Source organism: Uloborus diversus, unplaced genomic scaffold (genome assembly GCF_026930045.1).
Source record: "Uloborus diversus isolate 005 unplaced genomic scaffold, Udiv.v.3.1 scaffold_64, whole genome shotgun sequence".
NCBI classification, from domain to species: Eukaryota; Metazoa; Arthropoda; class Arachnida; order Araneae; family Uloboridae; genus Uloborus; species Uloborus diversus.
Window position 1 is genome coordinate 313,135 of NW_026558835.1, and position 70,136 is coordinate 383,270.

At 40.1% G+C, this 70,136-nt stretch overlaps 1 protein-coding gene across 1 annotated transcript; it reads left to right on the plus strand.

Moving 5' to 3' along the window:
- Positions 1–36,671: 36,671 nt before the first annotated feature.
- On the plus strand, positions 36,672–37,986 carry LOC129233706 (piggyBac transposable element-derived protein 4-like; the record flags this gene model as incomplete). The annotated part of the gene is made up of 1 exon (XM_054867681.1): positions 36,672–37,986. A coding segment is annotated over exon 1 (1,315 nt), but the record flags the coding sequence as incomplete, so codon positions are not given.
- Positions 37,987–70,136: the final 32,150 nt, after the last annotated feature.

Consider the following 70,136-nt stretch of genomic DNA (forward strand, 5'->3'; position numbering starts at 1 on the left):
GCTAGACCGCTGGTCTTCCAAGCGGGTGGCCTGGGTTCGAGTCCCAGCCGGAGCGAATATCTTCAATGTATATATTTCTTTTCTAATTTGAAAATTCTTTTTTTTTTCAATTTCTTTCCTTTGCAATTATTGATTATTTATGTAGGGAAGAAAATTCTGAGTCAGTTTAATTTTTCGACACGAAGATTTCAAAGTGTTTAAATAAACAATTACCAAGGTGCATTTTTTGTTTTTATTATATTTAAAACTCCCACCGACAGAGCTCCCATAGACTAATGGCTAGAGTGTTAGGCTTCCAAGCGAGTGGCCCTGGGTTCGAGTCCCAGCCTGAACGAAAATCTTCAATGTATACTTTTAGTTTCTAATTTGAAATGTCTTCTTCTTTTTTTTTAATTTTTCTCTTTTGCGAATATTGATTATTTATGTAGGGAGAAAAATTCTGAGTCAGTTTAATTATTCAACCTGTAAATTTCAAAGTGTTTGAATCAATAATTACCAAGGTGCATTTTTTGTTTTTATTATATTTAAGACTTCCATCGACAGAGCTCCGATAGCCTAATGGCTAGACCGTTGGGTTCCAAGCGCGTGGTACTGGGTTCGAGTCCCGGCCGGAACGAAAAGCTTCCATGTATATATTTCTCTTCTAATTTGAAGATTCTTTTTTTTTCAATTTCTTTCTTTTGCAAATATGGATTATTTATGTACGGAAGAAAATTCTGAGTCAGTTTAATCATTCGACCTTTAGATTTCAAAGATTTTAGATCAATAATTACTAAGGTGCATTTTTTGTTTTTATTATAATTAAGACACCGATCAACAGAGATCCGATAGTATATTGGCGAGAGCGTTGGGCTTCCATGAGTGTCGCCCTGGGTTCAAATCCCAGCCGGAAAGGAAATCTTAAATGCAAATATTTTTTTCTAATTTTATAATTCTTTTTTTTTATTTTTCCCTTTTGCGAAGTCAGTCAGTCAGTCTGACAGTCAATCAGTCAAGCACTCAGTCATTCAGTCTCAGTCAGTCAGTCCAGTCAGTCAGTCACTCAGTCAGTCAGTTAGTCCTTCAGCCAGTCAGTCAAGCAGTCAGTCATTTAGTCTCAGTCAGTCAGTCATTCAGTCAGTCAGTCAGTCAGGCAGTCAGTCAGTCAGTCAGTCGGTCAGTCCTGTGCAGTCAGTTAGTCACTAAAGCAGTCAGTCAGTCAGTCAGTCAGTCCAGTCCAGTCTCAGTCAGTCAGGCAGTTAGTCAGTCAGTCTCGGTCAGTCAGTGAGTCAGTCAGTCAGTATCAGTCAGTCAGTCAGTCAGTCACGCAGTATCAGTCAGGCAGTAAGACTCCGCTCGACAGAACTCCGATAGCCTACTGGCTAGACCGCTGGTCTTCCAAGCGAGTGGCCTGGGTTCGAGTCCCAGCCGGAGCGAATATCTTCAATGTATATATTTCTTTTCTAATTTGAAAATTCTTTTTTTTTTCAATTTCTTTCCTTTGCAATTATTGATTATTTATGTAGGGAAGAAAATTCTGAGTCAGTTTAATTTTTCGACACGAAGATTTCAAAGTGTTTAAATAAACAATTACCAAGGTGCATTTTTTGTTTTTACTATATTTAAAACTCCCACCGACAGAGCTCCCATAGACTAATGGCTAGAGTGTTAGGCTTCCAAGCGAGTGGCCCTGGGTTCGAGTCCCAGCCTGAAAGAAAATCTTCAATGTATACTTTTAGTTTCTAATTTGAAATTTCTTCTTCTTTTTTTTAATGTTTCTCTTTTGCGAATATTGATTATTTATGTAGGGAGAAAAATTCTGAGTCAGTTTAATTATTCGACCTGTAAATTTCAAAGTGTTTGAATCAATAATTACCAAGGTGCATTTTTTGTTTTTATTATATTTAAGACTTCCATCGACAGAGCTCCGATAGCCTAATGGCTAGACCGTTGGGTTCCAAGCGCGTGGTACTGGGTTCGAGTCCCGGCCGGAACGAAAATCTTCCATGTATATATTTCTCTTCTAATTTGAAGATTCTTTTTTTTTCAATTTCTTTCTTTTGCAAATATGGATTATTTATGTACGGAAGAAAATTCTGAGTCAGTTTAATCATTCGACCTTTGGATTTCAAAGATTTTAGATCAATAATTACTAAGGTGCATTTTTTGTTTTTATTATAATTAAGACACCGATCAACAGAGATCCGATAGTATATTGGCGAGAGCGTTGGGCTTCCATGAGTGTCGCCCTGGGTTCAAATCCCAGCCGGAAAGGAAATCTTAAATGCAAATATTTTTTTATAATTTTTTATTTTTTATTTTTCCCTTTTGCGAAGTCAGTCAGTCAGTCTGACAGTCAATCTGTCAAGCACTCAGTCATTCAGTCTCAGTCAGTCAGTCCAGTCAGTCAGTCACTCAGTCAGTCAGTTAGTCCTTCAGCCAGTCAGTCAAGCAGTCAGTCATTTAGTCTCAGTCAGTCAGTCATTCAGTCAGTCAGTCAGTCAGTCAGTCAGTCGGTCAGTCCTGTGCAGTCAGTTAGTCACTAAAGCAGTCAGTCAGTCTCAGTCAGTCAGTCAGTCAGTCAGTCCAGTCCAGTCTCAGTCAGTCAGTCAGTCAGTCTCGGTCAGTCAGTCAGTCAGTCATTCAGTCAGTCAGTCAGTCAGGCAGTCAGTCAGTCGGTCAGCCTTATTCAGTCAGTCTGTCAGTCAGTCAGTCAGTCAGCCTTATTCAGTCAGTCTGTCAGTCATCCTTATTCAGTCAGTCTGTCAGTCAGTCAGTCGGTCAGTCCTGTCCAGTCAGTTAGTCAGTCAAGCAGTCAGTCAGGTAGTCAAGCAGTCAGTCAGTCAGTGTCAGTCAGTCATTTAGTCATTCAGTCAGTCAAAGAAATAGCCAGTCAGAGAGTCAAGCAGTCAGTCAGTCAGTCTCAGTCAGTCAGTTAGTCAGTCAGTCAGTCAGTCAGTCCAGTCTCAGTCAGTCAGGCAGTTAGTCAGTCAGTCTCGGTCAGTCAGTGAGTCAGTCAGTCAGTATCAGTCAGTCAGTGAGTCAGTCTGTCAGTAAGGCAGTATCAGTCAGGCAGTAAGACTCCGCTCGACAGAACTCCGATAGCCTAATTGCTAGACCGCTGGTCTTCCAAGCGAGTGGCCTGGGTTCGAGTCCCAGCCGGAGCGAATATCTTCAATGTATATATTTCTTTTCTAATTTGAAAATTCTTTTTTTTTTCAATTTCTTTCCTTTGCAATTATTGATTATTTATGTAGGGAAGAAAATTCTGAGTCAGTTTAATTTTTCGACACGAAGATTTCAAAGTGTTTAAATAAACAATTACCAAGGTGCATTTTTTGTTTTTATTATATTTAAAACTCCCACCGATAGAGCTCCCATAGACTAATGGCTAGAGTGTTAGGCTTCCAAGCGAGTGGCCCTGGGTTCGAGTCCCAGCCTGAACGAAAATCTTCAATGTATACTTTTAGTTTCTAATTTGAAATTTCTTCTTCTTTTTTTTTAATTTTTCTCTTTTGCGAATATTGATTATTTATGTAGGGAGAAAAATTCTGAGTCAGTTTAATTATTCGACCTGTAAATTTCAAAGTGTTTGAATCAATAATTACCAAGGTGCATTTTTTGTTTTTATTATATTTAAGACTTCCATCGACAGAGCTCTGATAGCCTAATGGCTAGACCGTTTTGTTCCAAGCGCGTGGTACTGGGTTCGAGTCCCGGCCGGAACGAAAAGCTTCCATGTATATATTTCTCTTCTAATTTGAAGATTCTTTTTTTTTTCAATTTCTTTCTTTTGCAAATATGGATTATTTATGTACGGAAGAAAATTCTGAGTCAGTTTAATCATTCGACCTTTAGATTTCAAAGATTTTAGATCAATAATTACTAAGGTGCATTTTTTGTTTTTATTATAATTAAGACACCGATCAACAGAGATCCGATAGTATATTGGCGAGAGCGTTGGGCTTCCATGAGTGTCGCCCTGGGTTCAAATCCCAGCCGGAAAGGAAATCTTAAATGCAAATATTTTTTTCTAATTTTATAATTCTTTTTTTTTTATTTTTCCCTTTTGCGAAGTCAGTCAGTCAGTCTGACAGTCAATCAGTCAAGCACTCAGTCATTCAGTCTCAGTCAGTCAGTCCAGTCAGTCAGTCACTCAGTCAGTCAGTTAGTCCTTCAGCCAGTCAGTCAAGCAGTCAGTCATTTAGTCTCAGTCAGTCAGTCATTCAGTCAGTCAGTCAGTCAGGCAGTCAGTCAGTCAGTCAGTCGGTCAGTCCTGTGCAGTCAGTTAGTCACTAAAGCAGTCAGTCAGTCAGTCAGTCAGTCCAGTCCAGTCTCAGTCAGTCAGTCAGTCAGTCTCGGTCAGTCAGTCAGTCAGTCAGTCAGTCAGTCAGTCAGTCAGGCAGTCAGTCAGGCAGTCAGTCAGTCGGTCAGCCTTATTCAGTCAGTCTGTCAGTCAGTCAGTCAGTCAGCCTTATTCAGTCAGTCTGTCAGTCATCCTTATTCAGTCAGTCTGTCAGTCAGTCAGTCGGTCAGTCCTGTCCAGTCAGTTAGTCAGTCAAGCAGTCAGTCAGGTAGTCAAGCAGTCAGTCAGTCAGTGTCAGTCAGTCATTTAGTCATTCAGTCAGTCAGTGAAATAGCCAGTCAGAGAGTCAAGCAGTCAGTCAGGCAGTCTCAGTCAGTCAGTTAGTCAGTCAGTCAGTCAGTCAGTCAGTCAGTCCAGTCTCAGTCAGTCAGGCAGTTAGTCAGTCAGTCTCGGTCAGTCAGTGAGTCAGTCAGTCAGTATCAGTGAGTCAGTCTTTCAGTCAGGCAGTATCAGTCAGGCAGTAAGACTCCGCTCGACAGAACTCCGATAGCCTAATGGCTAGACCGCTGGTCTTCCAATCGAGTGGCCTGGGTTCGAGTCCCAGCCGGAGCGAATATCTTCAATGTATATATTTCTTTTCTAATTTGAAAATTCTTTTTTTTTTCAATTTCTTTCCTTTGCAATTATTGATTATTTATGTAGGGAAGAAAATTCTGAGTCAGTTTAATTTTTCGACACGAAGATTTCAAAGTGTTTAAATAAACAATTACCAAGGTGCATTTTTTGTTTTTATTATATTTAAAACTCCCACCGACAGAGCTCCCATAGACTAATGGCTAGAGTGTTAGGCTTCCAAGCGAGTGGCCCTGGGTTCGAGTCCCAGCCTGAACGAAAATCTGCAATGTATACTTTTAGTTTCTAATTTGAAATTTCTTCTTCTTTTTTTTTAATTTTTCTCTTTTGCGAATATTGATTATTTATGTAGGGAGAAAAATTCTGACTCAGTTTAATTATTCGACCTGTAAATTTCAAAGTGTTTGAATCAATAACTACCAAGGTGCATTTTTTGTTTTTATTATATTTAAGACTTCCATCGACAGAGCTCCGATAGCCTAATGGCTAGACCGTTGGGTTCCTAGCGCGTGGTACTGGGTTCGAGTCCCGGCCGGAAAGGAAATCTTAAATGCAAATATTTTTTTCTAATTTTATAATTCTTTTTTTTTTATTTTTCCCTTTTGCGAAGTCAGTCAGTCAGTCTGACAGTCAATCAGTCAAGCACTCAGTCATTCAGTCTCAGTCAGTCAGTCCAGTCAGTCAGTCACTCAGTCAGTCAGTTAGTCCTTCAGCCAGTCAGTCAAGCAGTCAGTCATTTAGTCTCAGTCAGTCAGTCATTCAGTCAGTCAGTCAGTCAGGCAGTCAGTCAGTCAGTCAGTCGGTCAGTCCTGTGCAGTCAGTTAGTCACTAAAGCAGTCAGTCAGTCTCAGTCAGTCAGTCAGTCAGTCAGTCCAGTCCAGTCTCAGTCAGTCAGTCAGTCAGTCTCGGTCAGTCAGTCAGTCAGTCATTCAGTCAGTCAGTCAGTCAGGCAGTCAGTCAGTCGGTCAGCCTTATTCAGTCAGTCTGTCAGTCAGTCAGTCAGTCAGCCTTATTCAGTCAGTCTGTCAGTCATCCTTATTCAGTCAGTCTGTCAGTCAGTCAGTCGGTCAGTCCTGTCCAGTCAGTTAGTCAGTCAAGCAGTCAGTCAGGTAGTCAAGCAGTCAGTCAGTCAGTGTCAGTCAGTCATTTAGTCATTCAGTCAGTCAGTGAAATAGGCAGTCAGAGAGTCAAGCAGTCAGTCAGTCAGTCTCAGTCAGTCAGTTAGTCAGTCAGTCAGTCAGTCAGTCAGTCCAGTCTCAGTCAGTCAGGCAGTTAGTCAGTCAGTCTCGGTCAGTCAGTGAGTCAGTCAGTCAGTATCAGTCAGTCAGTGAGTCAGTCAGTCAGTCAGGCAGTATCAGTCAGGCAGTAAGACTCCGCTCGACAGAATTCCGATAGCCTACTGGCTAGACCGCTGGTCTTCCAAGCGAGTGGCCTGGGTTCGAGTCCCAGCCGGAGCGAATATCTTCAATGTATATATTTCTTTTCTAATTTGAAAATTCTTTTTTTTTTCAATTTCTTTCCTTTGCAATTATTGATTATTTATGTAGGGAAGAAAATTCTGAGTCAGTTTAATTTTTCGACACGAAGATTTCAAAGTGTTTAAATAAACAATTACCAAGGTGCATTTTTTGTTTTTACTATATTTAAAACTCCCACCGACAGAGCTCCCATAGACTAATGGCTAGAGTGTTAGGCTTCCAAGCGAGTGGCCCTGGGTTCGAGTCCCAGCCTGAACGAAAATCTTCAATGTATACTTTTAGTTTCTAATTTGAAATTTCTTCTTCTTTTTTTAATGTTTCTCTTTTGCTAATATTGATTATTTATGTAGGGAGAAAAATTCTGAGTCAGTTTAATTATTCGACCTGTAAATTTCAAAGTGTTTGAATCAATAATTACCAAGGTGCATTTTTTGTTTTTATTATATTTAAGACTTCCATCGACAGAGCTCCGATAGCCTAATGGCTAGACCGTTGGGTTCCTAGCGCGTGGTACTGGGTTCGAGTCCCGGCCGGAAAGGAAATCTTAAATGCAAATATTTTTTTCTAATTTTATAATTCTTTTTTTTTTATTTTTCCCTTTTGCGAAGTCAGTCAGTCAGTCTGACAGTCAATCAGTCAAGCACTCAGTCATTCAGTCTCAGTCAGTCAGTCCAGTCAGTCACTCAGTCAGTCAGTCAGTTAGTCCTTCAGCCAGTCAGTCAAGCAGTCAGTCATTTAGTCTCAGTCAGTCAGTCATTCAGTCAGTCAGTCAGTCAGGCAGTCAGTCAGTCAGTCAGTCGGTCAGTCCTGTGCAGTCAGTTAGTCACTAAAGCAGTCAGTCAGTCTCAGTCAGTCAGTCAGTCAGTCAGTCCAGTCCAGTCTCAGTCAGTCAGTCAGTCAGTCTCGGTCAGTCAGTCAGTCAGTCATTCAGTCAGTCAGTCAGTCAGGCAGTCAGTCAGTCGGTCAGCCTTATTCAGTCAGTCTGTCAGTCAGTCAGTCAGTCAGCCTTATTCAGTCAGTCTGTCAGTCATCCTTATTCAGTCAGTCTGTCAGTCAGTCAGTCGGTCAGTCCTGTCCAGTCAGTTAGTCAGTCAAGCAGTCAGTCAGGTAGTCAAGCAGTCAGTCAGTCAGTGTCAGTCAGTCATTTAGTCATTCAGTCAGTCAGTGAAATAGCCAGTCAGAGAGTCAAGCAGTCAGTCAGTCAGTCTCAGTCAGTCAGTTAGTCAGTCAGTCAGTCAGTCAGTCAGTCCAGTCTCAGTCAGTCAGGCAGTTAGTCAGTCAGTCTCGGTCAGTCAGTGAGTCAGTCAGTCAGTATCAGTCAGTCAGTGAGTCAGTCAGTCAGTCAGTCAGGCAGTATCAGTCAGGCAGTAAGACTCCGCTCGACAGAATTCCGATAGCCTACTGGCTAGACCGCTGGTCTTCCAAGCGAGTGGCCTGGGTTCGAGTCCCAGCCGGAGCGAATATCTTCAATGTATATATTTCTTTTCTAATTTGAAAATTCTTTTTTTTTTCAATTTCTTTCCTTTGCAATTATTGATTATTTATGTAGGGAAGAAAATTCTGAGTCAGTTTAATTTTTCGACACGAAGATTTCAAAGTGTTTAAATAAACAATTACCAAGGTGCATTTTTTGTTTTTACTATATTTAAAACTCCCACCGACAGAGCTCCCATAGACTAATGGCTAGAGTGTTAGGCTTCCAAGCGAGTGGCCCTGGGTTCGAGTCCCAGCCTGAACGAAAATCTTCAATGTATACTTTTAGTTTCTAATTTGAAATTTCTTCTTCTTTTTTTTAATGTTTCTCTTTTGCGAATATTGATTATTTATGTAGGGAGAAAAATTCTGAGTCAGTTTAATTATTCGACCTGTAAATTTCAAAGTGTTTGAATCAATAATTACCAAGGTGCATTTTTTGTTTTTATTATATTTAAGACTTCCATCGACAGAGCTCCGATAGCCTAATGGCTAGACCGTTGGGTTCCAAGCGCGTGGTACTGGGTTCGAGTCCCGGCCGGAACGAAAATCTTCCATGTATATATTTCTCTTCTAATTTGAAGATTCTTTTTTTTTCAATTTCTTTCTTTTGCAAATGAGGATTATTTATGTACGGAAGAAAATTCTGAGTCAGTTTAATCATTCGACCTTTAGATTTCAAAAATTTTAGATCAATAATTACTAAGGTGCATTTTTTGTTTTTATTATAATTAAGACACCGATCAACAGAGATCCGATAGTATATTGGCGAGAGCGTTGGGCTTCCATGAGTGTCGCCCTGGGTTCAAATCCCAGCCGGAAAGGAAATCTTAAATGCAAATATTTTTTTCTAATTTTATAATTTTTTATTTTTTATTTTTCCCTTTTGCGAAGTCAGTCAGTCAGTCTGACAGTCAATCAGTCAAGCACTCAGTCATTCAGTCTCAGTCAGTCAGTCCAGACAGTCAGTCACTCAGTCAGTCAGTTAGTCCTTCAGCCAGTCAGTCAAGCAGTCAGTCATTTAGTCTCAGTCAGTCAGTCATTCAGTCAGTCAGTCAGTCAGGCAGTCAGTCAGTCAGTCAGTCGGTCAGTCCTGTGCAGTCAGTTAGTCACTAAAGCAGTCAGTCAGTCTCAGTCAGTCAGTCAGTCAGTCAGTCCAGTCCAGTCTCAGTCAGTCAGTCAGTCAGTCTCGGTCAGTCAGTCAGTCAGTCATTCAGTCAGTCAGTCAGTCAGGCAGTCAGTCAGTCGGTCAGCCTTATTCAGTCAGTCTGTCAGTCAGTCAGTCAGTCAGCCTTATTCAGTCAGTCTGTCAGTCATCCTTATTCAGTCAGTCTGTCAGTCAGCCTTATTCAGTCAGTCTGTCAGTCATCCTTATTCAGTCAGTCTGTCAGTCAGTCAGTCGGTCAGTCCTGTCCAGTCAGTTAGTCAGTCAAGCAGTCAGTCAGGTAGTCAAGCAGTCAGTCAGGTAGTCAAGCAGTCAGTCAGTCAGTGTCAGTCAGTCATTTAGTCATTCAGTCAGTCAGTGAAATAGCCAGTCAGAGAGTCAAGCAGTCAGTCAGTCAGTCTCAGTCAGTCAGTTAGTCAGTCAGTCAGTCAGTCAGTCAGTCAGTTCAGTCTCAGTCAGTCAGACAGTTAGTCAGTCAGTCTCGGTCAGTCAGTGAGTCAGTCAGTCAGTATCAGTGAGTCAGTCTGTCAGTCAGGCAGTATCAGTCAGGCAGTAAGACTCCGCTCGACAGAACTCCGATAGCCTAATGGCTAGACCGCTGGTCTTCCAAGCGAGTGGCCTGGGTTCGAGTCCCAGCCGGAGCGAATATCTTCAATGTATATATTTCTTTTCTAATTTGAAAATTCTTTTTTTTTTCAATTTCTTTCCTTTGCAATTATTGATTATTTATGTAGGGAAGAAAATTCTGAGTCAGTTTAATTTTTCGACACGAAGATTTCAAAGTGTTTAAATAAACAATTACCACGGTGCATTTTTTGTTTTTATTATATTTAAAACTCCCACCGACAGAGCTCCCATAGACTAATGGCTAGAGTGTTAGGCTTCCAAGCGAGTGGCCCTGGGTTCGAGTCCCAGCCTGAACGAAAATCTTCAATGTATACTTTTAGTTTCTAATTTGAAATTTCTTCTTCTTTTTTTTAAATTTTTCTCTTTTGCGAATATTGATTATTTATGTAGGGAGAAAAATTCTGAGTCAGTTTAATTATTCGACCTGTAAATTTCAAAGTGTTTGAATCAATAATTACCAAGGTGCATTTTTTGTTTTATTATATTTAAGACTTCCATCGACAGAGCTCCGATAGCCTAATGGCTAGACCGTTGGGTTCCAAGCGCGTGGTACTGGGTTGGAGTCCCGGCCGGAAGGAAAATCTTCCATGTATATATTTCTCTTCTAATTTGAAGATTCTTTTTTTTTTTCAATTTCTTTCTTTTGCAAATATGGATTATTTATGTACGGAAGAAAATTCTGAGTCAGTTTAATCATTCGACCTTTAGATTTCAAAGATTTTAGATCAATAATTACTAAGGTGCATTTTTTGTTTTTATTATTATTAAGACACCGATCAACAGAGATCCGATAGTATATTGGCGAGAGCGTTGGGCTTCCATGAGTGTCGCCCTGGGTTCAAATCCCAGCCGGAAAGGAAATCTTAAATGCAAATATTTTTTTCTAATTTTATAATTTTTTTTTTATTTTTCCCTTTTGCGAAGTCAGTCAGTCAGTCTGACAGTCAATCAGTCAAGCACTCAGTCATCCTGTGCAGTCAGTTAGTCACTAAAGCAGTCAGTCAGTCTCAGTCAGTCAGTCAGTCAGTCAGTCCAGTCCAGTCTCAGTCAGTCAGTCAGTCAGTTTCGGTCAGTCAGTCAGTCAGTCATTCAGTCAGTCAGTCAGTCAGGCAGTCAGTCAGTCGGTCAGCCTTATTCAGTCAGTCTGTCAGTCAGTCAGTCAGTCAGCCTTATTCAGTCAGTCTGTCAGTCATCCTTATTCAGTCAGTCTGTCAGTCAGTCAGTCGGTCAGTCCTGTCCAGTCAGTTAGTCAGTCAAGCAGTCAGTCAGGTAGTCAAGCAGTCAGTCAGTCAGTGTCAGTCAGTCATTTAGTCATTCAGTCAGTCAGTGAAATAGCCAGTCAGAGAGTCAAGTAGTCAGTCAGTCAGTCTCAGTCAGTCAGTTAGTCAGTCAGTCAGTCAGTCAGTCAGTCAAGTCCCAGTCAGTCAGGCAGTTAGTCAGTCAGTCTCGGTCAGTCAGTGAGTCAGTCAGTCAGTATCAGTCAGTCAGTGAGTCAGTCTGTCAGTCAGGCAGTATCAGTCAGGCAGTAAGACTCCGCTCGACAGAACTCCGATAGCCTAATGGCTAGACCGCTGGTCTTCCAAGCGAGTGGCCTGGGTTCGAGTCCCAGCCGGAGTGAATATCTTCAATGTATATATTTCTTTTCTAATTTGAAAATTCTTTTTTTTTTCAATTTCTTTCCTTTGCAATTATTGATTATTTATGTAGGGAAGAAAATTCTGAGTCAGTTTAATTTTTCGACACGAAGATTTCAAAGTGTTTAAATAAACAATTACCAAGGTGCATTTTTTGTTTTTATAATATTTAAAACTCCCACCGACAGAGCTCCCATAGACTAATGGCTAGAGTGTTAGGCTTCCAAGCGAGTGGCCCTGGGTTCGAGTCCCAGCCTGAACGAAAATCTTAAATGTATACTTTTAGTTTCTAATTTGAAATTTCTTCTTTTTTTTTAATTTTTCTCTTTTGCGAATATTGATTATTTATGTAGGGAGAAAAATTCTGAGTCAGTTTAATTATTCGACCTGTAAATTTCAAAGTGTTTGAATCAATAATTACCAAGGTGCATTTTTTGTTTTTATTATATTTAAGACTTCCATCGACAGAGCTCCGATAGCCTAATGGCTAGACCGTTGGGTTCCAAGCGCGTGGTACTGGGTTCGAGTCCCGGCCGGAACGAAAAGCTTCCATGTATATATTTCTCTTCTAATTTGAAGATTCTTTTTTTTTTTTCAATTTCTTTCTTTTGCAAATATGGATTATTTATGTACAGAAGAAAATTCTGAGTCAGTTTAATCATTCGACCTTTAGATTTCAAAGATTTTAGATCAATATTTACTAAGGGTGCATTTTTTGTTTTTATTATAATTAAGACACCGATCAACAGAGATCCGATAGTATATTGGCGAGAGCGTTGGGCTTCCATGAGTGTCGCCCTGGGTTCAAATCCCAGCCGGAAAGGAAATCTTAAATGCAAATATTTTTTTCTAATTTTATAATTCTTTTTTTTTTTATTTTTCCCTTTTGCGAAGTCAGTCAGTCAGTCTGACAGTCAATCAGTCAAGCACTCAGTCATTCAGTCTCAGTCAGTCAGTCCAGTCAGTCAGTCACTCAGTCAGTCAGTTAGTCCTTCAGCCAGTCAGTCAAGCAGTCAGTCATTTAGTCTCAGTCAGTCAGTCATTCAGTCAGTCAGTCAGTCAGGCAGTCAGTCAGTCAGTCAGTCGGTCAGTCCTGTGCAGTCAGTTAGTCACTAAAGCAGTCAGTCAGTCTCAGTCAGTCAGTCAGTCAGTCAGTCCAGTCCAGTCTCAGTCAGTCAGTCAGTCAGTCTCGGTCAGTCAGTCAGTCAGTCATTCAGTCAGTCAGTCAGTCAGGCAGTCAGTCAGTCGGTCAGCCTTATTCAGTCAGTCTGTCAGTCAGTCAGTCAGTCAGCCTTATTCAGTCAGTCTGTCAGTCATCCTTATTCAGTCAGTCTGTCAGTCAGCCTTATTCAGTCAGTCTGTCAGTCATCCTTATTCAGTCAGTCTGTCAGTCAGTCAGTCGGTCAGTCCTGTCCAGTCAGTTAGTCAGTCAAGCAGTCAGTCAGGTAGTCAAGCAGTCAGTCAGGTAGTCAAGCAGTCAGTCAGTCAGTGTCAGTCAGTCATTTAGTCATTCAGTCAGTCAGTGAAATAGCCAGTCAGAGAGTCAAGCAGTCAGTCAGTCAGTCTCAGTCAGTCAGTCAGTCCAGTCTCAGTCAGTCAGACAGTTAGTCAGTCAGTCTCGGTCAGTCAGTGAGTCAGTCAGTCAGTATCAGTGAGTCAGTCTGTCAGTCAGGCAGTATCAGTCAGGCAGTAAGACTCCGCTCGACAGAACTCCGATAGCCTAATGGCTAGACCGCTGGTCTTCCAAGCGAGTGGCCTGGGTTCGAGTCCCAGCCGGAGCGAATATCTTCAATGTATGTATTTCTTTTCTAATTTGAAAATTCTTTTTTTTTTCAATTTCTTTCCTTTGCAATTATTGATTATTTATGTAGGGAAGAAAATTCTGAGTCAGTTTAATTTTTCGACACGAAGATTTCAAAGTGTTTAAATAAACAATTACCACGGTGCATTTTTTGTTTTTATTATATTTAAAACTCCCACCGACAGAGCTCCCATAGACTAATGGCTAGAGTGTTAGGGTTCCAAGCGAGTGGCCCTGGGTTCGAGTCCCAGCCTGAACGAAAATCTTCAATGTATACTTTTAGTTTCTAATTTGAAATTTCTTCTTCTTTTTTTTTTAATTTTTCTCTTTTGCGAATATTGATTATTTATGTAGGGAGAAAAATTCTGTGTCAGTTTAATTATTCGACCTGTAAATTTCAAAGTGTTTGAATCAATAATTACCAAGGTGCATTTTTTGTTTTTATTATATTTAAGACTTCCATCGACAGAGCTCCGATAGCCTAATGGCTAGACCGTTGGGTTCCAAGCGCGTGGTACTGGGTTGGAGTCCCGGCCGGAAGGAAAATCTTCCATGTATATATTTCTCTTCTAATTTGAAGATTCTTTTTTTTTTTCAATTTCTTTCTTTTGCAAATATGGATTATTTATGTACGGAAGAAAATTCTGAGTCAGTTTAATCATTCGACCTTTAGATTTCAAAGATTTTAGATCAATAATTACTAAGGTGCATTTTTTGTTTTTATTATTATTAAGACACCGATCAACAGAGATCCGATAGTATATTGGCGAGAGCGTTGGGCTTCCATGAGTGTCGCCCTGGGTTCAAATCCCAGCCGGAAAGGAAATCTTAAATGCAAATATTTTTTTCTAATTTTATAATTTTTTTTTTATTTTTCCCTTTTGCGAAGTCAGTCAGTCAGTCTGACAGTCAATCAGTCAAGCACTCAGTCATTCAGTCTCAGTCAGTCAGTCCAGTCAGTCAGTCACTCAGTCAGTCAGTTAGTCCTTCAGCCAGTCAGTCAAGCAGTCAGTCATTTAGTCTCAGTCAGTCAGTCATTCAGTCAGTCAGTCAGTCAGGCAGTCAGTCAGTCAGTCAGTCGGTCAGTCCTGTGCAGTCAGTTAGTCACTAAAGCAGTCAGTCAGTCTCAGTCAGTCAGTCAGTCTCAGTCAGTCAGTCAGTCAGTCAGTCCAGTCCAGTCTCAGTCAGTCAGTCAGTCAGTCTCGGTCAGTCAGTCAGTCAGTCATTCAGTCAGTCAGTCAGTCAGGCAGTCAGTCAGTCGGTCAGCCTTATTCAGTCAGTCTGTCAGTCAGTCAGTCAGTCAGCCTTATTCAGTCAGTCTGTCAGTCATCCTTATTCAGTCAGTCTGTCAGTCAGTCAGTCGGTCAGTCCTGTCCAGTCAGTTAGTCAGTCAAGCAGTCAGTCAGGTAGTCAAGCAGTCAGTCAGTCAGTGTCAGTCAGTCATTTAGTCATTCAGTCAGTCAGTGAAATAGCCAGTCAGAGAGTCAAGCAGTCAGTCAGTCAGTCTCAGTCAGTCAGTTAGTCAGTCAGTCAGTCAGTCAGTCAGTCAAGTCCCAGTCAGTCAGGCAGTTAGTCAGTCAGTCTCGTTCAGTCAGTGAGTCAGTCAGTCAGTATCAGTCAGTCAGTGAGTCAGTCTGTCAGTCAGGCAGTATCAGTCAGGCAGTAAGACTCCGCTCGACAGAACTCCGATAGCCTAATGGCTAGACCGCTGGTCTTCCAAGCGAGTGGCCTGGGTTCGAGTCCCAGCCGGAGCGAATATCTTCAATGTATATATTTCTTTTCTAATTTGAAAATTCTTTTTTTTTCAATTTCTTTCCTTTGCAATTATTGATTATTTATGTAGGGAAGAAAATTCTGAGTCAGTTTAATTTTTCGACACGAAGATTTCAATGTGTTTAAATAAACAATTACCAAGGTGCATTTTTTGTTTTTATAATATTTAAAACTCCCACCGACAGAGCTCCCATAGACTAATGGCTAGAGTGTTAGGCTTCCAAGCGAGTGGCCCTGGGTTCGAGTCCCAGCCTGAACGAAAATCTTAAATGTATACTTTTAGTTTCTAATTTGAAATTTCTTCTTCTTTTTTTTTAATTTTTCTCTTTTGCGAATATTGATTATTTATGTAGGGAGAAAAATTCTGAGTCAGTTTAATTATTCGACCTGTAAATTTCAAAGTGTTTGAATCAATAATTACCAAGGTGCATTTTTTGTTTTTATTATATTTAAGACTTCCATCGACAGAGCTCCGATAGCCTAATGGCTAGACCGTTGGGTTCCAAGCGCGTGGTACTGGGTTCGAGTCCCGGCCGGAACGAAAAGCTTCCATGTATATATTTCTCTTCTAATTTGAAGATTCTTTTTTTTTTTCAATTTCTTTCTTTTGCAAATATGGATTATTTATGTACAGAAGAAAATTCTGAGTCAGTTTAATCATTCGACCTTTAGATTTCAAAGATTTTAGATCAATAATTACTAAGGTGCATTTTTTGTTTTTATTATAATTAAGACACCGATCAACAGAGATCCGATAGTATATTGGCGAGAGCGTTGGGCTTCCATGAGTGTCCCCCTGGGTTCAAATCCCAGCCGGAAAGGAAATCTTAAATGCAAATATTCTTTTCTAATTTTATAATTCTTTTTTTTTATTTTTCCCTTTTGCGAAGTCAGTCAGTCAGTCTGACAGTCAATCAGTCAAGCACTCAGTCATTCAGGCTCAGTCAGTCAGTCCAGTCAGTCAGTTAGTCCTTCAGCCAGTCAGTCAAGCAGTCAGTCATTTAGTCTCAGTCAGTCAGTCATTCAGTCAGTCAGTCAGTCAGGCAGTCAGTCAGTCAGTCAGTCGGTCAGTCCTGTGCAGTCAGTTAGTCACTAAAGCAGTCAGTCAGTCTCAGTCAGTCAGTCAGTCAGTCAGTCCAGTCCAGTCTCAGTCAGTCAGTCAGTCATTCAGTCAGTCAGTCAGTCAGTCATTCAGTCAGTCAGTCAGTCAGGCAGTCAGTCAGTCGGTCAGCCTTATTCAGTCAGTCTGTCAGTCAGTCAGTCAGTCAGCCTTATTCAGTCAGTCTGTCAGTCATCCTTATTCAGTCAGTCTGTCAGTCAGTCAGTCGGTCAGTCCTGTCCAGTCAGTTAGTCAGTCAAGCAGTCAGTCAGGTAGTCAAGCAGTCAGTCAGTCAGTGTCAGTCAGTCATTTAGTCATTCAGTCAGTCAGTGAAATAGCCAGTCAGAGAGTCAAGCAGTCAGTCAGTCAGTCTCAGTCAGTCAGTTAGTCAGTCAGTCAGTCAGTCAGTCAGTCAGTCCAGTCTCAGTCAGTCAGGCAGTTAGTCAGTCAGTCTCGGTCCGTCAGTGAGTCAGTCAGTCAGTATCAGTCAGTCAGTGAGTCAGTCTGTCAGTCAGGCAGTATCAGTCAGGCAGTAAGACTCCGCTCGACAGAACTCCTATAGCCTAATGGCTAGACCGCTGGTCTTCCAAGCGAGTGGCCTGGGTTCGAGTCCCAGCCGGAGCGAATATCTTCAATGTATATATTTCTTTTCTAATTTGAAAATTCTTTTTTTTTTCAATTTCTTTCCTTTGCAATTATTGATTATTTATGTAGGGAAGAAAATTCTGAGTCAGTTTAATTTTTCGACACGAAGATTTCAAAGTGTTTAAATAAACAATTACCAAGGTGCATTTTTTGTTTTTATTATATTTAAAACTCCCACCGACAGAGCTCCCATAGACTAATGGCTAGAGTGTTAGGCTTCCAAGCGAGTGGCCCTGGGTTCGAGTCCCAGCCTGAACGAAAATCTTCAATGTATACTTTTAGTTTCTAATTTGAAATTTCTTCTTCTTTTTTTTTTAATTTTTCTCTTTTGCGAATATTGATTATTTATGTAGGGAGAAAAATTCTGAGTCAGTTTAATTATTCGACCTGTAAATTTCAAAGTGTTTGAATCAATAATTACCAAGGTGCATTTTTTGTTTTTATTATATTTAAGACTTCCATCGACAGAGCTCCGATAGCCGGCTAGACCGTTGGGTTCCAAGCGCGTGGTACTGGGTTGGAGTCCCGGCCGGAAGGAAAATCTTCCATGTATATATTTCTCTTCTAATTTGAAGATTCTTTTTTTTTTCAATTTCTTTCTTTTGCAAATATGGATTATTTATGTACGGAAGAAAATTCTGAGTCAGTTTAATCATTCGACCTTTAGATTTCAAAGATTTTAGATCAATAATTACTAAGGTGCATTTTTTGTTTTTATTATTATTAAGACACCGATCAACAGAGATCCGATAGTATATTGGCGAGAGCGTTGGGCTTCCATGAGTGTCGCCCTGGGTTCAAATCCCAGCCGGAAAGGAAATCTTAAATGCAAATATTTTTTTCTAATTTTATAAATTTTTTTTTATTTTTCCCTTTTGCGAAGTCAGTCAGTCAGTCTGACAGTCAATCAGTCAAGCACTCAGTCATTCAGTCTCAGTCAGTCAGTCCAGTCAGTCAGTCACTCAGTCAGTCAGTTAGTCCTTCAGCCAGTCAGTCAAGCAGTCAGTCATTTAGTCTCAGTCAGTCAGTCATTCAGTCAGTCAGTCAGTCAGGCAGTCAGTCAGTCAGTCAGTCGGTCAGTCCTGTGCAGTCAGTTAGTTACTAAAGCAGTCAGTCAGTCTCAGTCAGTCAGTCAGTCAGTCAGTCCAGTCCAGTCTCAGTCAGTCAGTCAGTCATTCAGTCAGTCAGTCAGTCAGTCATTCAGTCAGTCAGTCAGTCAGGCAGTCAGTCAGTCGGTCAGCCTTATTCAGTCAGTCTGTCAGTCAGTCAGTCAGTCAGCCTTATTCAGTCAGTCTGTCAGTCATCCTTATTCAGTCAGTCTGTCAGTCAGTCAGTCGGTCAGTCCTGTCCAGTCAGTTAGTCAGTCAAGCAGTCAGTCAGGTAGTCAAGCAGTCAGTCAGTCAGTGTCAGTCAGTCATTTAGTCATTCAGTCAGTCAGTGAAATACCCAGTCAGAGAGTCAAGCAGGCAGTCAGTCAGTCTCAGTCAGTCAGTTAGTCAGTCAGTCAGTCAGTCAGTCAGTCCAGTCTCAGTCAGTCAGGCAGTTAGTCAGTCAGTCTCGGTCAGTCAGTGAGTCAGTCAGTCAGTATCAGTCAGTCAGTGAGTCAGTCTGTCAGTCAGGCAGTATCAGTCAGGCAGTAAGACTCCGCTCGACAGAACTCCGATAGCCTAATGGCTAGACCGCTGGTCTTCCAAGCGAGTGGCCTGGGTTCGAGTCCCAGCCGGAGCGAATATCTTCAATGTATATATTTCTTTTCTAATTTGAAAATTCTTTTTTTTTTCAATTTCTTTCCTTTGCAATTATTGATTATTTATGTAGGGAAGAAAATTCTGAGTCAGTTTAATTTTTCGACACGAAGATTTCAAAGTGTTTAAATAAACAATTACCAAGGTGCATTTTTTGTTTTTATTATATTTAAAACTCCCACCGACAGAGCTCCCATAGACTAATGGCTAGAGTGTTAGGCTTCCAAGCGAGTGGCCCTGGGTTCGAGTCCCAGCCTGAACGAAAATCTTCAATGTATACTTTTAGTTTCTAATTTGAAATTTCTTCTTCTTTTTTTTTTAATTTTTCTCTTTTGCGAATATTGATTATTTATGTAGGGAGAAAAATTCTGAGTCAGTTTAATTATTCGACCTGTAAATTTCAAAGTGTTTGAATCAATAATTACCAAGGTGCATTTTTTGTTTTTATTATATTTAAGACTTCCATCGACAGAGCTCCGATAGCCTAATGGCTAGACCGTTGGGTTCCAAGCGCGTGGTACTGGGTTCGAGTCCCGGCCGGAACGAAAATCTTCCATGTATATATTTCTCTTCTAATTTGAAGATTCTTTTTTTTTCAATTTCTTTCTTTTGCAAATATGGATTATTTATGTACGGAAGAAAATTCTGAGTCAGTTTAATCATTCGACCTTTAGATTTCAAAGATTTTAGATCAATAATTACTAAGGTGCATTTTTTGTTTTTATTATAATTAAGACACCGATCAACAGAGATCCGATAGTATATTGGCGAGAGCGTTGGGCTTCCATGAGTGTCGCCCTGGGTTCAAATCCCAGCCGGAAAGGAAATCTTAAATGCAAATATTTTTTTCTAATTTTATAATTCTTTTTTTTTTTATTTTTCCCTTTTGCGAAGTCAGTCAGTCAGTCTGACAGTCAATCAGTCAAGCACTCAGTCATTCAGTCTCAGTCAGTCAGTCCAGTCAGTCAGTCACTCAGTCAGTCAGTTAGTCCTTCAGCCAGTCAGTCAAGCAGTCAGTCATTTAGTCTCAGTCAGTCAGTCATTCAGTCAGTCAGTCAGTCAGGCAGTCAGTCAGTCAGTCAGTCGGTCAGTCCTGTGCAGTCAGTTAGTCACTAAAGCAGTCAGTCAGTCTCAGTCAGTCAGTCAGTCAGTCAGTCCAGTCCAGTCTCAGTCAGTCAGTCAGTCAGTCTCGGTCAGTCAGTCAGTCAGTCATTCTGTCAGTCAGTCAGTCAGGCAGTCAGTCAGTCGGTCAGCCTTATTCAGTCAGTCTGTCAGTCAGTCAGTCAGTCAGCCTTATTCAGTCAGTCTGTCAGTCATCCTTCTTCAGTCAGTCTGTCAGTCAGTCAGTCGGTCAGTCCTGTCCAGTCAGTTAGTCAGTCAAGCAGTCAGTCAGGTAGTCAAGCAGTCAGTCAGTCAGTGTCAGTCAGTCATTTAGTCATTCAGTCAGTCAGTGAAATACCCAGTCAGAGAGTCAAGCAGGCAGTCAGTCAGTCTCAGTCAGTCAGTTAGTCAGTCAGTCAGTCAGTCAGTCAGTCCAGTCTCAGTCAGTCAGGCAGTTAGTCAGTCAGTCTCGGTCAGTCAGTGAGTCAGTCAGTCAGTATCAGTCAGTCAGTGAGTCAGTCTGTCAGTCAGGCAGTATCAGTCAGGCAGTAAGACTCCGCTCGACAGAACTCCGATAGCCTAATGGCTAGACCGCTGGTCTTCCAAGCGAGTGGCCTGGGTTCGAGTCCCAGCCGGAGCGAATATCTTCAATGTATATATTTCTTTTCTAATTTGAAAATTCTTTTTTTTTTCAATTTCTTTCCTTTGCAATTATTGATTATTTATGTAGGGAAGAAAATTCTGAGTCAGTTTAATTTTTCGACACGAAGATTTCAAAGTGTTTAAATAAACAATTACCAAGGTGCATTTTTTGTTTTTATTATATTTAAAACTCCCACCGACAGAGCTCCCATAGACTAATGGCTAGAGTGTTAGGCTTCCAAGCGAGTGGCCCTGGGTTCGAGTCCCAGCCTGAACGAAAATCTTCAATGTATACTTTTAGTTTCTAATTTGAAATTTCTTCTTCTTTTTTTTTAATTTTTCTCTTTTGCGAATATTGATTATTTATGTAGGGAGAAAAATTCTGAGTCAGTTTAATTATTCGACCTGTAAATTTCAAAGTGTTTGAATCAATAATTACCAAGGTGCATTTTTTGTTTTTATTATATTTAAGACTTCCATCGACAGAGCTCCGATAGCCTAATGGCTAGACCGTTGGGTTCCAAGCGCGTGGTACTGGGTTCGAGTCCCGGCCGGAACGAAAATCTTCCATGTATATATTTCTCTTCTAATTTGAAGATTCTTTTTTTTTCAATTTCTTTCTTTTGCAAATATGGATTATTTATGTACGGAAGAAAATTCTGAGTCAGTTTAATCATTCGACCTTTAGATTTCAAAGATTTTAGATCAATAATTACTAAGGTGCATTTTTTGTTTTTATTATAATTAAGACACCGATCAACAGAGATCCGATAGTATATTGGCGAGAGCGTTGGGCTTCCATGAGTGTCGCCCTGGGTTCAAATCCCAGCCGGAAAGGAAATCTTAAATGCAAATATTTTTTTCTAATTTTATAATTCTTTTTTTTTATTTTTCCCTTTTGCGAAGTCAGTCAGTCAGTCTGACAGTCAATCAGTCAAGCACTCAGTCATTCAGTCTCAGTCAGTCAGTCCAGTCAGTCAGTCACTCAGTCAGTCAGTTAGTCCTTCAGCCAGTCAGTCAAGCAGTCAGTCATTTAGTCTCAGTCAGTCAGTCATTCAGTCAGTCAGTCAGTCAGGCAGTCAGTCAGTCAGTCAGTCGGTCAGTCCTGTGCAGTCAGTTAGTCACTAAAGCAGTCAGTCAGTCTCAGTCAGTCAGTCAGTCAGTCAGTCAGTCCAGTCCAGTCTCAGTCAGTCAGTCAGTCAGTCTCGGTCAGTCAGTCAGTCAGTCATTCAGTCAGTCAGTCAGTCGGTCAGCCTTATTCAGTCAGTCTGTCAGTCAGTCAGTCAGTCAGCCTTATTCAGTCAGTCTGTCAGTCATCCTTATTCAGTCAGTCTGTCAGTCAGTCAGTCGGTCAGTCCTGTCCAGTCAGTTAGTCAGTCAAGCAGTCAGTCAGGTAGTCAAGCAGTCAGTCAGTCAGTGTCAGTCAGTCATTTAGTCATTCAGTCAGTCAGTGAAATAGCCAGTCAGAGAGTCAAGCAGTCAGTCAGTCAGTCTCAGTCAGTCAGTTAGTCAGTCAGTCAGTCAGTCAGTCAGTCAGTCCAGTCTCAGTCAGTCAGGCAGTTAGTCAGTCAGTCTCGGTCAGTCAGTGAGTCAGTCAGTCAGTATCAGTCAGTCAGTGAGTCAGTCTGTCAGTCAGGCAGTATCAGTCAGGCAGTAAGACTCCGCTCGACAGAACTCCGATAGCCTAATGGCTAGACCGCTGGTCTTCCAAGCGAGTGGCCTGGGTTCGAGTCCCAGCCGGAGCGAATATCTTCAATGTATATATTTCTTTTCTAATTTGAAAATTCTTTTTTTTTTTCAATTTCTTTCCTTTGCAATTATTGATTATTTATGTAGGGAAGAAAATTCTGAGTCAGTTTAATTTTTCGACACGAAGATTTCAAAGTGTTTAAATAAACAATTACCAAGGTGCATTTTTTGTTTTTATTATATTTAAAACTCCCACCGACAGAGCTCCCATAGACTAATGGCTAGAGTGTTAGGCTTCCAAGCGAGTGGCCCTGGGTTCGAGTCCCAGCCTGAACGAAAATCTTCAATGTATACTTTTAGTTTCTAATTTGAAATTTCTTCTTCTTTTTTTTTTAATTTTTCTCTTTTGCGAATATTGATTATTTATGTAGGGAGAAAAATTCTGAGTCAGTTTAATTATTCGACCTGTAAATTTCAAAGTGTTTGAATCAATAATTACCAAGGTGCATTTTTTGTTTTTATTATATTTAAGACTTCCATCGACAGAGCTCCGATAGCCTAATGGCTAGACCGTTGGGTTCCAAGCGCGTGGTACTGGGTTCGAGTCCCGGCCGGAACGAAAATCTTCCATGTATATATTTCTCTTCTAATTTGAAGATTCTTTTTTTTTTCAATTTCTTTCTTTTGCAAATATGGATTATTTATGTACGGAAGAAAATTCTGAGTCAGTTTAATCATTCGACCTTTAGATTTCAAAGATTTTAGATCAATAATTACTAAGGTGCATTTTTTGTTTTTATTATAATTAAGACACCGATCAACAGAGATCCGATAGTATATTGGCGAGAGCGTTGGGCTTCCATGAGTGTCGCCCTGGGTTCAAATCCCAGCCGGAAAGGAAATCTTAAATGCAAATATTTTTTTCTAATTTTATAATTCTTTTTTTTTATTTTTCCCTTTTGCGAAGTCAGTCAGTCAGTCTGACAGTCAATCAGTCAAGCACTCAGTCATTCAGTCTCAGTCAGTCAGTCCAGTCAGTCAGTCACTCAGTCAGTCAGTTAGTCCTTCAGCCAGTCAGTCAAGCAGTCAGTCATTTAGTCTCAGTCAGTCAGTCATTCAGTCAGTCAGTCAGTCAGGCAGTCAGTCAGTCAGTCAGTCCTGTGCAGTCAGTTAGTCACTAAAGCAGTCAGTCAGTCTCAGTCAGTCAGTCAGTCAGTCAGTCCAGTCGAGTCTCAGTCAGTCAGTCAGTCAGTCTCGGTCAGTCAGTCAGTCAGTCATTCTGTCAGTCAGTCAGTCAGGCAGTCAGTCAGTCGGTCAGCCTTATTCAGTCAGTCTGTCAGTCAGTCAGTCAGTCAGCCTTATTCAGTCAGTCTGTCAGTCATCCTTATTCAGTCAGTCTGTCAGTCAGTCAGTCGGTCAGTCCTGTCCAGTCAGTTAGTCAGTCAAGCAGTCAGTCAGGTAGTCAAGCAGTCAGTCAGTCAGTGTCAGTCAGTCATTTAGTCATTCAGTCAGTCAGTGAAATACCCAGTCAGAGAGTCAAGCAGGCAGTCAGTCAGTCTCAGTCAGTCAGTTAGTCAGTCAGTCAGTCAGTCAGTCAGTCCAGTCTCAGTCAGTCAGGCAGTTAGTCAGTCAGTCTCGGTCAGTCAGTGAGTCAGTCAGTCAGTATCAGTCAGTCAGTGAGTCAGTCTGTCAGTCAGGCAGTATCAGTCAGGCAGTAAGACTCCGCTCGACAGAACTCCGATAGCCTAATGGCTAGACCGCTGGTCTTCCAAGCGAGTGGCCTGGGTTCGAGTCCCAGCCGGAGCGAATATCTTCAATGTATATATTTCTTTTCTAATTTGAAAATTCTTTTTTTTTTCAATTTCTTTCCTTTGCAATTATTGATTATTTATGTAGGGAAGAAAATTCTGAGTCAGTTTAATTTTTCGACACGAAGATTTCAAAGTGTTTAAATAAACAATTACCAAGGTGCATTTTTTGTTTTTATTATATTTAAAACTCCCACCGACAGAGCTCCCATAGACTAATGGCTAGAGTGTTAGGCTTCCAAGCGAGTGGCCCTGGGTTCGAGTCCCAGCCTGAACGAAAATCTTCAATGTATACTTTTAGTTTCTAATTTGAAATTTCTTCTTCTTTTTTTTTAATTTTTCTCTTTTGCGAATATTGATTATTTATGTAGGGAGAAAAATTCTGAGTCAGTTTAATTATTCGACCTGTAAATTTCAAAGTGTTTGAATCAATAATTACCAAGGTGCATTTTTTGTTTTTATTATATTTAAGACTTCCATCGACAGAGCTCCGATAGCCTAATGGCTAGACCGTTGGGTTCCTAGCGCGTGGTACTGGGGTCGAGTCCCGGCCGGAAAGGAAATCTTAAATGCAAATATTTTTTTCTAATTTTATAATTCTTTTTTTTTTTATTTTTCCCTTTTGCGAAGTCAGTCAGTCAGTCTGACAGTCAATCAGTCAAGCACTCAGTCATTCAGTCTCAGTCAGTCAGTCCAGTCAGTCAGTCAGTCAGTTAGTCCTTCAGCCAGTCAGTCAAGCAGTCAGTCATTTAGTCTCAGTCAGTCAGTCATTCAGTCATTCAGTCAGTCAGTCAGTCAGTCAGTCAGTCAGTCGGTCAGTCCTGTGCAGTCAGTTAGTCACTAAAGCAGTCAGTCAGTCTCAGTCAGTCAGTCAGTCCAGTCCAGTCTCAGTCAGTCAGTCAGTCAGTCTCGGTCAGTCAGTCAGTCAGTCATTCAGTCAGTCAGCCTTATTCAGTCAGTCTGTCAGTCGGTCAGCCTTATTCAGTCAGTCTGTCAGTCAGTCAGTCAGTCAGCCTTATTCAGTCAGTCTGTCAGTCATCCTTATTCAGTCAGTCTGTCAGTCAGTCAGTCGGTCAGTCCTGTCCAGTCAGTTAGTCAGTCAAGCAGTCAGTCAGGTAGTCAAGCAGTCAGTCAGTCAGTGTCAGTCAGTCATTTAGTCATTCAGTCAGTCAGTGAAATAGCCAGTCAGAGAGTCAAGCAGTCAGTCAGTCAGTCTCAGTCAGTCAGTTAGTCAGTCAGTCAGTCAGTCAGTCAGTCAGTCCAGTCTCAGTCAGTCAGTCCAGTCTCAGTCAGTCAGGCAGTTAGTCAGTCAGTCTCGGTCAGTCAGTGAGTCAGTCAGTCAGTATCAGTCAGTCAGTGAGTCAGTCTGTCAGTCAGGCAGTATCAGTCAGGCAGTAAGACTCCGCTCGACAGAACTCCGATAGCCTAATGGCTAGACCGCTGGTCTTCCTAGCGAGTGGCCTGGGTTCGAGTCCCAGCCGGAGCGAATATCTTCAATGTATATATTTCTTTTCTAATTTGAAAATTCTTTTTTTTTCAATTTCTTTCCTTTGCAATTATTGATTATTTATGTAGGGAAGAAAATTCTGAGTCAGTTTAATTTTTCGACACGAAGATTTCAAAGTGTTTAAATAAACAATTACCAAGGTGCATTTTTTGTTTTTATTATATTTAAAACTCCCATTGACAGAGCTCCCATAGACTAATGGCTAGAGTGTTAGGCTTCCAAGCGAGTGGCGCTGGTTTCGAGTCCCAGCCTGAACGAAAATCTTCAATGTATACTTTTAGTTTCTAATTTGAAATTTCTTCTTCTTTTTTTTTTAATTTTTCTCTTTTGCGAAGTCAGTCAGTCAGTCTGACAGTCAATCAGTCAGGCACTCAGTCATTCAGTCTCAGTCAGTCAGTCCAGTCAGTCAGTCACTCAGTCAGTCAGTTAGTCCTTCAGCCAGTCAGTCAAGCACTCAGTCATTTAGTCTCAGTCAGTCAGTCATTCAGTCAGTCAGTCAGTCAGGCAGTCAGTCAGTCAGTCAGTCGGTCAGTCCTGTGCAGTCAGTTAGTCAGTCTCAGTCAGTCAGTCAGTCTCAGTCAGTCAGTCAGTCAGTCCAGTCCAGTCTCAGTCAGTCAGTCAGTCAGTCTCGGTCAGTCAGTCAGTCAGTCATTCAGTCAGTCAGTCAGTCAGGCAGTCAGTCAGTCGGTCAGCCTTATTCAGTCAGTCTGTCAGTCAGTCAGTCAGTCAGCCTTATTCAGTCAGTCTGTCAGTCATCCTTATTCAGTCAGTCTGTCAGTCAGTCAGTCGGTCGGTCCTGTCCAGTCAGTTAGTCAGTCAAGCAGTCAGTCAGGTAGTCAAGCAGTCAGTCAGTCAGTGTCAGTCAGTCATTTAGTCATTCAGTCAGTCAGTGAAATAGCCAGTCAGAGAGTCAAGCAGTCAGTCAGTCAGTCTCAGTCAGTCAGTTAGTCAGTCAGTCAGTCAGTCAGTCAGTCCAGTCTCAGTCAGTCAGGCAGTTAGTCAGTCAGTCTCGGTCAGTCAGTGAGTCAGTCAGTCAGTATCAGTCAGTCAGTGAGTCAGTCTGTCAGTCAGGCAGTATCAGTCAGGCAGTAAGACTCCGCTCGACAGAACTCCGATAGCCTAATGGCTAGACCGCTGGTCTTCCAAGCGAGTGGCCTGGGTTCGAGTCCCAGTCGGAGCGAATATCTTCAATGTATATATTTCTTTTCTAATTTGAAAATTCTTTTTTTTTTCAATTTCTTTCCTTTGCAATTATTGATTATTTATGTAGGGAAGAAAATTCTGAGTCAGTTTAATTTTTCGACACGAAGATTTCAAAGTGTTTAAATAAACAATTACCAAGGTGCATTTTTTGTTTTTATTATATTTAAAACTCCCACCGACAGAGCTCCCATAGACTAATGGCTAGAGTGTTAGGCTTCCAAGCGAGTGGCCCTGGGTTCGAGTCCCAGCCTGAACGAAAATATTCAATGTATACTTTTAGTTTCTAATTTGAAATTTCTTCTTCTTTTTTTTTAATTTTTTTCTTTTGCGAATATTGATTATTTATGTAGGGAGAAAAATTCTGAGTCAGTTTAATTATTCGACCTGTAAATTTCAAAGTGTTTGAATCAATAATTACCAAGGTGCATTTTTTGTTTTTATTATATTTAAGACTTCCATCGACAGAGCTCCGATAGCCTAATGGCTAGACCGTTGGGTTCCTAGCGCGTGGTACTGGGTTCGAGTCCCGGCCGGGAAGGAAATCTTAAATGCAAATATTTTTTCTAATTTTATAATTCTTTTTTTTTTTATTTTTCCCTTTTGCGAAGTCAGTCAGTCAGTCTGACAGTCAATCAGTCAAGCACTCAGTCATTCAGTCTCAGTCAGTCAGTCCAGTCAGTCAGTCACTCAGTCAGTCAGTTAGTTCTTCAGCCAGTCAGTCAAGCAGTCAGTCATTTAGTCTCAGTCAGTCAGTCATTCAGTCATTCAGTCAGTCAGTCAGTCAGTCAGTCAGTCAGTCGGTCAGTCCTGTGCAGTCAGTTAGTCACTAAAGCAGTCAGTCAGTCTCAGTCAGTCAGTCAGTCAGTCTCGGTCAGTCAGTCAGTCAGTCATTCAGTCAGTCAGCCTTATTCAGTCAGTCTGTCAGTCGGTCAGCCTTATTCAGTCAGTCTGTCAGTCAGTCAGTCAGTCAGCCTTATTCAGTCAGTCTGTCAGTCATCCTTATTCAGTCTGTCTGTCAGTCAGTCAGTCGGTCAGTCCTGTCCAGTCAGTTAGTCAGTCAAGCAGTCAGTCAGGTAGTCAAGCAGTCAGTCAGTAAGTGTCAGTCAGTCATTTAGTCATTCAGTCAGTCAGTGAAATAGCCAGTCAGAGAGTCAAGCAGTCAGTCAGTCAGTCTCAGTCAGTCAGTTAGTCAGTCAGTCAGTCAGTCAGTCAGTCAGTCCAGTCTCAGTCAGTCAGGCAGTTAGTCAGTCAGTCTCGGTCAGTCAGTGAGTGAGTCAGTCAGTATCAGTCAGTCAGTGAGTCAGTCTGTCAGTCAGGCAGTATCAGTCAGGCAGTAAGACTCCGCTCGACAGAACTCCGATAGCCTAATGGCTAGACCGCTGGTCTTCCTAGCGAGTGGCCTGGGTTCGAGTCCCAGCCGGAGCGAATATCTTCAATGTATATATTTCTTTTCTAATTTGAAAATTCTTTTTTTTTCAATTTCTTTCCTTTGCAATTATTGATTATTTATGTAGGGAAGAAAATTCTGAGTCAGTTTAATTTTTCGACACGAAGATTTTAAAGTGTTTAAATAAACAATTACCAAGGTGCATTTTTTGTTTTTATTATATTTAAAACTCCCACCGACAGAGCTCCCATAGACTAATGGCTAGAGTGTTAGGCTTCCAAGCGAGTGGCGCTGGGTTCGAGTCCCAGCCTGAACGAAAATCTTCAATGTATACTTTTAGTTTCTAATTTGAAATTATTTCTTCTTTTTTTTTTAATTTTTCTCTTTTGCGAATATTGATTATTTATGTAGGGAGAAAAATTCTGAGTCAGTTTAATTATTCGACCTGTAAATTTCAAAGTGTTTGAATCAATAATTACCAAGGTGCATTTTTTGTTTTTATTATATTTAAGACTTCCATCGACAGAGCTCCGATAGCCCAATGGCTAGACCGTTGGGTTCCTAGCTCGTGGTACTGGGTTCGAGTCCCGGCCGGAAAGGAAATCTTAAATGCAAATATTTTTTTCTAATTTTATAATTCTTTTTTTTTATTTTTCCCTTTTGCGAAGTCAGTCAGTCAGTCTGACAGTCAATCAGTCAGGCACTCAGTGATTCAGTCTCAGTCAGTCAGTCCAGTCAGTCAGTCACTCAGTCAGTCAGTTAGTCCTTCAGCCAGTCAGTCAAGCACTCAGTCATTTAGTCTCAGTCAGTCAGTCATTCAGTCAGTCAGTCAGTCAGGCAGTCAGTCAGTCAGTCAGTCGGTCAGTCCTGTGCAGTCAGTTAGTCAGTCTCAGTCAGTCAGTCAGTCTCAGTCAGTCAGTCAGTCAGTCCAGTCCAGTCTCAGTCAGTCAGTCAGTCAGTCTCGGTCAGTCAGTCAGTCAGTCATTCAGTCAGTCAGTCAGTCAGGCAGTCAGTCAGTCGGTCAGCCTTATTCAGTCAGTCTGTCAGTCAGTCAGTCAGTCAGCCTTATTCAGTCAGTCTGTCAGTCATCCTTATTCAGTCAGTCTGTCAGTCAGTCAGTCGGTCGGTCCTGTCCAGTCAGTTAGTCAGTCAAGCAGTCAGTCAGGTAGTCAAGCAGTCAGTCAGTCAGTGTCAGTCAGTCATTTAGTCATTCAGTCAGTCAGTGAAATAGCCAGTCAGAGAGTCAAGCAGTCAGTCAGTCAGTCTCAGTCAGTCAGTTAGTCAGTCAGTCAGTCAGTCAGTCAGTCCAGTCTCAGTCAGTCAGGCAGTTAGTCAGTCAGTCTCGGTCAGTCAGTGAGTCAGTCAGTCAGTATCAGTCAGTCAGTGAGTCAGTCTGTCAGTCAGGCAGTATCAGTCAGGCAGTAAGACTCCGCTCGACAGAACTCCGATAGCCTAATGGCTAGACCGCTGGTCTTCCAAGCGAGTGGCCTGGGTTCGAGTCCCAGTCGGAGCGAATATCTTCAATGTATATATTTCTTTTCTAATTTGAAAATTCTTTTTTTTTTCAATTTCTTTCCTTTGCAATTATTGATTATTTATGTAGGGAAGAAAATTCTGAGTCACTTTAATTTTTCGACACGAAGATTTCAAAGTGTTTAAATAAACAATTACCAAGGTGCATTTTTTGTTTTTATTATATTTAAAACTCCCACCGACAGAGCTCCCATAGACTAATGGCTAGAGTGTTAGGCTTCCAAGCGAGTGGCCCTGGGTTCGAGTCCCAGCCTGAACGAAAATCTTCAATGTATACTTTTAGTTTCTAATTTGAAATTTCTTCTTCTTTTTTTTTTAATTTTTTTCTTTTGCGAATATTGATTATTTATGTAGGGAGAAAAATTCTGAGTCAGTTTAATTATTCGACCTGTAAATTTCAAAGTGTTTGAATCAATAATTACCAAGGTGCATTTTTTGTTTTTATTATATTTAAGACTTCCATCGACAGAGCTCCGATAGCCTAATGGCTAGACCGTTGGGTTCCTAGCGCGTGGTACTGGGTTCGAGTCCCGGCCGGGAAGGAAATCTTAAATGCAAATATTTTTTCTAATTTTATAATTCTTTTTTTTTTATTTTTCCCTTTTGCGAAGTCAGTCAGTCAGTCTGACAGTCAATCAGTCAAGCACTCAGTCATTCAGTCTCAGTCAGTCAGTCCAGTCAGTCAGTCACTCAGTCAGTCAGTTAGTTCTTCAGCCAGTCAGTCAAGCAGTCAGTCATTTAGTCTCAGTCAGTCAGTCATTCAGTCAGTCAGTCAGTCAGGCAGTCAGTCAGTCAGTCAGTCGGTCAGTCCTGTGCAGTCAGTTAGTCACTAAAGCAGTCAGTCAGTCTCAGTCAGTCAGTCAGTCAGTCAGTCCAATCCAGTCTCAGTCAGTCAGTCAGTCAGTCTCGGTCAGTCAGTCAGTCAGTCATTCAGTCAGTCAGTCAGTCAGGCAGTCAGTCAGTCGGTCAGCCTTATTCAGTCAGTCTGTCAGTCAGTCAGTCAGTCAGCCTTATTCAGTTAGTCTGTTAGTCAGTCAGTCGGTCAGTCCTGTCCAGTCAGTTAGTCAGTCAAGCAGTCAGTCAGGTAGTCAAGCAGTCAGTCAGTCAGTGTCAGTCAGTCATTTAGTCATTCAGTCAGTCAGTGAAATAGCCAGTCAGAGAGTCAAGCAGTCAGTCAGTCAGTCTCAGTCAGTCAGTTAGTCAGTCAGTCAGTCCAGTCTCAGTCAGTCAGGCAGTTAGTCAGTCAGTCTCGGTCAGTCAGTGAGTCAGTCAGTCAGTATCAGTCAGTCAGTGAGTCAGTCTGTCAGTCAGGCAGTATCAGTCAGGCAGTAAGACTCCGCTCGACAGAACTCCGATAGCCTAATGGCTAGACCGCTGGTCTTCCAAGCGAGTGGCCTGGGTTCGAGTCCCAGCCGGAGCGAATATCTTCAATGTATATATTTCTTTTCTAATTTGAAAATTCTTTTTTTTTTTTCAATTTCTTTCCTTTGCAATTATTGATTATTTATGTAGGGAAGAAAATTCTGAGTCAGTTTAATTTTTCGACACGAAGATTTCAAAGTGTTTAAATAAACAATTACCAAGGTTTAATTTTTTTTTATTATATTTAAAACTCCCACTGACAGAGCTCCCATAGACTAATGGCTAGAGTGTTAGGCTTCCAAGTGAGTGGCCCTGGGTTCGAGTCCCAGCCTGAACGAAAATCTTCAATGTATACTTTTAGTTTCTAATTTGAAATTTCTTCTTCTTTTTTTTTAATTTTTCTCTTTTGCGAATATTGATTATTTATGTAGGGAGAAAAATTCTGAGTCAGTTTAATTATTCGACCTGTAAATTTCAAAGTGTTTGAATCAATAATTACCAAGGTGCATTTTTTGTTTTTATTATATTTAAGACTTCCATCGACAGAGCTCCGATAGCCTAATGGCTAGACCGTTGGGTTCCAAGCGCGTGGTACTGGGTTCGAGTCCCGGCCGGAACGAAAATCTTCCATGTATATATTTCTCTTCTAATTTGAAGATTCTTTTTTTTTCAATTTCTTTCTTTTGCAAATATGGATTATTTATGTACGGAAGAAAATTCTGAGTCAGTTTAATCATTCGACCTTTAGATTTCAAAGATTTTAGATCAATAATTACTAAGGTGCATTTTTTGTTTTTATTATAATTAAGACACCGATCAACAGAGATCCGATAGTATATTGGCGAGAGCGTTGGGCTTCCATGAGTGTCGCCCTGGGTTCAAATCCCAGCCGGAAAGGAAATCTTAAATGCAAATATTTTTTTCTTATTTTATAATTCTTTTTTTTTTATTTTTCCCTTTTGCGAAGTCAGTCAGTCAGTCTGACAGTCAATCAGTCAAGCACTCAGTCATTCAGTCTCAGTCAGTCAGTCACTCAGTCAGTCAGTCCAGTCAGTCAGTCACTCAGTCAGTCAGTTAGTCCTTCAGCCAGTCAGTCAAGCAGTCAGTCGTTTAGTCTCAGTCAGTCAGTCATTCAGTCAGTCAGTCAGGCAGTCAGTCAGTCAGTCAGTCGGTCAGTCCTGTACAGTCAGTTAGTCACTAAAGCAGTCAGTCAGTCTCAGTCAGTCAGTCAGTCAGTCAGTCCAGTCCAGTCTCAGTCAGTCAGTCAGTCAGTCTCGGTCAGTCAGTCAGTCAGTCAGCCTTATTCAGTCAGTCTGTCAGTCATCCTTATTCAGTCAGTCTGTCAGTCATCCTTATTCAGTCAGTCTGTCAGTCAGTCAGTCGGTCAGTCCTGTCCAGTCAGTTAGTCAGTCAAGCAGTCAGTCAGGTAGTCAAGCAGTAAGTCAGTCAGTGTCAGTCAGTCATTTAGTCATTCAGTCAGTCAGTGAAATAGCCAGTCAGAGAGTCAAGCAGTCAGTCAGTCAGTCTCAGTCAGTCAGTTAGTCAATCAGTCAGTCAGTCAGTCAGTCAGTCCAGTCTCAGTCAGTCAGGCAGTTAGTCAGTCAGTCTCGGTCAGTCAGTGAGTCAGTCAGTCAGTATCAGTCAGTCAGTGAGTCAGTCTGTCAGTCAGGCAGTATCAGTCAGGCAGTAAGACTCCGCTCGACAGAACTCCGATAGCCTAATGGCTAGACCGCTGGTCTTCCAAGCGAGTGGCCTGGGTTCGAGTCCCAGCCGGAGCGAATATCTTCAATGTATATATTTCTTTTCTAATTTGAAAATTCTTTTTTTTTTTCAATTTCTTTCCTTTGCAATTATTGATTATTTATGTAGGGAAGAAAATTCTGAGTCAGTTTAATTTTTCGACACGAAGATTTCAAAGTGTTTAAATAAACAATTACCAAGGTGCATTTTTTGTTTTTATTATATTTAAAACTCCCACCGACAGAGCTACCATAGACTAATGGCTAGAGTGTTAGGCTTCCAAGTGAGTGGCCCTGGGTTCGAGTCCCAGCCTGAACGAAAATCTTCAATGTATACTTTTAGTTTCTAATTTGAAATTTCTTCTTCTTTTTTTTTAATTTTTCTCTTTTGCGAATATTGATTATTTATGTAGGGAGAAAAATTCTGAGTCAGTTTAACTCCTTAAGACCGAGGCCGGCCCTATACGGCTTTGTAGGTTAGATCCGAGACCGGCCGTACCCGGCCGAGTTGTGGGAATGCAGGGGTGATGGGTAGAAGAAGACCCCTACTGTGAGACCTCCCTGAAGAAGATTCTTTCTTCTTGCCGATAGCTATTTAGCAAGTGCTAGCGACAATTGCATTGAATGGGGATCTGCTAATGACTTGAGGTTGCTTGACTTCCTCAAAAAAATAAGAAAAGACGAATCTGCTCTACGATTTCGTTTCAATATCCTGCACTTTTAACTCTCATTTTTTCATACCACTCTTTAAAAACGAATGCTATTTTAGGGTTTATAAATTTATGTATGAAGTATCATAAAATTGATGATACAAAACAACATTAATAAAGCACAAATTTTGCAAATAACTGCTTATACATGCTTCAAGGTTACAAGGAACCTCGAAACACGGGTGTGCAATTACTACTTACAATATTTCGCCATCTATTAACCTTTTTTTTTCATTATTTTTATTCTCAACCGAAATGTACTTATTTCTTTCCAGTTTTAGAAATTTAAAAGTAACACTTCGCAAATCAGAGTTTGGAAAGCATCTAAACAAATCTGCCTAGAGCTTTAACGAGCATGTGAAAATATACTGCGCCCCACCACACAACTGTTGCCCAAACAGTAGCGCCCCACAAAGAGTGATAGAGGAGGTTATAATTCTACAAGAACATAAAACTACATAAACACACATAATATGTAAAAATGTATGCATGGTTCGACCAACTGCAGTAATCAGGTCGAGCAGGTGACTAAAGAAAATGCCTTTGCTACTAGTTCTCTCAGAATGGGCGAGAGAAAAGAATTTCGTTACGATATTATACAATTTTTAATCTAGCGTATTATCACTTTACCTTTAGAGTTACAAATTTTGAGTAAAGTGATAATTACTAGCAATATCATTACTAATAATAAAGCTGAAAGTCTGCCTGGATATTTGGATCTCTGTCTGGATGTCTGGATCTCTGTGACGCGCATAGCGCCTATACTGTTCGGCCAATTGTCATGAAATTTGGCACAAAGTTTGTAGCATGAGGGTGTGCACCTCGAAGCGATTTTTCAAAAATTCCAGTTTGTTTTGTTTCATTCGAAAATACTTCTATTCCAATTTTAAGAACATTTTACTCAGCAAATTATCGTAAAGTGGAAGCGAAAATTACGAAGTTATCATAACGTGGAACAGTAACATTGGCGAGAAAATGAACATAGCAAATGGGCGAGAAATTCATCATCCATTATTTGTAAATATACAAGCGATCCAAATGACCTTTTAATTTTCTACTACGGGCAAAGCCGCGTGGGTAGCACTAGTAATATATATTTGCACTTCTAAAAACTCAATCTCAAAACAGCATTTTCTAATTTTCTTCTGAACAACATGTTATTTATTAATTTGGAAAATTCAGTCATTTTGTCAACATGTAAGTTTAGAACCATGATTTAAAAAAAGGTGAAATCTACTTAAATCTTCAGAAACAGCTGTCTGAAGTGAGATAAACAGAAATTTCTAAGGGCTACTTGACTTTGAAATCATGTCATTTGGATTCAGGTGCTTAGAGGGAACTAGCATTTCCTTCAAATGCAATAATTCAAGCACAATACAGAAATAAATTAAGATTAGAACCAGATCATTGAGTTTTATTGCAAGAATCAATCTTGGCAAATTTCTACTAAGTTATTGAGCAAGTTGCATATTATTTCAGCCGCTAAAGTGTTAACTCAAAGTTTTTCGTTAGGCAAAGACTGCTGTGTTAAAGAAATTAAAAAAAAAAAAAACTAAAGAATGTAATTCTAGTTGCGCTAATGATAATAAATAATGTATAAAATTGGTAGGTACAGTTTTAAAGTTTATCATTATTATTTTTGTCATAAGGGTGCACAGTCAAAAATCTTTTGACTGTGCAATCTGAGTACAATAATTACTTCTTTTGGGGATCATAAGTTCAACAAGAAAATTTTGAATCGCTTTGGTTTCAATGATTGTTACATGTAAAACAAAGACACCGTGAAAGTTTTAACGATTGATTTAGCTTGTTATTAACTTTTTTCAACTACATTTTGCAATATATATGTTAATACTTAGGTACTTCATACTTATGTGGCATCTCTCCCACATTATGAGAAGAGATGCCAAACTTTGTAAAACTGTAAATAAAGAGATGTTTTGTTTAGAAATGTTTTTGTTTTTTGAATGCCGAGAAAATTAGCAAGGAAGCATACGATAATCAGGGGGCAGTGGAGTGAAGAGACCTTAATTCTGGCAGATGAAAAAGTAAAAAAAGGAGAACTATCGAAAAATGAAGAATTATAACTTTATGGAACGCCGTGGGAAATGCTACATCAGGTTCTAAAGCTTGTGGAATAATACCACTCAATCCTAATGCTTTTCTGATCATGTCCTTGCTATTTCTGGTTTAATTCAAGTAGCTACTTTTGAAATTCCTCCTGAAAGTGCTGCCTGTCCAGCTCTGTTTCCACATCAACTTTCAGACAAACGTTCACTTAGTAAAGAAACGCCTACAAATATTCTTGAAAAGTCTTATCTAATCCCTAAACTACCTAGCTCGACAGTGAAGCGAAAATACGTTGCTTGTCTGTGCACGGAATGTTGGAAAAATTACTATTAAAAAAGAAAAGAAAGAAAGAAAAACTGACTGGATTGAATGTTCCTTATGCTAAAAATGGCTGCATGAGTCATGTACAATGTACTGTAATAATTCTGGTATGGAAATAATCCGCAAAAAGATCAAAAACAATAAATAATAACATAGATGGCATTTCCCCCACACTATATAAGGCGTCTTTCCCACACGTTATGGGAGAGATGGCCTGTTGTCAATCTACAATTTTATTTGTTATTTCTTTTTTATTTAAGTCTAAAGCTCGTTAATAATAATTTTAATACCTAATAATAGTGTAACTTCAAAATAAAACAAAGGGTTCAGTTATATTGCATCTTTAATTTTTTATTTAATTTGTACAAAAAGTATGGCGTCTTTCCCGCTTTTACCCTATAGAGATAGACAGACAGTTGGTAGATAGATTTAAATATGCTGATAAATGTCTCCAGAGATATAGATGTTGATTGAAATTATTTTTATACTGCCATCAAAATTATTTGAGCAGCCAGCGAAGGATGCATTCTTGGAGTAAGAAGGTGAATGGCATAAAAAGCGAAAAAACTACTTGCTGAAGGCGGTTAGTAATATTAAAATGTTTTTGTTTCTTAAAATAAAAATGCTTTATAATTAGTCAGAGCATTATAGCCTTATTTCAATCACCAAATAAAAGAGAAAAATTGAAAAGATCAGTTAGGAGTTTTGTAAATGTTTCGGTTGCTAATATCTAAATAAATAAGTAGTATTTAAATAATTTGATAAGTAATTAAAATAACTCCATGTTTTATAATTTATTTCTTCTGGAGAAGAATAATGGCTATGCTCAAACTTATTTAGTCAATCGAAATCGTGGGAAATTCTTCCAAAACTGTAAGCTACTAGAAAAGTTAGGTATTTTGTGGCGCAGGCTGAATATGATATCCCAAAAAACAAAGTGATTAGTAATATTATGGGTAGGAATGAAAGGAAACTCATCTGCGAGACCACCGGACAAGTGACAGTGATGGACTTGTCCCCTCTGGCAATGCTATAACAAGGATTGATAGCGCATAACTTGTGAAGATGTCCGCTTTTCGGGAAGAACGGGAAATGAGGAAACTTAGATCGTTGCTTTTTATTCATTCTACCTTTTTCCTTCACGCGACTTGTTCTATTTCTCTCTCAGTAATTTTTCATTCACGAGTTGCTTTTGATAGTTGAATATTTTTTTATATTTCATTCATAATTAAACATTCAGTATGCCTAAACGTCGCAGACAGCTGACGCAGCAAGAAATTGACGCGATTTTATTTGCATCTGGCTCAGAAAGTGAGCTATCCAGTGAAGATGACGGTTGGCCGAAAGAGCAAAATGCAAACAACTCTTTCATTGATTCAGAATTCATTGCTCAACTCCCAGATTCAGAAGGAGAAATTGGTTTTAATGAGGATCCTGATGAACTCCATGGAAGTTTGGAGGACCAAGAAAATGTTTCTCCAAAGGAAAATATAATTAACGACGCACAGGAAATCAATGAAACTGGATTTTCATATTCAAACTTGAAGTGGACTGATGAAATTGACAACACTTTGATCAGAATGAAACCGGAAGAGTGTAAAGGGGGTCCAATACATGATCTTCCTGTCGGATCAAGCGCTGAATCCTATTTCAAGCTTCTTTTTACTGAAGAAATGTGCGAAAATATTTTGCTGAACACTAATAAGTATGCTGATTACGTAAAAAGTACTTCCAGCTCCGAAAGTCAAAAGAAACGTAAATGGTCTCCTCTGCAACACATCCAAGAACTGTATAACTTTTTCGCAATAATATTAATCATGGGCATCAACAAACTACCAAGGCTCAGAAACTACTGGTCGGAGAATAGTGCTTTAGGAAATGAGAGAATTAAAGAAATTATGACTAGAAATCGTTTCTTTCAAATATACAAATATTTTCATTTGTCAGATAGAGCAGAAGAAGTGTCCCAAAACGATGATAATTTCTACATGATGCAAAAAATAGACCCTTTCATGAAGGAACTTCGAAAAAATTTTCAAAGCCATTTCCATCCATACAAAGACTTATCCATTGATGAGGCAATGGTTAAGTACAAAGGACGGTTAGGCATTGTGCAATACATGCCAAACAAGCCTGTTAAACGTGGCATTAAAGTGTGGATGCTGTGCACTCCTTTTTTGGGCTACACGTGTAATTTCGAAGTATATTGTGGGAAAAAAGATCAAATGCCCCGTTCAACTAATGGCTTAGGTCATGATGTCGTCAGCCACTTAACAAAAGTCCTGGATGTCGGACATTGTGTGTATTTTGACAGGTACTTTACTGGTATTCCTTTGATGCTGGACTTATGTGAAAAGGGAATATACGCTACTGGAACAGTTACGGGAACCCGAAAACATCTTCCACCTAATTTAAAGAAAATTAAACTCCAAAAGACTGGTGAATCGAAGGTTTTCCAGTGCATAGAATTCCCGAATTTGACGTGTACTGTGTGGAAAGATAAAAAGGAAATTTCTATAATTAGCAATCACACTGAGCATATAGAAATCACAGCAAGTAGACGGATCGGCAGTGTGAAAAATAATATCCCCTGTCCATTAGTTTTTTCGAATTACAATAGAAGTATGGGTGGTGTAGACCTGGCAGACCAGTACAGAAAATACTACGATGTGGCGCGTAAGTCACGGAAGTGGTGGGTGTATCTGTTCTGGTTTCTTTTCAACACTGCAGTGAACAATTCATTCGTTTTATACACGATTTCCAACTTTCCTTTAGAAAAAAGACCCGTCACATTATATGAATTTCGCATGCAACTGATTGATTCCTTTGCAACTAAAAGTCGAAAAATAAGGAAATTGAACACTAGTATTCACGCGAAACATCTACGAGTCAAAATTAATGGACGTAAAAAAACGTGTGTGCGCTGCAGAAACTTAAATGTCAAAACATTTTCAAATAGACAAGTAGAGAGTACTTGGATTTGTGAGGCATGTCAACTTTGTCTATGTGTTGAGTGTTTCGGGCCTTACCACGAAGTTTTAAAAATGGATCTTCAGTAAATTTAAGAAATTTTTTTGAAATTTTAAAATTAGAGAATATTTGCCGTTACTGACGAACTGTAATATTACTGCCTGTATGCAAGCTATTTTTAATAATCTGTAGGGGACGCTTTCAAGTCTGCAATTTTCGCAGATATTGCAATTAGTTGAATATTTTGCTTCTCTTTAGTCGTTATTTACGTTTTGGTTGAAAATTAGTAAAAAAAGTTTCTAATTATAAGTTTATGTTGCATCCATTTAATTTCATTTTGTTTTTGACACAAAACAGGATATTGTAGAGGCTTTTAATGCAATTTACTACACTACTTACGTGTGTACGAATTTTCCTAGTTTAATTTTCATTATTGTGCATTGATAACAATGATTTTTTTCAAGTGTACTGTTATTTTCATATTTATAACATAAATAACATAATGTTTTTCTGATTTTCGGAAGCTCTATATTTTCATTGTAGCTAATCCTATCGTATGTATTATTGTCAATAATTTTCGCAGATTAATTTTATTTAAATGTGTATATTGTTAAAGAAATCTTTGATTTTATAATCTACGTATCCTATATTGTTGAATATCATGCGTTTATGTATTCGCAGCTCCAAAATTTACTTCAAATAATTACATATTTTGCCCCACTTCAGTCATTTGTTTTAATGCTTTGGCAGAATATTAGTAAAAAGCATGTTCCTATCTACACGTTTACGCCATTTGTTGTTATGAGTACGAAATAGTTTTTATTGTTGTGCATTGATAACACTGATTTATTTCAAGTATACTGTTATTTTCATACTTATAACATAAATACCATATTGCTTTTCTCATTTTGGGAAGCTCTATACTTTCACAATGTAGCTAATTCTATCATATGTATTATTGTCAGTAATTTTCGCGGATTAATGGTATTTAAATGTGTATATTGTTAAAGAATTCTTTGATTGTATAATCTACGTATCCTATACTGTTGAAAATCATGCGTTTATGTTTTCGTAACTCCAAATTTTACTTCAAATAGTTACATATTTTGCCCCACTTTAGTTGTCACTTGTTTTAATGCTTTGGCAGAAGATTAGTAAAAAGCATGTTCCTATATACACGTTTACTCTACTTGTTGTTATGAGTACGAAACAGTTTATTTTATTAACTTGATACAAGCAACACTAATAATTTAACATGGCATTTTTCTCCTTTTCGAAAATCAATACGTTCACATTCTAGCTAAATCTCATATGTATAGGATCATTTTCGTGAATTAATTTTATTTAATATACCTCTTATGAAAGTTTTTATTATATTTTAATGTGTTCTTCCGTTGAACTTGCTGCATTTGTGTATTCTTCCTTCTAAAAGCTGCTTTAATTAACAACAGATTAAACTTTTTTTAGACTTAATTTCTGTTTCAGTAAAAAGGTAGTAAAAATCAAGTTTCTAACTAGACTTGCATGCTTCATATGCTCATGTTTATTTCGGTTTTTACACAAAACAAGTTCTTTCACTTTACTCTATGTCAAAATTAGAATTTTTGTTTTACTCTTGTACACTCACCATGATAATCTGTTTTGTTATCTTCTTTTCTCAATTTGTAATTTTTGGAATGAATATTTATATACATCTTATTTTTTTCAAATGCTCTGAGTTAACATAGAAACGTATTGAAAATTATTTTGACAGCAATCTGAAATATTTGATATTTCTTTGAGGTTTCAACGATATGCGATATTTTTAAGGATTTTTTTTTTTTTTTTGTGTGTGTGTGTGTGTGTGTGTGTGAGGGGAAATCTATTAGTTAAAATATGTAATTTCAAAATCATCAATATTTAGTTACATGCGTACTGCTGTTGGTAGGTAAAGCGCTATATCTGCAATTTATGTATTTATGTATTGCACTTTAGTTATCTATTGTACTTGAGCCTTATTGTGCAAGTTTGCTTATTTTTTTTCTGCTGAAAATAAAGCACCATTTAATTTCTTTTTTATGCTTTTATAACGTTTGCATTTTTGTTTACTTGTTACAAATATTATTAAATTTGAATTTAAGTTTATGCTTTATTAAGCTAATTTGGTTTGAAATACACGATACATGTTTTAGTGTTACTATGCTTACTTTTATGACAGCAGAATTTTTGTACGGCACAGTTACTATAGATGATTTTGTATTGGTGTATTATGTTCATATTTTTTGCCCAATTGAATTAAACTGATTGGTAGAAATTTCAGGAAAAATAAAAATAGTACCTGCATCAGTGACGATAATTTTTCATTTACGGTTACCTTGAATTCCCTTTAAGTAAAGATAGTCTGTAACTTAATTTAATTAGTTTATTCTCCTTCAGTTTTGGCATGCTCTTGAAAAAGCATTACTTTGCTTATGTTCTGAACTTGTGTATTTGGTTTATGTGCTTATATTTGTAAAATTAGCTCCAATTAAATTACAACTTTTTTTTTACTCTTGTAGTTATTCATTTATAAATCTTTATTAATCCATTGGTAAACACTTCACAGAGTTAATTTCTCCTTTTACGTTTATGTTTTATATCATTTCTTTTAAATCAATCACAATCCTTCTTTTAACGATTGTAGTGTAACAAACACCAAAATCGGTTTTAATTCTTTCCTAAATTCATTTAATTATTTTATAAAGACATTATGTCTTGCTTTAGCGCATCCCACAACCTGTGTTTCCTTGAAAATATAAATTGTTCAAATCTTCAAACAAATTAAAGTACATATTTTTACTTCTGTATAAAAGGCCTTATTCAGGAAAACAGTCAAAATAAATTGCTGAGATTTTTTTTTTAAATCATGTCATATAGCATTTGTCTTACTAATAAATAGAAAGAAAATCTAGAAGTGTGCTCCTACATCTGTTGCATTTACACTTTAAGCACTAATTTAGAATTAATTGATTTTTTAAGAGAAAAAACATGTCACCTCCCTCCCCCAATATAAAAAGTGTTGTCAATAATAATCAAGCGATTTCAGAGTTGTATCGTATTCGATTAGCTAGTTATACGCCGAGCCATAGGCAACTCGTGTGTAGGGGGGAGGGGCAATTTCACCTTACTTTCAAAAGCAAAGCGGACTTGCCCTCTCACTTTTCAGAATTTAAAATTAACAATCGACTGAAAAATGATTTTTACTCGGATTGATTTCACGGATTGATTTATTTTGCGTGAATAAAAAAAAAACCCCTCCAAAAAAAAAATAACTTTTCTCATGTTATTTTATTAGAATGGAAATTATAATTGGAAGAGGGAGTCTAGAGTGGCTATTCGCCCCAAATTTTTACGCCAAATTCCATTTTTATCTGTCATTTAATCAGAAATCTTAAAATCCAATTGCATAGATTAGTTCTATTTTAAACAAGAAAAAAAAGGGGGAGAGGGAAATAAGATTTTGATGCTTCCCCACTAACCCCTCTCTTGACCCCTGTTTTTTGCGTTTTTTGAGAAAAATATTTTTTTTTTCATTATTAAATTTGAAAAACAATCTTTCTATTATTCTCTTTTATTTATCCTTTTTTTCCGTTTTTTGTTTCGTTTTTGCCAGACTGGGGTAGCTTTTATTACTTGTCCGTGGTATACTCATAAGTGGGAAAGAGGAGACGGGGATGCAGTTCCTTCCAAAATTTTGAAAATATTTTCAAAAACATAATTATTTCAGTAATTATTCAGTTTGTGCAAATTGATTTAAATCGGAAACGTGTTTCCAATTTGAAAAGAACATCAATTATCATTAGTTTTATAAGTTAAATTATTGCATGATAAATCTTAAGCTTGTGCTTGAACAGGAATTTTCTTATTTATAAATAATATATTTTTTTCTTTGTTTACCTACTCTAAAAATAAAGAAAACAAGATGACTGTTATGCATCTCGACATAAGTTCAAAAGCTATCGAAGAAACGATAAAGGCATTAGGGCAATGGTGAAGAGCTCTACGCGCCCGAAGCGTGAGTGATTAAGGTGACAGCTAACCACGCCTATTGCAATTAGCAAACAGAAGAACTGAAGAAGAGCGGAAGAGGGGTCTTCAGAATGGACGGTTCCATTTCGAAAATAGCTAAGTCGAAAAAGTCAGGACTTAACTGTGGTACAGTTTCCCCCCCGGTCCGGTCTTAAAGAGTTAATTATTCGACCTGTAAATTTCAAAGTGTTTGAATCAATAATTACCATGGTGCATTTTTTGTTTTTATTATATTTAAGACTTCCATCGACAGAGCTCCGATAGCCTAATGGCTAGACCGTTGGGTTCCAAGCGCGTGGTACTGGGTTCGAGTCCCGGCCGGAACGAAAATCTTCCATGTATATATTTCTCTTCTAATTTGAAGATTCTTTTTTTTTCAATTTCTTTCTTTTGCAAATATGGATTATTTATGTACGGAAGAAAATTTTGAGTCAGTTTAATCATTCGACCTTTAGATTTCAAAGATTTTAGATCAATAATTACTAAGGTGCATTTTTTGTTTTTATTATAATTAAGACACCGATCAACAGAAATCCGATAGTATATTGGCGAGAGCGTTGGGCTTCCATGAGTGTCGCCCTGGGTTCAAATCCCAGCCGGAAAGGAACTCTTAAATGCAAATATTTTTTTTCTAATTTTATAATTCTTTTTTTTATTTTTCCCTTTTGCGAAGTCAGTCAGTCAGTCTGACAGTCAATCAGTCAAGCACTCAGTCATTCAGTCTCAGTCAGTCAGTCCAGTCAGTCAGTCACTCAGTCAGTCAGTCCAGTCAGTCAGTCACTCAGTCAGTCAGTTAGTCCTTCAGCCAGTCAGTCAAGCAGTCAGTCATTTAGTCTCAGTCAGTCAGTCATTCAGTCAGTCAGTCAGTCAGGCAGTCAGTCAGTCAGTCAGTCGGTCAGTCCTGTGCAGTCAGTTAGTCACTAAAGCAGTCAGTCAGTCTCAGTCAGTCAGTCAGTCAGTCAGTCCAGTCCAGTCTCAGTCAGTCAGTCAGTCAGTCTCGGTCAGTCAGTCAGTCAGTCATTCAGTCAGTCAGTCAGTCAGGCAGTCAGTCAGTCGGTCAGCCTTATTCAGTCAGTCTGTCAGTCAGTCAGTCAGTCAGCCTTATTCAGTCAGTCTGTCAGTCATCCTTATTCAGTCAGTCTGTCAGTCAGTCAGTCGGTCAGTCCTGTCCAGTCAGTTAGTCAGTCAAGCAGTCAGTCAGGTAGTCAAGCAGTAAGTCAGTCAGTGTCAGTCAGTCATTTAGTCATTCAGTCAGTCAGTGAAATAGCCAGTCAGAGAGTCAAGCAGTCAGTCAGTCAGTCTCAGTCAGTCAGTTAGTCAATCAGTCAGTCAGTCAGTCAGTCAGTCCAGTCTCAGTCAGTCAGGCAGTTAGTCAGTCAGTCTCGGTCAGTCAGTGAGTCAGTCAGTCAGTATCAGTCAGTCAGTGAGTCAGTCTGTCAGTCAGGCAGTATCAGTCAGGCAGTAAGACTCCGCTCGACAGAACTCCGATAGCCTAATGGCTAGACCGCTGGTCTTCCAAGCGAGTGGCCTGGGTTCGAGTCCCAGCCGGAGCGAATATCTTCAATGTATATATTTCTTTTCTAATTTGAAAATTCTTTTTTTTTCAATTTCTTTCCTTTGCAATTATTGATTATTTATGTAGGGAAGAAAATTCTGAGTCAGTTTAATTTTTCGACACGAAGATTTCAAAGTGTTTAAATAAACAATTACCAAGGTGCATTTTTTGTTTTTATTATATTTAAAACTCCCACCGACAGAGCTCCCATAGACTAATGGCTAGAGTGTTAGGCTTCCAAGCGAGTGGCCCTGGGTTCGAGTCCCAGCCTGAACGAAAATCTTCAATGTATACTTTTAGTTTCTAATTTGAAATTTCTTCTTCTTTTTTTTTAATTTTTCTCTTTTGCGAATATTGATTATTTATGTAGGGAGAAAAATTCTGAGTCAGTTTAATTATTCGACCTGTAAATTTCAAAGTGTTTGAATCAATAATTACCAAGGTGCATTTTTTGTTTTTATTATATTTAAGACTTCCATCGACAGAGCTCCTATAGCCTAATGGCTAGACCGTTGGGTTCCAAGCGCGTGGTACTGGGTTCGAGTCCCGGCCGGAACGAAAATCTTCCATGTATATATTTCTCTTCTAATTTGAAGATTCTTTTTTTTTCAATTTCTTTCTTTTGCAAATATGGATTATTTATGTACGGAAGAAAATTCTGAGTCAGTTTAATCATTCGACCTTTAGATTTCAAAGATTTTAGATCAATAATTACTAAGGTGCATTTTTTGTTTTTATTATAATTAAGACACCGATCAACAGAGATCCGATAGTATATTGGCGAGAGCGTTGGGCTTCCATGAGTGTCGCCCTGGGTTCAAATCCCAGCCGGAAAGGAAATCTTAAATGCAAATATTTTTTTCTAATTTTATAATTCTTTTTTTTTTTATTTTTCCCTTTTGCGAAGTCAGTCAGTCAGTCTGACAGTCAATCAGTCAAGCACTCAGTCATTCAGTCTCAGTCAGTCAGTCCAGTCAGTCAGTCACTCCGTCAGTCAGTTAGTCCTTCAGCCAGTCAGTCAAGCAGTCAGTCATTTAGTCTCAGTCAGTCAGTCATTCAGTCAGTCAGTCAGTCAGGCAGTCAGTCAGTCAGTCAGTCGGTCAGTCCTGTGCAGTCAGTTAGTCACTAAAGCAGTCAGTCAGTCTCAGTCAGTCAGTCAGTCAGTCAGTCCAGTCCAGTCTCAGTCAGTCAGTCAGTCAGTCTCGGTCAGTCAGTCAGTCATTCAGTCAGTCAGTCAGTCAGGCAGTCAGTCAGTCGGTCAGCCTTATTCAGTCAGTCTGTCAGTCAGTCAGTCAGTCAGCCTTATTCAGTCAGTCTGTCAGTCATCCTTATTCAGTCAGTCTGTCAGTCAGTCAGTCGGTCAGTCCTGTCCAGTCAGTTAGTCAGTCAAGCAGTCAGTCAGGTAGTCAAGCAGTCAGTCAGTCAGTGTCAGTCAGTCATTTAGTCATTCAGTCAGTCAGTGAAATAGCCAGTCAGAGAGTCAAGCAGTCAGTCAGTCAGTCTCAGTCAGTCAGTTAGTCAGTCAGTCAGTCAGTCAGTCAGTCAGTCCAGTCTCAGTCAGTCAGGCAGTTAGTCAGTCAGTCTCGGTCAGTCAGTGAGTCAGTCAGTCAGTATCAGTCAGTCAGTGAGTCAGTCTGTCAGTCAGGCAGTATCAGTCAGGCAGTAAGACTCCGCTCGACAGAACTCCGATAGCCTAATGGCTAGACAGCTGGTCTTCCAAGCGAGTGGCCTGGGTTCGAGTCCCAGCCGGAGCGAATATCTTCAATGTATATATTTCTTTTCTAATTTGAAAATTCTTTTTTTTTTCAATTTCTTTCCTTTGCAATTATTGATTATTTATGTAGGGAAGAAAATTCTGAGTCAGTTTAATTTTTCGACACGAAGATTTCAAAGTGTTTAAATAAACAATTACCAAGGTCATTTTTTGTTTTTATTATATTTAAAACTCCCACCGACAGAGCTCCCATAGACTAATGGCTAGAGTGTTAGGCTTCCAAGCGAGTGGCCCTGGGTTCGAGTCCCAGCCTGAACGAAAATCTTCAATGTATACTTTTAGTTTCTAATTTGAAATTTCTTCTTCTTTTTTTTTAATTTTTCTCTTTTGCGAATATTGATTATTTATGTAGGGAGAAAAATTCTGAGTCAGTTTAATTATTCGACCTGTAAATTTCAAAGTGTTTGAATCAATAATTACCAAGGTGCATTTTTTGTTTTTATTATATTTAAGACTTCCATCGACAGAGCTCCGATAGCCTAATGGCTAGACCGTTGGGTTCCTAGCGCGTGGTACTGGGGTCGAGTCCCGGCCGGAAAGGAAATCTTAAATGCAAATATTTTTTTCTAATTTTATAATTCTTTTTTTTTTATTTTTCCCTTTTGCGAAGTCAGTCAGTCAGTCTGACAGTCAATCAGTCAAGCACTCAGTCATTCAGTCTCAGTCAGTCAGTCCAGTCAGTCAGTCACTCAGTCAGTCAGTTAGTCCTTCAGCCAGTCAGTCAAGCAGTCAGTCATTTAGTCTCAGTCAGTCAGTCATTCAGTCAGTCAGTCAGTCAGGCAGTCAGTCAGTCAGTCAGTCGGTCAGTCCTGTGCAGTCAGTTAGTCACTAAAGCAGTCAGTCAGTCTCAGTCAGTCAGTCAGTCAGTCAGTCCAGTCCAGTCTCAGTCAGTCAGTCAGTCAGTCTCGGTCAGTCAGTCAGTCAGTCATTCAGTCAGTCAGTCAGTCAGGCAGTCAGTCAGTCGGTCAGCCTTATTCAGTCAGTCTGTCAGTCAGTCAGTCAGTCAGCCTTATTCAGTCAGTCTGTCAGTCATCCTTATTCAGTCAGTCTGTCAGTCAGTCAGTCGGTCAGTCCTGTCCAGTCAGTTAGTCAGTCAAGCAGTCAGTCAGGTAGTCAAGCAGTAAGTCAGTCAGTGTCAGTCAGTCATTTAGTCATTCAGTCAGTCAGTGAAATAGCCAGTCAGAGAGTCAAGCAGTCAGTCAGTCAGTCTCAGTCAGTCAGTTAGTCAGTCAGTCAGTCAGTCAGTCAGTCAGTCCAGTCTCAGTCAGTCAGGCAGTTAGTCAGTCAGTCTCGGTCAGTCAGTGAGTCAGTCAGTCAGTATCAGTCAGTCAGTGAGTCAGTCTGTCAGTCAGGCAGTATCAGTCAGGCAGTAAGACTCCGCTCGACAGAACTCCGATAGCCTAATGGCTAGACAGCTGGTCTTCCAAGCGAGTGGCCTGGGTTCGAGTCCCAGCCGGAGCGAATATCTTCAATGTATATATTTCTTTTCTAATTTGAAAATTCTTTTTTTTTTCAATTTCTTTCCTTTGCAATTATTGATTATTTATGTAGGGAAGAAAATTCTGAGTCAGTTTAATTTTTCGACACGAAGATTTCAAAGTGTTTAAATAAACAATTACCAAGGTGCATTTTTTGTTTTTATTATATTTAAAACTCCCACCGACAGAGCTCCCATAGACTAATGGCTAGAGTGTTAGGCTTCCAAGCGAGTGGCCCTGGGTTCGAGTCCCAGCCTGAACGAAAATCTTCAATGTATACTTTTAGTTTCTAATTTGAAATTTCTTCTTCTTTTTTTTTTTTAATTTTTCTCTTTTGCGAATATTGATTATTTATGTAGGGAGAAAAATTCTGAGTCAGTTTAATTATTCGACCTGTAAATTTCAAAGTGTTTGAATCAATAATTACCAAGGTGCATTTTTCGTTTTTATTATATTTAAGACTTCCATCGACAGAGCTCCGATAGCCTAATGGCTAGACCGTTGGGTTCCTAGCGCGTGGTACTGGGTTCGAGTCCCGGCCGGAAAGGAAATCTTAAATGCAAATATTTTTTTCTAATTTTATAATTCTTTTTTTTTATTTTTCCCTTTTGCGAAGTCAGTCAGTCAGTCTGACAGTCAATCAGTCAAGCACTCAGTCATTCAGTCTCAGTCAGTCAGTCCAGTCAGTCAGTCACTCAGTCAGTCAGTTAGTCCTTCAGCCAGTCAGTCAAGCAGTCAGTCATTTAGTCTCAGTCAGTCAGTCATTCAGTCAGTCAGTCAGTCAGGCAGTCAGTCAGTCAGTCAGTCGGTCAGTCCTGTGCAGTCAGTTAGTCACTAAAGCAGTCAGTCAGTCTCAGTCAGTCAGTCAGTCAGTCAGTCCAGTCCAGTCTCAGTCAGTCAGTCAGTCAGTCTCGGTCAGTCAGTCAGTCAGTCATTCAGTCAGTCAGTCAGTCAGGCAGTCAGTCAGTCGGTCAGCCTTATTCAGTCAGTCTGTCAGTCAGTCAGTCAGTCAGCCTTATTCAGTCAGTCTGTCAGTCATCCTTATTCAGTCAGTCTGTCAGTCAGTCAGTCGGTCAGTCCTGTCCAGTCAGTTAGTCAGTCAAGCAGTCAGTCAGGTAGTCAAGCAGTCAGTCAGTCAGTGTCAGTCAGTCATTTAGTCATTCAGTCAGTCAGTGAAATAGCCAGTCAGAGAGTCAAGCAGTCAGTCAGTCAGTCTCAGTCAGTCAGTTAGTCAGTCAGTCAGTCAGTCAGTCAGTCAGTCCAGTCTCAGTCAGTCAGGCAGTTAGTCAGTCAGTCTCGGTCAGTCAGTGAGTCAGTCAGTCAGTATCAGTCAGTCAGTGAGTCAGTCTGTCAGTCAGGCAGTATCAGTCAGGCAGTAAGACTCCGCTCGACAGAACTCCGATAGCCTAATGGCTAGACCGCTGGTCTTCCAAGCGAGTGGCCTGGGTTCGAGTCCCAGCCGGAGCGAATATCTTCAATGTATATATTTCTTTTCTAATTTGAAAATTCTTTTTTTTTCAATTTCTTTCCTTTGCAATTATTGATTATTTATGTAGGGAAGAAAATTCTGAGTCAGTTTAATTTTTCGACACGAAGATTTCAAAGTGTTTAAATAAACAATTACCAAGGTGCATTTTTTGTTTTTATTATATTTAAAACTCCCACCGACAGAGCTCCCATAGACTAATGGCTAGAGTGTTAGGCTTCCAAGCGAGTGGCCCTGGGTTCGAGTCCCAGCCTGAACGAAAATCTTCAATGTATACTTTTAGTTTCTAATTTGAAATTTCTTCTTCTTTTTTTTTAATTTTTCTCTTTTGCGAATATTGATTATTTATGTAGGGAGAAAAATTCTGAGTCAGTTTAATTATTCGACCTGTAAATTTCAAAGTGTTTGAATCAATAATTACCAAGGTGCATTTTTTGTTTTTATTATATTTAAGACTTCCATCGACAGAGCTCCGATAGCCTAATGGCTAGACCGTTGGGTTAGCCTAATGGCTAGACCGTTGGGTTCCTAGCGCGTGGTACTGGGTTCGAGTCCCGGCCGGAAAGGAAATCTTAAATGCAAATATTTTTTTCTAATTTTATAATTCTCTTTTTTTATTTTTCCCTTTTGCGAAGTCAGTCAGTCAGTCTGACAGTCAATCAGTCAAGCACTCAGTCATTCAGTCTCAGTCAGTCAGTCCAGTCAGTCAGTCACTCAGTCAGTCAGTTAGTCCTTCAGCCAGTCAGTCAAGCAGTCAGTCATTTAGTCTCAGTCAGTCAGTCATTCAGTCAGTCAGTCAGTCAGGCAGTCAGTCAGTCAGTCAGTCGGTCAGTCCTGTGCAGTCAGTTAGTCACTAAAGCAGTCAGTCAGTCTCAGTCAGTCAGTCAGTCAGTCAGTCCAGTCCAGTCTCAGTCAGTCAGTCAGTCAGTCTCGGTCAGTCAGTCAGTCATTCAGTCAGTCAGTCAGTCAGGCAGTCAGTCAGTCGGTCAGCCTTATTCAGTCAGTCTGTCAGTCAGTCAGTCAGTCAGCCTTATTCAGTCAGTCTGTCAGTCATCCTTATTCAGTCAGTCTGTCAGTCAGTCAGTCGGTCAGTCCTGTCTAGTCAGTTAGTCAGTCAAGCAGTCAGTCAGGTAGTCAAGCAGTCAGTCAGTCAGTGTCAGTCAGTCATTTAGTCATTCAGTCAGTCAGTGAAATAGCCAGTCAGAGAGTCAAGCAGTCAGTCAGTCAGTCTCAGTCAGTCAGTCAGTCAGTCAGTCAGTCAGTCAGTCCAGTCTCAGTCAGTCAGGCAGTTAGTCAGTCAGGCAGTTAGTCAGTCAGTCAGTATCAGTCAGTCAGTGAGTCAGTCTGTCAGTCAGGCAGTATCAGTCAGGCAGTAAGACTCCGCTCGACAGAACTCCGATAGCCTAATGGCTAGACCGCTGGTCTTCCAAGCGAGTGGCCTGGGTTCGAGTCCCAGCCGGAGCGAATAACTTCAATGTATATATTTCCTTTCTAATTTGAAAATTCTTTTTTTTTTCAATTTCTTTCCTTTGCAATTATTGATTATTTATGTAGGGAAGAAAATTCTGAGTCAGTTTAATTTTTCGACACGAAGATTTCAAAGTGTTTAAATAAACAATTACCAAGGTGCATTTTTTGTTTTTATTATATTTAAAACTCCCACCGACAGAGCTCCCATAGACTAATGGCTAGTGTGTTAGGCTTCCAAGCGAGTGGCCCTGGGTTCGAGTCCCAGCCTGAACGAAAATCTTCAATGTATACTTTTAGTTTCTAATTTGAAATTTCTTCTTCTTTTTTTTTAATTTTTCTCTTTTGCGAATATTGATTATTTATGTAGGGAGAAAAATTCTGAGTCAGTTTAATTATTCGACCTGTAAATTTCAAAGTGTTTGAATCAATAATTACCAAGGTGCATTTTTTGTTTTTATTATATTTAAGACTTCCATCGACAGAGCTCCTATAGCCTAATGGCTAGACCGTTGGGTTCCAAGCGCGTGGTACTGGGTTCGAGTCCCGGCCGGAACGAAAATCTTCCATGTATATATTTCTCTTCTAATTTGAAGATTCTTTTTTTTTCAATTTCTTTCTTTTGCAAATATGGATTATTTATGTACGGAAGAAAATTCTGAGTCAGTTTAATCATTCGACCTTTAGATTTCAAAGATTTTAGATCAATAATTACTAAGGTGCATTTTTTGTTTTTATTATAATTAAGACACCGATCAACAGAGATCCGATAGTATATTGGCGAGAGCGTTGGGCTTCCATGAGTGTCGCCCTGGGTTCAAATCCCAGCCGGAAAGGAAATCTTAAATGCAAATATTTTTTTCTAATTTTATAATTCTTTTTTTTTTTATTTTTCCCTTTTGCGAAGTCAGTCAGTCAGTCTGACAGTCAATCAGTCAAGCACTCAGTCATTCAGTCTCAGTCAGTCAGTCCAGTCAGTCAGTCACTCCGTCAGTCAGTTAGTCCTTCAGCCAGTCAGTCAAGCAGTCAGTCATTTAGTCTCAGTCAGTCAGTCATTCAGTCAGTCAGTCAGTCAGGCAGTCAGTCAGTCAGTCAGTCGGTCAGTCCTGTGCAGTCAGTTAGTCACTAAAGCAGTCAGTCAGTCAGTCAGTCAGTCAGTCCAGTCCAGTCTCAGTCAGTCAGTCAGTCAGTCTCGGTCAGTCAGTCAGTCATTCAGTCAGTCAGTCAGTCAGGCAGTCAGTCAGTCGGTCAGCCTTATTCAGTCAGTCTGTCAGTCAGTCAGTCAGTCAGCCTTATTCAGTCAGTCTGTCAGTCATCCTTATTCAGTCAGTCTGTCAGTCAGTCAGTCGGTCAGTCCTGTCCAGTCAGTTAGTCAGTCAAGCAGTCAGTCAGGTAGTCAAGCAGTCAGTCAGTCAGTGTCAGTCAGTCATTTAGTCATTCAGTCAGTCAGTGAAATAGCCAGTCAGAGAGTCAAGCAGTCAGTCAGTCAGTCTCAGTCAGTCAGTTAGTCAGTCAGTCAGTCAGTCAGTCAGTCAGTCCAGTCTCAGTCAGTCAGGCAGTTAGTCAGTCAGTCTCGGTCAGTCAGTGAGTCAGTCAGTCAGTATCAGTCAGTCAGTGAGTCAGTCTGTCAGTCAGGCAGTATCAGTCAGGCAGTAAGACTCCGCTCGACAGAACTCCGATAGCCTAATGGCTAGACAGCTGGTCTTCCAAGCGAGTGGCCTGGGTTCGAGTCCCAGCCGGAGCGAATATCTTCAATGTATATATTTCTTTTCTAATTTGAAAATTCTTTTTTTTTTCAATTTCTTTCCTTTGCAATTATTGATTATTTATGTAGGGAAGAAAATTCTGAGTCAGTTTAATTTTTCGACACGAAGATTTCAAAGTGTTTAAATAAACAATTACCAAGGTGAAAATTTTTTGTTTTTATTATATTTAAAACTCCCACCGACAGAGCTCCCATAGACTAATGGCTAGAGTGTTAGGCTTCCAAGCGAGTGGCCCTGGGTTCGAGTCCCAGCCTGAACGAAAATCTTCAATGTATACTTTTAGTTTCTAATTTGAAATTTCTTCTTCTTTTTTTTTTTAATTTTTCTCTTTTGCGAATATTGATTATTTATGTAGGGAGAAAAATTCTGAGTCAGTTTAATTATTCGACCTGTAAATTTCAAAGTGTTTGAATCAATAATTACCAAGGTGCATTTTTTGTTTTTATTATATTTAAGACTTCCATCGACAGAGCTCCGATAGCCTAATGGCTAGACCGTTGGGTTCCAAGCGCGTGGTACTGGGTTCGAGTCCCGGCCGGAACGAAAATCTTCCATGTATATATTTCTCTTCTAATTTGAAGATTCTTTTTTTTTCAATTTCTTTCTTTTGCAAATATGGATTATTTATGTACGGAAGAAAATTCTGAGTCAGTTTAATCATTCGACCTTTAGATTTCAAAGATTTTAGATCAATAATTACTAAGGTGCATTTTTTGTTTTTATTATAATTAAGACACCGATCAACAGAGATCCGATAGTATATTGGCGAGAGCGTTGGGCTTCCATGAGTGTCGCCCTGGGTTCAAATCCCAGCCGGAAAGGAAATCTTAAATGCAAATATTTTTTTCTAATTTTATAATTCTTTTTTTTTATTTTTCCCTTTTGCGAAGTCAGTCAGTCAGTCTGACAGTCAATCAGTCAAGCACTCAGTCATTCAGTCTCAGTCAGTCAGTCCAGTCAGTCAGTCACTCAGTCAGTCAGTTAGTCCTTCAGCCAGTCAGTCAAGCAGTCAGTCATTTAGTCTCAGTCAGTCAGTCATTCAGTCAGTCAGTCAGTCAGGCAGTCAGTCAGTCAGTCAGTCGGTCAGTCCTGTGCAGTCAGTTAGTCACTAAAGCAGTCAGTCAGTCTCAGTCAGTCAGTCAGTCAGTCAGTCCAGTCCAGTCTCAGTCAGTCAGTCAGTCAGTCTCGGTCAGTCAGTCAGTCAGTCATTCAGTCAGTCAGTCAGTCAGGCAGTCAGTCAGTCGGTCAGCCTTATTCAGTCAGTCTGTCAGTCAGTCAGTCAGTCAGCCTTATTCAGTCAGTCTGTCAGTCATCCTTATTCAGTCAGTCTGTCAGTCAGTCAGTCGGTCAGTCCTGTCCAGTCAGTTAGTCAGTCAAGCAGTCAGTCAGGTAGTCAAGCAGTAAGTCAGTCAGTGTCAGTCAGTCATTTAGTCATTCAGTCAGTCAGTGAAATAGCCAGTCAGAGAGTCAAGCAGTCAGTCAGTCAGTCTCAGTCAGTCAGTTAGTCAGTCAGTCAGTCAGTCAGTCAGTCAGTCCAGTCTCAGTCAGTCAGGCAGTTAGTCAGTCAGTCTCGGTCAGTCAGTGAGTCAGTCAGTCAGTATCAGTCAGTCAGTGAGTCAGTCTGTCAGTCAGGCAGTATCAGTCAGGCAGTAAGACTCCGCTCGACAGAACTCCGATAGCCTAATGGCTAGACCGCTGGTCTTCCAAGCGAGTGGCCTGGGTTCGAGTCCCAGCCGGAGCGAATATCTTCAATGTATATATTTCTTTTCTAATTTGAAAATTCTTTTTTTTTCAATTTCTTTCCTTTGCAATTATTGATTATTTATGTAGGGAAGAAAATTCTGAGTCAGTTTAATTTTTCGACACGAAGATTTCAAAGTGTTTAAATAAACAATTACCAAGGTGCATTTTTTGTTTTTATTATATTTAAAACTCCCACCGACAGAGCTCCCATAGACTAATGGCTAGAGTGTTAGGCTTCCAAGCGAGTGGCCCTGGGTTCGAGTCCCAGCCTGAACGAAAATCTTCAATGTATACTTTTAGTTTCTAATTTGAAATTTCTTCTTCTTTTTTTTTAATTTTTCTCTTTTGCGAATATTGATTATTTATGTAGGGAGAAAAATTCTGAGTCAGTTTAATTATTCGACCTGTAAATTTCAAAGTGTTTGAATCAATAATTACCAAGGTGCATTTTTTGTTTTTATTATATTTAAGACTTCCATCGACAGAGCTCCGATAGCCTAATGGCTAGACCGTTGGGTTCCTAGCGCGTGGTACTGGGTTCGAGTCCCGGCCGGAAAGGAAATCTTAAATGCAAATATTTTTTTCTAATTTTATAATTCTCTTTTTTTATTTTTCCCTTTTGCGAAGTCAGTCAGTCAGTCTGACAGTCAATCAGTCAAGCACTCAGTCATTCAGTCTCAGTCAGTCAGTCCAGTCAGTCAGTCACTCAGTCAGTCAGTTAGTCCTTCAGCCAGTCAGTCAAGCAGTCAGTCATTTAGTCTCAGTCAGTCAGTCATTCAGTCAGTCAGTCAGTCAGGCAATCAGTCAGTCAGTCAGTCGGTCAGTCCTGTGCAGTCAGTTAGTCACTAAAGCAGTCAGTCAGTCTCAGTCAGTCAGTCAGTCAGTCAGTCCAGTCCAGTCTCAGTCAGTCAGTCAGTCAGTCTCGGTCAGTCAGTCAGTCATTCAGTCAGTCAGTCAGTCAGGCAGTCAGTCAGTCGGTCAGCCTTATTCAGTCAGTCTGTCAGTCAGTCAGTCAGTCAGCCTTATTCAGTCAGTCTGTCAGTCATCCTTATTCAGTCAGTCTGTCAGTCAGTCAGTCGGTCAGTCCTGTCCAGTCAGTTAGTCAGTCAAGCAGTCAGTCAGGTAGTCAAGCAGTCAGTCAGTCAGTGTCAGTCAGTCATTTAGTCATTCAGTCAGTCAGTGAAATAGCCAGTCAGAGAGTCAAGCAGTCAGTCAGTCAGTCTCAGTCAGTCAGTTAGTCAGTCAGTCAGTCAGTCAGTCAGTCAGTCCAGTCTCAGTCAGTCAGGCAGTTAGTCAGTCAGGCAGTTAGTCAGTCAGTCAGTATCAGTCAGTCAGTGAGTCAGTCTGTCAGTCAGGCAGTATCAGTCAGGCAGTAAGACTCCGCTCGACAGAACTCCGATAGCCTAATGGCTAGACCGCTGGTCTTCCAAGCGAGTGGCCTGGGTTCGAGTCCCAGCCGGAGCGAATAACTTCAATGTATATATTTCCTTTCTAATTTGAAAATTCTTTTTTTTTTCAATTTCTTTCCTTTGCAATTATTGATTATTTATGTAGGGAAGAAAATTCTGAGTCAGTTTAATTTTTCGACACGAAGATTTCAAAGTGTTTAAATAAACAATTACCAAGGTGCATTTTTTGTTTTTATTATATTTAAAACTCCCACCGACAGAGCTCCCATAGACTAATGGCTAGTGTGTTAGGCTTCCAAGCGAGTGGCCCTGGGTTCGAGTCCCAGCCTGAACGAAAATCTTCAATGTATACTTTTAGTTTCTAATTTGAAATTTCTTCTTCTTTATTTTTTCATTTTTCTCTTTTGCGAATATTGATTATTTATGTAGGGAGAAAAATTCTGAGTCAGTTTAATTATTCGACCTGTAAATTTCAAAGTGTTTGAATCAATAATTACCAAGGTGCATTTTTTGTTTTTATTATATTTAAGACTTCCATCGACAGAGCTCCGATAGCCTAATGGCTAGACCGTTGGGTTCCTAGCGCGTGGTACTGGGTTCGAGTCCCGGCCGGAAAGGAAATCTTAAATGCAAATATTTTTTTCTAATTTTATAATTCTTTTTTTTTATTTTTCCCTTTTGCGAAGTCAGTCAGTCAGTCTGACAGTCAATCAGTCAAGCACTCAGTCATTCAGTCTCAGTCAGTCAGTCCAGTCAGTCAGTCACTCAGTCAGTCAGTTAGTAATTCAGCCAGTCAGTCAAGCAGTCAGTCATTTAGTCTCAGTCAGTCAGTCATTCAGTCAGTCAGTCAGTCAGGCAGTCAGTCAGTCAGTCAGTCGGTCAGTCCTGTGCAGTCAGTTAGTCACTAAAGCAGTCAGTCAGTCTCAGTCAGTCAGTCAGTCAGTCAGTCCAGTCCAGTCTCAGTCAGTCAGTCAGTCAGTCTCGGTCAGTCAGTCAGTCATTCAGTCAGTCAGTCAGTCAGGCAGTCAGTCAGTCGGTCAGCCTTATTCAGTCAGTCTGTCAGTCAGTCAGTCAGTCAGCCTTATTCAGTCAGTCTGTCAGTCATCCTTATTCAGTCAGTCTGTCAGTCAGTCAGTCGGTCAGTCCTGTCCAGTCAGTTAGTCAGTCAAGCAGTCAGTCAGGTAGTAGAGCAGTCAGTCAGTCAGTGTCAGTCAGTCATTTAGTCATTCAGTCAGTCAGTGAAATAGCCAGTCAGAGAGTCAAGCAGTCAGTCAGTCAGTCTCAGTCAGTCAGTTAGTCAGTCAGTCAGTCAGTCAGTCCAGTCTCAGTCAGTCAGGCAGTTAGTCAGTCAGTCTCGGTCAGTCAGTGAGTCAGTCAGTCAGTATCAGTCAGTCTGTCAGTCAGGCAGTATCAGTCAGGCAGTAAGACTCCGCTCGACAGAACTCCGATAGCCTAATGGCTAGACCGCTGGTCTTCCAAGCGAGTGGCCTGGGTTCGAGTCCCAGCCGGAGCGAATAACTTCAATGTATATATTTCCTTTCTAATTTGAAAATTCTTTTTTTTTTTCAATTTCTTTCCTTTGCAATTATTGATTATTTATGTAGGGAAGAAAATTCTGAGTCAGTTTAATTTTTCGACACGAAGATTTCAAAGTGTTTAAATAAACAATTACCAAGGTGCATTTTTTGTTTTTATTATATTTAAAACTCCCACCGACAGAGCTCCCATAGACTAATGGCTAGAGTGTTAGGCTTCCAAGCGAGTGGCCCTGGGTTCGAGTCCCAGCCTGAACGAAAATCTTCAATGTATACTTTTAGTTTCTAATTTGAAATTTCTTCTTCTTTTTTTTTTTCATTTTTCTCTTTTGCGAATATTGATTATTTATGTAGGGAGAAAAATTCTGAGTCAGTTTAATTATTCGACCTGTAAATTTCAAAGTGTTTAAATCAATAATTACCAAGGTGCATTTTTTGTTTTTATTATATTTAAGACTTCCATCGACAGAGCTCCGATAGCCTAATGGCTAGACCGTTGGTTTCCTAGCGCGTGGTACTGGGTTCGAGTCCCGGCCGGAAAGGAAATCTTAAATGCAAATATTTTTTTCTAATTTTATAATTCTTTTTTTTTTATTTTTCCCTTTTGCGAAGTCAGTCAGTCAGTCTGACAGTCAATCAGTCAAGCACTCAGTCATTCAGTCTCAGTCAGTCAGTCCAGTCAGTCAGTCACTCAGTCAGTCAGTTAGTCCTTCAGCCAGTCAGTCAAGCAGTCAGTCATTTAGTCTCAGTCAGTCAGTCATTCAGTCAGTCAGTCAGTCAGGCAGTCAGTCAGTCAGTCAGTCGGTCAGTCCTGTGCAGTCAGTTAGTCACTAAAGCAGTCAGTCAGTCTCAGTCAGTCAGTCAGTCAGTCAGTCCAGTCCAGTCTCAGTCAGTCAGTCAGTCAGTCTCGGTCAGTCAGTCAGTCAGTCATTCAGTCAGTCAGTCAGTCAGGCAGTCAGTCAGTCGGTCAGCCTTATTTAGTCAGTCTGTCAGTCAGTCAGTCAGCCTTATTCAGTCAGTCTGTCAGTCATCCTTATTCAGTCAGTCAGTCAGTCGGTCAGTCCTGTCCAGTCAGTTAGTCAGTCAAGCAGTCAGTCAGGTAGTCAAGCAGTCAGTCAGTCAGTGTCAGTCATTCATTTAGTCATTCAGTCAGTCAGTGAAATAGCCAGTCAGAGAGTCAAGCAGTCAGTCAGTCAGTCTCAGTCAGTCAGTTAGTCAGTCAGTCAGTCAGTCAGTCAGTCAGTCCAGTCTCAGTCAGTCAGGCAGTTAGTCAGTCAGTCTCGGTCAGTCAGTGAGTCAGTCAGTCAGTATCAGTCAGTCAGTGAGTCAGTCTGTCAGTCAGGCAGTATCAGTCAGGCAGTAAGACTCCGCTCGACAGAACTCCGATAGCCTAATGGCTAGACCGCTGGTCTTCCAAGCGAGTGGCCTGGGTTCGAGTCCCAGCCGGAGCGAATAACTTCAATATATATATTTCCTTTCTAATTTGAAAATTCTTTTTTTTTTCAATTTCTTTCCTTTGCAATTATTGATTATTTATGTAGGGAAGAAAATTCTGAGTCAGTTTAATTTTTGACACGAAGATTTCAAAGTGTTTAAATAAACAATTACCAAGGTGCATTTTTTGTTTTTATTATATTTAAAACTCCCACCGACAGAGCTCCCATAGACTAATGGCTAGAGTGTTAGGCTTCCAAGCGAGTGGCCCTGGGTTCGAGTCCCAGCCTGAACGAAAATCTTCAATGTATACTTTTAGTTTCTAATTTGAAATTTCTTCTTCTTTTTTTTTTTCATTTTTCTCTTTTCCGAATATTGATTATTTATGTAGGGAGAAAAATTCTGAGTCAGTTTAATTATTCGACCTGTAAATTTCAAAGTGTTTGAATCAATAATTACCAAGGTGCATTTTTTGTTTTTATTATATTTAAGACTTCCATCGACAGAGCTCCGATAGCCTAATGGCTAGACCGTTGGTTTCCTAGCGCGTGGTACTGGGTTCGAGTCCCGGCCGGAAAGGAAATCTTAAATGCAAATATTTTTTTCTAATTTTATAATTCTTTTTTTTTTATTTTTCCCTTTTGCGAAGTCAGTCAGTCAGTCTGACAGTCAATCAGTCAAGCACTCAGTCATTCAGTCTCAGTCAGTCAGTCCAGTCAGTCAGTCACTCAGTCAGTCAGTTAGTCCTTCAGCCAGTCAGTCAAGCAGTCAGTCATTTAGTCTCAGTCAGTCAGTCATTCAGTCAGTCAGTCAGTCAGGCAGTCAGTCAGTCAGTCAGTCGGTCAGTCCTGTGTAGTCAGTTAGTCACTAAAGCAGTCAGTCAGTCTCAGTCAGTCAGTCAGTCAGTCAGTCCAGTCCAGTCTCAGTCAGTCAGTCAGTCAGTCTCGGTCAGTCAGTCAGTCAGTCATTCAGTCAGTCAGTCAGTCAGGCAGTCAGTCAGTCGGTCAGCCTTATTTAGTCAGTCTGTCAGTCAGTCAGTCAGTCAGCCTTATTCAGTCAGTCTGTCAGTCATCCTTATTCAGTCAGTCAGTCAGTCGGTCAGTCCTGTCCAGTCAGTTAGTCAGTCAAGCAGTCAGTCAGGTAGTCAAGCAGTCAGTCAGTCAGTGTCAGTCATTCATTTAGTCATTCAGTCAGTCAGTGAAATAGCCAGTCAGAGAGTCAAGCAGTCAGTCAGTCAGTCTCAGTCAGTCAGTTAGTCAGTCAGTCAGTCAGTCAGTCAGTCAGTCCAGTCTCAGTCAGTCAGGCAGTTAGTCAGTCAGTCTCGGTCAGTCAGTGAGTCAGTCAGTCAGTATCAGTCAGTCAGTGAGTCAGTCTGTCAGTCAGGCAGTATCAGTCAGGCAGTAAGACTCCGCTCGACAGAACTCCGATAGCCTAATGGCTAGACCGCTGGTCTTCCAAGCGAGTGGCCTGGGTTCGAGTCCCAGCCGGAGCGAATATCTTCAATGTATATATTTCTTTTCTAATTTGAAAATTCTTTTTTTTTTCAATTTCTTTCCTTTGCAATTATTGATTATTTATGTAGGGAAGAAAATTCTGAGTCAGTTTAATTTTTCGACACGAAGATTTCAAAGTGTTTAAATAAACAATTACCAAGGTGCATTTTTTGTTTTTATTATATTTAAAACTCCCACCGACAGAGCTCCCATAGACTAATGGCTAGAGTGTTAGGCTTCCAAGCGAGTGGCCCTGGGTTCGAGTCCCAGCCTGAACGAAAATCTTCAATGTATACTTTAAGTTTCTAATTTGAAATTTCTTCTTCTTTTTTTTTTTAATTTTTCTCTTTTGCGAATATTGATTATTTATGTAGGGAGAAAAATTCTGAGTCAGTTTAATTATTCGACCTGTAAATTTCAAAGTGTTTGAATCAATAATTACCAAGGTGCATTTTTTGTTTTTATTATATTTAAGACTTCCTTCGACAGAGCTCCGATAGCCTAATGGCTAGACCGTTGGGTTCCTAGCGCGTGGTACTGGGTTCGAGTCCCGGCCGGAAAGGAAATCTTAAATGCAAATATTTTTTTCTAATTTTATAATTCTTTTTTTTTTATTTTTCCCTTTTGCGAAGTCAGTCAGTCAGTCTGACAGTCAATCAGTCAAGCACTCAGTCATTCAGTCTCAGTCATTCAGTCTCAGTCAGTCAGTCACTCAGTCAGTCAGTTAGTCCTTCAGCCAGTCAGTCAAGCAGTCAGTCATTTAGTCTCAGTCAGTCAGTCATTCAGTCAGTCAGTCAGTCAGGCAGTCAGTCAGTCAGTCAGTCGGTCAGTCCTGTGCAGTCAGTTAGTCACTAAAGCAGTCAGTCAGTCTCAGTCAGTCAGTCAGTCAGTCCAGTCCAGTCTCAGTCAGTCAGTCAGTCAGTCTCGGTCAGTCAGTCAGTCAGTCAGTCAGGCAGTCAGTCAGTCGGTCAGCCTTATTCAGTCAGTCTGTCAGTCAGTCAGTCAGTCAGCCTTATTCAGTCAGTCTGTCAGTCAGTCAGTCGGTCAGTCCTGTATAGTCAGTTAGTCAGTCAAGCAGTCAGTCAGGTAGTCAAGCAGTCAGTCAGTCAGTGTCAGTCAGTTATTTAGTCATTCAGTCAGTCAGTGAAATAGAAAGTCAGAGAGTCAAGCAGTCAGTCAGTCAGTCAGTCTCAGTCAGTCAGTTAGTCAGTCAGTCAGTCAGTCAGTCAGTCAGTCCAGTCTCAGTCAGTCAGGCAGTTAGTCAGTCAGTCTCGGTCAGTCAGTGAGTCAGTCAGTCAGTATCAGTCAGTCAGTGAGTCAGTCTGTCAGTCAGGCGGTATCAGTCAGGCAGTAAGACTCCGCTCGACAGAACTCCGATAGCCTAATGGCAAGACCGCTGGTCTTCCAAGCGAGTGGCCTGGGTTCGAGTCCCAGCCGGAGCGAATATCTTCAATGTATATATTTCTTTTCTAATTTGAAAATTCTTTTTTTTTTTCAATTTCTTTCCTTTGCAATTATTGATTATTTATGTAGGGAAGAAAATTCTGAGTCAGTTTAATTTTTCGACACGAAGATTTCAAAGTGTTTAAATAAACAATTACCAAGGTGCATTTTTTGTTTTTATTATATTTAAAACTCCCACCGACAGAGCTCCCATAGACTAATGGCTAGAGTGTTAGGCTTCCAAGCGAGTGGCCCTGGGTTCGAGTCCCAGCCTGAACGAAAATCTTCAATGTATACTTTTAGTTTCTAATTTGAAATTTCTTCTTCTTTTTTTTTTAATTTTTCTCTTTTGCGAATATTGATTATTTATGTAGGGAGAAAAATTCTGAGTCAGTTTAATTATTCGACCTGTAAATTTCAAAGTGTTTGAATCAATAATTACCAAGGTGCATTTTTTGTTTTTATTATATTTAAGACTTCCATCGACAGAGCTCCGATAGCCTAATGGCTAGACCGTTGGGTTCCAAGCGCGTGGTACTGGGTTCGAGTCCCGGCCGGAACGAAAATCTTCCATGTATATATTTCTCTTCTAATTTGAAGATTCTTTTTTTTTTCAATTTCTTTCTTTTGCAAATATGGATTATTTATGTACGGAAGAAAATTCTGAGTCAGTTTAATCATTCGACTTTTAGATTTCAAAGATTTTAGATCAATAATTACTAAGGTGCATTTTTTGTTTTTATTATAATTAAGACACCGATCAGCAGAGATCCGATAGTATATTGGCGAGAGCGTTAGGCTTCCATGAGTGTCGCCCTGGGTTCAAATCCCAGCCGGAAAGGAAATCTTAAATGCAAATATTTTTTTCTAATTTTATAATTCTTTTTTTTTTATTTTTCCCTTTTGCGAAGTCAGTCAGTCAGTCTGACAGTCAATCAGTCAAGCACTCAGTCATTCAGTCTCAGTCAGTCAGTCCAGTCAGTCAGTCACTCAGTCAGTCAGTTAGTCCTTCAGCCAGTCAGTCAAGCAGTCAGTCATTTAGTCTCAGTCAGTCAGTCATTCAGTCAGTCAGTCAGTCAGGCAGTCAGTCAGTCAGTCAGTCGGTCAGTCAGTCCTGTGCAGTCAGTTAGTCACTAAAGCAGTCAGATAGTCACTAAAGCAGTCAGTCAGTCTCAGTCAGTCAGTCAGTCAGTCAGTCCAGTCCAGTCTCAGTCAGTCAGTCAGTCAGTCTCGGTCAGTCAGTCAGTCAGTCATTCAGTCAGTCAGTCAGTCAGGCAGTCAGTCAGTCGGTCAGCCTTATTCAATCAGTCTCAGTCAGTCAGTCAGTCAGCCTTATTCAGTCAGTCTGTCAGTCATCCTTATTCAGTCAGTCTGTCAGTCAGTCAGTCGGTCAGTCCTGTCCAGTCAGTTAGTCGGTCAAGCAGTCAGTCAGGTAGTCAAGCAGTCAGTCAGTCAGTGTCAGTCAGTCATTTAGTCATTCAGTCAGTCAGTGAAATAGCCAGTCAGAGAGTCAAGCAGTCAGTCAGTCAGTCTCAGTCAGTCAGTTAGTCAGTCAGTCAGTCAGTCAGTCAGTCAGTCCAGTCTCAGTCAGTCAGGCAGTTAGTCAGTCAGTCTCGGTCAGTCAGTGAGTCAGTCAGTCAGTATCAGTCAGTCAGTGAGTCAGTCTGTCAGTCAGGCAGTATCAGTCAGGCAGTAAGACTCCGCTCGACAGAACTCCGATAGCCTAATGGCTAGACCGCTGGTCTTCCAAGCGAGTGGCCTGGGTTCGAGTCCCAGCCGGAGCGAATATCTTCAATGTATATATTTCTTTTCTAATTTGAAAATTCTTTTTTTTTTCAATTTCTTTCCTTTGCAATTATTGATTATTTATGTAGGGAAGAAAATTCTGAGTCAGTTTAATTTTTCGACACGAAGATTTCAAAGTGTTTAAATAAACAATTACCAAGGTGCATTTTTTGTTTTTATTATATTTAAAACTCCCACCGACAGAGCTCCCATAGACTAATGGCTAGAGTGTTAGGCTTCCAAGCGAGTGGCCCTGGGTTCGAGTCCCAGCCTGAACGAAAATCTTCAATGTATACTTTTAGTTTCTAATTTGAAATTTCTTCTTCTTTTTTTTTTAATTTTTCTCTTTTGCGAATATTGATTATTTATGTAGGGAGAAAAATTCTGAGTCAGTTTAATTATTCGACCTGTAAATTTCAAAGTGTTTGAATCAATTATTACCAAGGTGCATTTTTTGTTTTTATTATATTTAAGACTTCCATCGACACAGCTCCGATAGCCTAATGGCTAGACCGTTGGGTTCCAAGCGCGTGGTACTGGGTTCGAGTCCCGGCCGGAACGAAAATCTTCCATGTATATATTTCTCTTCTAATTTGAAGATTCTTTTTTTTTTCAATTTCTTTCTTTTGCAAATATGGATTATTTATGTACGGAAGAAAATTCTGAGTCAGTTTAATCATTCGACCTTTAGATTTCAAAGATTTTAGATCAATAATTACTAAGGTGCATTTTTTGTTTTTATTATAATTAAGACACCGATCAACAGAGATCCGATAGTATATTGGCGAGAGCGTTGGGCTTCCATGAGTGTCGCCCTGGGTTCAAATCCCAGCCGGAAAGGAAATCTTAAATGCAAATATTTTTTTCTAATTTTATAATTCTTTTTTTTTTTATTTTTCCCTTTTGCGAAGTCAGTCAGTCAGTCTGACAGTCAATCACTCAAGCACTCAGTCATTCAGTCTCAGTCAGTCAGTCCAGTCAGTCAGTCACTCAGTCAGTCAGTTAGTCCTTCAGCCAGTCAGTCCAGCAGTCAGTCATTTAGTCTCAGTCAGTCAGTCATTCAGTCAGTCAGTCAGTCAGGCAGTCAGTCAGTCAGTCAGTCGGTCAGTCCTGTGCAGTTAGTTAGTCACTAAAGCAGTCAGTCAGTCTCAGTCAGTCAGTCAGTCAGTCAGTCCAGTCCAGTCTCAGTCAGTCAGTCAGTCAGTCTCGGTCAGTCAGTCAGTCAGTCATTCAGTCAGTCAGTCAGTCAGGCAGTCAGTCAGTCGGTCAGCCTTATTCAGTCAGTCTGTCAGTCAGTCAGTCAGTCAGCCTTATTCAGTCAGTCTGTCAGTCATCCCTATTCAGTCAGTCTGTCAGTCAGTCAGTCGGTCAGTCCTGTCCAGTCAGTTAGTCGGTCAAGCAGTCAGTCAGGTAGTCAAGCAGTCAGTCAGTCAGTGTCAGTCAGTCATTTAGTCATTCAGTCAGTTAGTGAAATAGCCAGTCAGAGAGTCAAGCAGTCAGTCAGTCAGTCTCAGTCAGTCAGTTAGTCAGTCAGTCAGTCAGTCAGTCAGTCAGTCAGTCAGTCAGTCAGTCCAGTCTCAGTCAGTCAGGCAGTTAGTCAGTCAGTCTCGGTCAGTCAGTGAGTCAGTCAGTCAGTATCAGTCAGTCAGTGAGTCAGTCTGTCAGTCAGGCAGTATCAGTCAGGCAGTAAGTCTCCGCTCGACAGAACTCCGATAGCCTAATGGCTAGACCGCTGGTCTTCCAAGCGAGTGGCCTGGGTTCGAGTCCCAGCCGGAGCGAATATCTTCAATGTATATATTTCTTTTCTAATTTGAAAATTCTTTTTTTTTCAATTTCTTTCCTTTGCAATTATTGATTATTTATGTAGGGAAGAAAATTCTGAGTCAGTTTAATTTTTCGACACGAAGATTTCAAAGTGTTTAAATAAACAATTACCAAGGTGCATTTTTTGTTTTTATTATATTTAAAACTCCCACCTACAGAGCTCCCATAGACTAATGGCTAGAGTGTTAGGCTTCCAAGTGAGTGGCCCTGGGTTCGAGTCCCAGCCTGAACGAAAATCTTCAATGTATACTTTTAGTTTCTAATTTGAAATTTCTTCTTCTTTTTTTTTTAATTTTTCTCTTTTGCGAATATTGATTATTTATGTAGGGAGAAAAATTCTGAGTCAGTTTAACTATTCGACCTGTAAATTTCAAAGTGTTTGAATCAATAATTACCAAGGTGCATTTTTTGTTTTTATTATATTTAAGACTTCCATCGACAGAGCTCCGATAGCCTAATGGCTAGACCGTTGGGTTCCAAGCGCGTGGTACTGGGTTCGAGTCCCGGCCGGAACGAAAATCTTCCATGTATATATTTCTCTTCTAATTTGAAGATTCTTTTTTTTTTTTCAATTTCTTTCTTTTGCAAATATGGATTATTTATGTACGGAAGAAAATTCTGAGTCAGTTTAATCATTCGACCTTTAGATTTCAAAGATTTTAGATCAATAATTACTAAGGTGCATTTTTTGTTTTTATTATAATTAAGACACTGATCAACAGAGATCCGATAGTATATTGGCGAGAGCGTTGGGCTTCCATGAGTGTCGCCCTGGGTTAAAATCCCAGCCGGAAAGGAAATCTTAAATGCAAATATTTTTTTATAATTCTTTTTTTTTTATTTTTCCCTTTTGCGAAGTCAGTCAGTCAGTCTGACAGTCAATCAGTCAAGCACTCAGTCATTCAGTCTCAGTCAGTCAGTCCAGTCAGTCAGTCACTCAGTCAGTCAGTTAGTCCTTCAGCCAGTCAGTCAAGCAGTCAGTCATTTAGTCTCAGTCAGTCAGTCATTCAGTCAGTCAGTCAGTCAGGCAGTCAGTCAGTCAGTCAGTCGGTCAGTCCTGTGCAGTCAGTTAGTCACTAAAGCAGTCAGTCAGTCTCAGTCAGTCAGTCAGTCAGTCAGTCAGTCCAGTCCAGTCTCAGTCAGTCAGTCAGTCAGTCTCGTTCAGTCAGTCAGTCATTCAGTCAGTCATTCAGTCAGTCAGGCAGTCAGTCAGTCGGTCAGTCCTGTCCAGTCAGTTAGTCACTCAGTCGGTCAGTCCTGTGCAGTCAGTTAGTCACTAAAGCAGTCAGTCAGTCTCAGTCAGTCAGTCAGTCAGTCAGTCCAGTCCAGTCTCAGTCAGTCAGTCAGTAAGTCTCGGTCAGTCAGTCAGTCAGTCATTCAGTCAGTCAGTCAGTCAGGCAGTCAGTCAGTCGGTCAGCCTTATTCAGTCAGTCTGTCAGTCAGTCAGTCAGTCATCCCTATTCAGTCAGTCTGTCAGTCAGTCAGTCGGTCAGTCCTGTCCAGTCAGTTAGTCAGTCAAGCAGTCAGTCAGGTAGTCAAGCAGTCAGTCAGTCAGTGTCAGTCAGTCATTTAGTCATTCAGTCAGTCAGTGAAATAGCCAGTCAGAGAGTCAAGCAGTCAGTCAGTCAGTCTCAGTCAGTCAGTTAGTCAGTCAGTCAGTCAGTCAGTCCAGTCTCAGTCAGTCAGGCAGTTAGTCAGTCAGTCTCGGTCAGTCAGTGAGTCAGTCAGTCAGTATCAGTCAGTCAGTGAGTCAGTCTGTCAGTCAGGCAGTATCAGTCAGGCAGTAAGACTCCGCTCGACAGAACTCCGATAGCCTAATGGCTAGACCGCTGGTCTTCCAAGCGAGTGGCCTGGGTTCGAGTCCCAGCCGGAGCGAATATCTTCAATGTATATATTTCTTTTCTAATTTGAAAATTCTTTTTTTTTTCAATTTCTTTCCTTTGCAATTATTGATTATTTATGTAGGGAAGAAAATTCTGAGTCAGTTTAATTTTTCGACACGAAGATTTCAAAGTGTTTAAATAAACAATTACCAAGGTGCATTTTTTGTTTTTATTATATTTAAAACTCCCACCGACAGAGCTCCCATAGACTAATGGCTAGAGTGTTAGGCTTCCAAGCTTGTGGCCCTGGGTTCGAGTCCCAGCCTGAACGAAAATCTTCAATGTATACTTTTAGTTTCTAATTTGAAATTTCTTCTTCTTTTTTTTTTAATTTTTCTCTTTTGCGAATATTGATTATTTATGTAGGGAGAAAAATTCTGAGTCAGTTTAACTATTCGACCTGTAAATTTCAAAGTGTTTGAATCAATAATTACCAAGGTGCATTTTTTGTTTTTATTATATTTAAGACTTCCATCGACAGAGCTCCGATAGCCTAATGGCTAGACCGTTGGGTTCCAAGCGCGTGGTATTGGGTTCGAGTCCCGGCCGGAACGAAAATCTTCCATGTATATATTTCTCTTCTAATTTGAAGATTCTTTTTTTTTTTCAATTTCTTTCTTTTGCAAATATGGATTATTTATGTACGGAAGAAAATTCTGAGTCAGTTTAATCATTCGACCTTTAGATTTCAAAGATTTTAGATCAATAATTACTAAGGTGCATTTTTTGTTTTTATTATAATTAAGACACCGATCAACAGAGATCCGATAGTATATTGGCGAGAGCGTTGGGCTTCCATGAGTGTCGCCCTGGGTTCAAATCCCAGCCGGAAAGGAAATCTTAAATGCAAATATTTTTTTCTAATTTTATAATTCTTTTTTTTTTTTTTTCCCTTTTGCGAAGTCAGTCAGTCAGTCTGACAGTCAATCACTCAAGCACTCAGTCATTCAGTCTCAGTCAGTCAGTCCAGTCAGTCAGTCACTCAGTCAGTCAGTTAGTCCTTCAGCCAGTCAGTCCAGCAGTCAGTCATTTAGTCTCAGTCAGTCAGTCATTCAGTCAGTCAGTCAGTCAGGCAGTCAGTCAGTCAGTCAGTCGGTCAGTCCTGTGCAGTTAGTTAGTCACTAAAGCAGTCAGTCAGTCTCAGTCAGTCAGTCAGTCAGTCAGTCCAGTCCAGTCTCAGTCAGTCAGTCAGTCAGTCTCGGTCAGTCAGTCAGTCAGTCAGTCAGTCTCGGTCAGTCAGTCAGTCAGTCATTCAGTCAGTCAGTCAGTCAGGCAGTCAGTCAGTCGGTCAGCCTTATTCAGTCAGTCTGTCAGTCAGTCAGTCAGTCAGCTTTATTCAGTCAGTCTGTCAGTCATCCCTATTCAGTCAGTCTGTCAGTCAGTCAGTCGGTCAGTCCTGTCCAGTCAGTTAGTCGGTCAAGCAGTCAGTCAGGTAGTCAAGCAGTCAGTCAGTCAGTGTCAGTCAGTCATTTAGTCATTCAGTCAGTCAGTGAAATAGCCAGTCAGAGAGTCAAGCAGTCAGTCAGTCAGTCTCAGTCAGTCAGTCAGTCAGTCAGTCAGTCAGTCAGTCAGTCAGTCAGTCAGTCCAGTCTCAGTCAGTCAGGCAGTTAGTCAGTCAGTCTCGGTCAGTCAGTGAGTCAGTCAGTCAGTATCAGTCAGTCAGTGAGTCAGTCTGTCAGTCAGGCAGTATCAGTCAGGCAGTAAGACTCCGCTCGACAGAACTCCGATAGCCTAATGGCTAGACCGCTGGTCTTCCAAGCGAGTGGCCTGGGTTCGAGTCCCAGCCGGAGCGAATATCTTCAATGTATATATTTCTTTTCTAATTTGAAAATTCTTTTTTTTTTCAATTTCTTTCCTTTGCAATTATTGATTATTTATGTAGGGAAGAAAATTCTGAGTCAGTTTAATTTTTCGACACGAAGATTTCAAAGTGTTTAAATAAACAATTACCAAGGTGCATTTTTTGTTTTTATTATATTTAAAACTCCCACCGACAGAGCTCCCATAGACTAATGGCTAGAGTGTTAGGCTTCCAAGCGAGTGGCCCTGGGTTCGAGTCCCAGCCTGAACGAAAATCTTCAATGTATACTTTTAGTTTCTAATTTGAAATTTCTTCTTCTTTTTTTTTAATTTTTCTCTTTTGCGAATATTGATTATTTATGTAGGGAGAAAAATTCTGAGTCAGTTTAACTATTCGACCTGTAAATTTCAAAGTGTTTGAATCAATAATTACCAAGGTGCATTTTTTGTTTTTATTATATTTAAGACTTCCATCGACAGAGCTCCGATAGCCTAATGGCTAGACCGTTGGGTTCCAAGCGCGTGGTATTGGGTTCGAGTCCCGGCCGGAACGAAAATCTTCCATGTATATATTTCTCTTCTAATTTGAAGATTCTTTTTTTTTTTCAATTTCTTTCTTTTGCAAATATGGATTATTTATGTACGGAAGAAAATTCTGAGTCAGTTTAATCATTCGACCTTTAGATTTCAAAGATTTTAGATCAATAATTACTAAGGTGCATTTTTTGTTTTTATTATAATTAAGACACCGATCAACAGAGATCCGATAGTATATTGGCGAGAGCGTTGGGCTTCCATGAGTGTCGCCCTGGGTTCAAATCCCAGCCGGAAAGGAAATCGTAAATGCAAATATTTTTTTCTAATTTTATAATTCTTTTTTTTTATTTTTCCCTTTTGCGAAGTCAGTCAGTCAGTCTGACAGTCAATCAGTCAAGCACTCAGTCATTCAGTCTCAGTCAGTCAGTCCAGTCAGTCAGTCACTCAGTCAGTCAGTTAGTCCTTCAGCCAGTCAGTCAAGCAGTCTGTCATTTAGTCTCAGTCAGTCAGTCCAGTCAGTCAGTCACTCAGTCAGTCAGTTAGTCCTTCAGCCAGTCAGTCAAGCAGTCTGTCATTTAGTCTCAGTCAGTCAGTCAGTCAGGCAGTCAGTCAGTCAGTCAGTCAGTCAGTCAGTCAGTCGGTCAGTCCTGTGCAGTCAGTTAGTCACTAAAGCAGTCAGTCAGTCTCAGTCAGTCAGTCAGTCAGTCCAGTCCAGTCTCAGTCAGTCAGTCCAGTCCAGTCTCAGTCAGTCAGTCAGTCAGTCTCGGTCAGTCAGTCAGTCAGGCAGTCAGTCAGTCGGTCAGTCCTGTCCAGTCAGTTAGTCAGTCAAGCAGTCAGTCAGGTAGTCAAGCAGTCAGTCAGTCAGTGTCAGTCAGTCATTTAGTCATTCAGTCAGTCAGTGAAATAGCCAGTCAGAGAGTCAAGCAGTCAGTCAGTCAGTCTCAGTCAGTCAGTTAGTCAGTCAGTCAGTCAGTCAGTCAGTCAGTCCAGTCTCAGTCAGTCAGGCAGTTAGTCAGTCAGTCTCGGTCAGTCAGTGAGTCAGTCAGTCAGTATCAGTCAGTCAGTGAGTCAGTCTGTCAGTCAGGCAGTATCAGTCAGGCAGTAAGACTCCGCTCGACAGAACTCCGATAGCCTAATGGCTAGACCGCTGGTCTTCCAAGCGAGTGGCCTGGGTTCGAGTCCCAGCCGGAGCGAATATCTTCAATGTATATATTTCTTTTCTAATTTGAAAATTCTTTTTTTTTTTCAATTTCTTTCCTTTGCAATTATTGATTATT